At 44.0% G+C, this 72,089-nt stretch overlaps 1 protein-coding gene and 2 long non-coding RNA genes across 6 annotated transcripts; all 3 read left to right on the forward strand.

Annotated features, from left to right (window-relative positions):
* The first annotated feature begins 24,549 nt into the window (after window positions 1-24,549).
* LOC146042458 (uncharacterized) lies at window positions 24,550-33,679 on the forward strand. Of its 4 annotated transcripts, XM_083162449.1 has the most exons (17): window positions 24,550-25,417; window positions 27,443-27,887; window positions 28,136-28,210; window positions 28,307-28,390; window positions 28,491-28,577; window positions 29,557-29,619; window positions 29,701-29,781; window positions 29,877-29,978; window positions 30,093-31,725; window positions 31,859-31,960; window positions 32,053-32,216; window positions 32,346-32,475; window positions 32,605-32,734; window positions 32,863-32,993; window positions 33,123-33,252; window positions 33,382-33,511; window positions 33,641-33,679. In XM_083162449.1, exons 2-9 carry the CDS (start codon window positions 27,458-27,460, stop codon window positions 31,682-31,684), a joined length of 2,514 nt encoding a protein of 837 aa, XP_083018575.1. In that variant the 5' UTR covers window positions 24,550-25,417; window positions 27,443-27,457; the 3' UTR covers window positions 31,685-31,725; window positions 31,859-31,960; window positions 32,053-32,216; window positions 32,346-32,475; window positions 32,605-32,734; window positions 32,863-32,993; window positions 33,123-33,252; window positions 33,382-33,511; window positions 33,641-33,679. The 4 variants fall into 4 exon arrangements, with proteins under 4 accessions (XP_083018575.1, XP_083018574.1, XP_083018576.1 ...); XM_083162448.1 differs by lacking the exon at window positions 24,550-25,417 and having other exon boundaries at window positions 27,275-27,887; XM_083162450.1 differs by lacking the exon at window positions 24,550-25,417 and having other exon boundaries at window positions 27,275-27,887; window positions 29,704-29,781.
* Window positions 33,680-34,085: 406 nt separating this feature from the next.
* LOC146041815 (uncharacterized) lies at window positions 34,086-34,715 on the forward strand. Its single transcript, XR_014463604.1, has 3 exons — window positions 34,086-34,288; window positions 34,418-34,547; window positions 34,677-34,715. It is a non-coding gene; the product is annotated as an uncharacterized LOC146041815 (long non-coding RNA).
* Window positions 34,716-35,639: 924 nt separating this feature from the next.
* LOC146041814 (uncharacterized) lies at window positions 35,640-37,613 on the forward strand. Its single transcript, XR_014463603.1, has 4 exons — window positions 35,640-35,842; window positions 35,972-36,101; window positions 36,231-36,347; window positions 37,156-37,613. It is a non-coding gene; the product is annotated as an uncharacterized LOC146041814 (long non-coding RNA).
* Window positions 37,614-72,089: the final 34,476 nt, after the last annotated feature.

A 72,089-nucleotide genomic window follows, 5' to 3' on the forward strand; every position in this document is an offset into this window, starting at 1 on the left:
GGTAGCTGTCATCCGCCCCCAGCACACCTCCTCCTGCCCACAATGCCATGAAAATGCTCAGATGCCCATGAAATGCTGGACGTTCCCGTGGGCGACACCCTACTCTGCCATCCCTCGCCCCAACCTGCATCAGTCCATTCGCCCAGGGACCCTGCACATGCGCATAAATCACTATGCGCAGAAAAAACATTGCTCCCCCATGTAAATGTGTAGGGTAGCGAATGAACCAGAATTACCCCTTCATCTTTACTGTATATTCCTCTGTATGACCTCTTCATTCTGATAGTTTTATGCTAAGCAGTGATATTTATGACTTAGCTTACATATTTTACAATGGCTGTTTATGATGTCACTTGATCAGCATACCCAGCAATGACTTTTATACCAAAGCTAACTGACAAAGGCTGTATATGATGGAAGCATATTGCGCGATGCAGCCTACCAAACATTGACCTAACAAAGCTGAATAACATAAAAGGCAGACACCTGATCAGTCTACAGCAGGGCTGGGCAATTGCGGCCCTCCAGATGTTGATGAACTACACATCCCAGGATGCTTTGCATTAGTTTTGCTATGTGGCCATGCTGAAACTGATGCAAGGCATGCTGGGATGTGTAGTTCATCAACATCTGGAGGGCCGCAATTGCCCAGCCCTGGTCTACAGAATAGATAAAACTCACATTGCATGCATTTTACTACTGATGTAGTTCTAGTTATTCATCGTATACTGTATCTGCCTTGAGTCCTACCAGAGAAAGAGCCTTATATAAAAAAATATATATTATTCATTATCTACAGAACTTTTTTTTTTGAGTGCCAAACTAAGGAAATGACTTTAAATAGTGGGAAACAATCTTTTGTTTTTCACATTTTGCCTCCCTTCAAACAGAAAAAAAAGCTTTATTGCTGAGAAAAACGTATTGTAAGAAACACTTAAACTAATGCAAACAACTTGAAATACATTTATTTGTAATTGTTTTTCTCACTGTGATGAGATGCATTATAATGGATTTGTGACATTGGCAGCAGGATGTGTGCGATGTGCAGATAAATGATAGATCACAGTGAAACTGATAAACAAAAACACAATTTACTGTACAGCTGCTAAATAATGTAATGAGATTAATATAATCAGCATAAACAGCAGCTATGTTCATATGGCAGATATTTCCTCATTTTACAACTCACGGTACACTGATCAAGTAAAACTCTGGGTGGGCGGGTGGCTGGCTGGGTGGGAGGTAGTGATCGAGGGTTCGATGGAGGGTGGGGATGTTGGAAAGTTCTAGAGAGGTATAAGGATGGAGGGATGAAGTTTGAGTTGGAGAAAGGAGGTGGGTGTGGTAGCAAAGGGATAGGGTCACTAGCTCGACATGCATTGGGTCGACCAATGAAGGTCGACATGCATCAAGGTTGACCTGAAGGTCAACATGGGGTTCTGTTGACAGGTCATTAGCTCGACACATGCATTAGGTAGACATGGACCAAGTCGAAAGTCAAAAGGTTGACATTGGGTTTTTCACGGGTTTTTTTTAGGCGACATGTGCCGACATGCGGTATTTCATGACCTACCATCCACTCGGGCATGGTGGGAGAATAAAATAGTGTGCTGAGCATAGCTAGGCAACGTGCCCGAAAAGTGAAAACGTGAAAAAACCCATGTCGACCTTTCGGCTTTCGACCTAGCCCATGGTCATCTGACCTGTGCTGGGATTCCGAAAGGTGGTATTTCAACTGCCGGTAAGCCAACTGCATCCACTAGGCACTGCATGCAAGATGAGAAGTTAGGTAACAAAGGGGCAGATGTATTAAGCTTTAACAATAGATAAATGCAAGGGTGATAAAGTGAGATAAACGTCCAGCCAATCACCTGCTAACTGCCATGTTACAGGCTGTGTTTGAAAAAAGTCAGTAAGGAGCTGATTGGCTGGATGTTTATCTCTCCTTATCGCCCTTGTATTTATCTCTTGTTAAGGCTTAATACATCTGCCCCAAAGTTACCTGTCTGGAGCCGCAGAGGTGTGAGTTGCTACAGTAAAACTCGTGTGACTGAAAATATGTGTAGTTAGTCCATACGGTACCGTATTCTGATGAACCAGCTGGTTTGTTTTAGATTTTAGGTTGCAGAAATGTTGTCCATCCCTTGCTTATCCTCACTGTTGATATTGTTGGGAGGACAAAAGTGAAAGAGCCCCACTGGCTGTCCTATATGGGGGACCCAGCTGCCCCTGTAGTCTGATCGCCAGATAGATGTTTAGGGGTGCCTCTGGGTAACAGCAATAGCCCAGGAGTTATGTCCTCAGTATGTTGATCTTCAGAGGTTTTTGGATGGAGGTAGTGTCTGCTGTAACCCTGGACTAAAAGGTCAGTCACACAGTATCCACCAACGCGTTTCACTCCTCTGGGGAGCTTTTTCAAGGCACTCCTAGTCATTTTGTCCCCCGAATTTTGGGAACCAGCCCCGGCCCTGGGGCTGGTTTTAAAAAATACAGCAAAGCCATATGTCAATGGTTTCCTGATTTTTTAGAACCAGCCCCGGCTGGTGTTGGTTATGCCCGTGGGGGGGGGGGGGGTGGACGGGGTGGACGGGGGGGACGACCCCACGCCGTTTTATTTATTTATTTTTCTCTTCTTTTTTTTACACACTGCAGCCTGCACAGATCTGACTGATCCGCGCAGACTGCCTATACTAATTCGTATTAGCGCCCGTATATACGCCCGCTAATACGAATGAATACGACATCGGGGGTTACAAAGCAGTCGTATATGACTGCTTTGTAAATTTCCCTCCAGAATATGAAATTGCATACGGCTAAAACAGACGTATACAGTCGTATTCATTTGTATTAAGAATACGAATAAGAAAAATCGTATTCGTATACTTAGTAAATTTCCACCTATGTGAGGGCGGAAGTTGTTTGATGCCCTCACAGCGTTTTTTTTTTTTTTTATCTATCATTTACGTAAGGTGCAGGTTATTTTCTTTTATTTCAGCTGGTTTGTACCCTCGACACGCTTTGGACACAGTGGCTTGGTTCACTTATTCCCCCTCCAGGTATTCGTGGACCCAGTGCATGATGGGTAACTCACAAAACAGAAATGGTTCTAGCCGCAGCCCTTCCAGAATATGAACAGAGGGAGTTGTGAAGACAGATTGGAGGAAGGAGCAGGTAGGGATTTATGGGACTTACACAAGTAGCGATCCCCGGGCATTTTCTCACTAGATCGATTACAAAAAAAACCCTACATTGCTCCGTGTAGGGGCATAGCAATAGCGATAAATCTAATTAATCACCAGGGTCACTGGGGTCAGGGCCAGTGTTCTCATTGAGAAGACTGGATCTAACAGATTGCTCAGCAAAACATCGCTCACACATCGATGTGCGCTGAGCATTTTGAGCGATCTAGCATCGCTCAGAGTCAGAACACTCATCTCCCCACATCTCCCATGTGCAGGCCGCTTAAGCCTTCATTTTTTAACTAGTACTACATTAAATGGCCTTCATTGCAACTGAACACAGATGTCAGTGGAAAGTCCTCTGTTTCTCCCCGCAATCTCATGTGTACGGTAGTTACTGGTTACAAACCTCTTATCAAAGGCAATCACGCTTGGCTTGCAGTGTCATCAGTGCTTATATAACACCAGTAAAACTGTCCTGGGTTCTGTATGCAGTCGTCAGAGTTGGCAACTGTCCTTCAACCATTTATTATAAAATCAAGTCAATCTTATAAGAAAATAAGTAGCTGTCAGTCGAAATTAGACACCTTCTATGATTTTGAGATTGTGAGGTTTCTAAATCCATTTATTTAAAATCCCAGAGCCACATTGCATCGGATACTCTTTTACTTCTGGACACATTTAGATTTTTACTGGATATGTCAGTAAAATAAATTGTAGCGGTCTCTAAATTGTTATAATATTTTCTGTAAAAGGATTGGAATCTGGTATCGGACGTAGTGATATCATTTTTATGCTGAATTTTGGTTTAGGTCATTTGACATTTGGGCTGATGCAGAAATGTGCACGTGTCAGTATTGCGGATGGATTGCGCGCATGCACTAGTATACGTGATGCATCTGCACTTGCGGGTGAAGGAGCCAAATGCCAGTATACAGGAATCTGCACATGTCTCTGCCTCAGAGGCGTAGGGAGGGCGGAGCCACCGGAGCTCCTGCTCCGGGCGCCGATTGGTTGACTGGCGCCGCCCCCCCTCCGCAAATGATCCCTGCAAGTGTGGTGTGAGTGACGTCTGCATACTTATGGCCCGTGCAGCGTGCGCAGCACCGGCGGCTGCCCTGCCCTGCCCGGCGCCTGCCTCCTGCCCTGCTCGCCCGGTCCCTGCTGCCAAGCGTCACGGGCGGTGAGGCCGGGCGGCGGGCTGACACGTCCTCCATCTGCTTCTGAATTGCTGCTGCTGCTCGGTCCGGCTTCCGGGCAGCGCAGGCAGCGTAGCAGCACTGACAGTGACACACTGTACAGACCCCTCCCAGTCCCAGCGGCAGCCAGAGTCACCTGTCTCTGACCCCCTCCCTGGCTACAGCAGCGTCACTCATCAGCCTTCCCAAGTGCTGGCTGTAGCCTGGAGGAGGAGAAGGTGTCTTGCTGGCTGCTGCCCGTGCCTTATCCCGTTATTCAAGGTGGATTGATATTTTTTTTTTTACAGCTAAAGAATGTTCTTAAAATAAACATAGTAATAAGCTTGTTTTTTTATTGGATTCGTGGAGCCCGAGGGGGGGTGGGGGGGGGTGGGGAGTGAAACTCTGGCTTCTGCTGCTGCCCTGGTCTGCTGTGCTGTATATATCTTTATTTATGCTGTATATATCTATCTTTATTTATTTATCTTTATTTACAGCTGTCAGCATGTTATATAGCGCAGCAGCTTCCTTTAAAGTGTCTTATATAGCGCAGCAGATTCCGTTACAGTGTCTTATGTAGCGCAGCAGATTCCATTCCATTGTCTTATATAGCGCAGCAGATTCCGTTACAGTGTCTTATATAGCGCAGCATATTCCGTTACAGTGTCTTATATAGCGCAGCAGATTCCGTTACAGTGTCTTATATAGCGCAGCAGATTCCGTTACAGCGTCTTATATAGCGCAGCAGATTCCGTTACAGCGTCTTATATAGCGCAGCAGATTCCGTTACAGTGTCTTATATAGCGCAGCAGATTCCATTACAGCGTCTTATATAGCGCGGCAGATTCAGTTACAGTGTCTTATATAGCGCAGCAGATTCCGTTACAGTGTCTTATGTAGCGCAGCAGATTCCATTCCATTGTCTTATATAGCACAGCAGATTCCGTTACAGTGTCTTATATACCGCAGCAGATTCCGTTACAGCGTCTTATATAGTGCAGCAGATTCCGTTACAGCGTCTTATATAGCGCAGCAGATTCCGTTACAGCGTCTTATATAGTGCAGCAGATTCCGTTACAGCGTCTTATATAGCGTAGCAGATTCCGTTACAGCGTCTTATATAGCGCAGCAGGTTCCGTTACAGTGTCTTATATAGTGCAGCAGATTCCGTTACAGCGTCTTATATAGAGCAGCAGATTTCATTACAGCGTCTTATATAGCGCAGCAGGTTCCGTTACAGTGTCTTATATAGCGCATATTTAGTGCTATATTTTCAGTCACCTGCTAGTCAAAGGGAAAAGGGATTATGTACAATGAAGTATAACATACAGCTTGCACGTACAAGTTAGTTACAGCAATCTATTTATAGCTATGTTTACTGAAAAGAGTTTAAATGACTTCTTTAGCTGCAGGTGCAATAACACTCGGTAGAACCCGCAGGAAATCCAGCCGTGCTAGTGGGACAGGGCGCATCATTATACTGCAAATTGTTCCAAATGAACGAAACACTGCTAGACCAATTTAAGCAATTTTCTTTGCTAATTAGGCAAAAGGGACTCTGAAATAATTTTCTATCTCTTATATCCTCTTTACAACACCTACATCTAGTGCTAAATACAGTAAGAAAGCACATAACTGCTGGGAATATTCTTCTCAGGTACCCAGCAGGTACTCAGCAGCATGTTAAACATTTTCTTTTATAAATGAAATGTTTTACATATGATCGACATGGTCAAAATTATGACATAAGCAACAGGTTGATGTGGCGATGATCGACACATGAAAAGGTCGACATGAGTTTTTTCATGATATTTTTAATTTTTTTTTACTTTTTCATACTTTTCTCTCTACAATGACTCCATATGCTCAGGTGTCGCCTCAAATGCCTGGGCACGCCTTCATTTTCCCTGAAAACGACCGGTTGCCACCGACAAATGCCGGTTTTCTGTCAAACAACTTGCAAATGTGCAGCGATAATAAAGTAGCATTATTTTATTGCAGGACAGCCTTGCGCATGCGTACTAAGCGCAGTACACATGCACAGTCTATTGTTTATCGCCCAGCCTGCTAATTCGCAGCTGTGCAATAAGGTCTGAATCAGGCCCTTTGTCTGTGAGCTATACCACACCTTTGATTTTCAGATACTACAGTACTTCTTCATGTTTGTCAATCAACCAGAGGAGACCATGTGAGGGCAGCTAAAGAGTGGTGTCTGTATTTGGACAACAGCCCATGGTATTTAGCCAAGTCTGACCACTGTACATTGTGTGGCACTGAACACTTAGCCATGGCAGCACATACAACTTCTCTGGCACTGCAGGCAGCATTAACCCAAGAGTTAAAAAGGAAGACTTATTAAAGCTTGAAGATAAATTAAGTCTAGAGAGATAAAGTACCAACCAATCAGCTCCTATAACTATAGACGGAGAGGGTGAACAAGAGTAATAGCAGCTGTGCCAGCCAAACTGGAATGCGTTATACTGGTACAGAGCTATATCAGACCAGAGCTGATGGGGGTTATTCTGGTTCACTCCTTCTAACAAATTCCTTCTTAGCTGGACAAAACCATGTATACTGCAGGTGAGGCAGATGTAAAATGTGCAGAGAGAATTAGATTTGGGTGAGTTATTTTGTTTCTGTGCAGGGAAAATACTGACTGCTTTATTTTTACACTGCAATATAGATCTCACTTTGAAGTAAAACCCTACCCAAATGTAAGTCTCTCTGCACAAGTAACATCTACCCCACCTGCAGTGCACATGGTTTTGTCCATCTAAGAAGGAATTTGCCAGGAGTGAACCAGAATAAGGCCCTATGTACACTTACCTATACTTATACAGAATGTCATATTCAGAGCCGGCCTTAGGCATATGCAAACAAGGCAAAAGCCTAGGGCATTTGGAATGCCTGGGGGCATCAGCAGCTTCTGCTGATTAAAATGATATGCAGCGTGCCTATATTCTGTGTGTGAGTGAGGCTGTATCTGCATATGAAATATTGTATTCATGGAAATCACTGTAACATAGCATTCCGTATGCAGGTACAGCCACAGTCGCACACAGAATATAGGCATGCCGCATATCATTTTAATCACCGGAAGCTCCTTGTGTTGCTGGTCATAACAATGCAAATACAATACAAATTTTCAGCAAAAAATGTACCCAACGTTAGCAGAACTGGCCAGGAGCTGCATGGCCTATTGAGGCAAGATGTATGAGAAAAAACCTGTATCCAAGCAGAGGCAGAGGTCACAGGGTTAGCGGCTGTGCGAGTGCTGTCTGATGGTGGGTTGGTTGTGCAATAGTGTTCGGCATATGTGTAAGGGGCATTATGTGTGTCATGTATAAATGCATTAATAATGTGCGACATATGTGTAACAGGCATTATGTGTGTCATGTGTATAAGGGCATTAATAATGTGCGACATATCTGTAACAGGCATTATGTGTGTCATGTGTATAAGGGCATTAATAATGTGCAACATATGTGTAAGGGGCATTATGTGTGTCATTATGTTTATGAAGGGCATTAATAAAGGTTGGCATAATGTGTAAGGGGTAATATGGTTATAAGGACATTAATAATGTGTGTCATGTGTAAGGGGCATTACTGTGAAGTATTATCAGGGGTGCCGAGAGAAAGGGGTAGGGGGTACAAATTACCCAGACCAAAGTCTGATGGAAGGGCCCAGTGGGGGCCCCAGGCCCCCTCCCCTTAAGTGACAGCAGCAGCTGCAGCTCTGCTCCTCTGCCCAGCACACACTGCTTTTTCTCAGGATTTTTTTCAAAGGGTATAATGTGAATAATGTGAGGAGTAATGTATATAAGGTAAAGTGGTACTACTGTGTGATGTAACGTGAATAAGGGACACCATCGCATGATATAATGTGAATAAAGTTGCACTATTGTGTTGGGGGTATTATTGGGTGGCCATGCCCCTTCCCAGCAAGAACACACCCCTGTTTGGGCTGCGCACTGAATGTGTGCACTGTTTCTATTTAAAATATTGCGGGTAGGAGCACCAAATTGATGACTGCTATGATGAGGGTTGATGGTGCTGGGAAAGGGGAGCATGGTCAGAGGCGGAACTAGTTTCGGTGCTAGGGGGCACCAGCCAAAATCTTGCCTAGGGCGTCATTTAGGCTAGGGTCGGCTCTTTTCATATTCTCCCTTCCAGCTGCCCTGACCAGTGGAGGAACTTGTGAGTCATGTATCCGGGGGCAAAAATATGCTACACCCCAGGTGCAAAAATATCCTACACCCCAAGTTCATAATATGCCACATGGCAGAAGATGACATATAGAGGCAGTGGGTGATGGAGAAAGTGTGATGGGGAGGAGCAGTGGGTGATGTGAAGAAGGAGAGCATGACAGGAAGACACAGTGGGTGACAGGGAGAAGCAGAGGGTAAAGGAGATGGTTTTAGAGAAAGGGAGAGGTGGACATGGAGATGGTGATGGAGAAATGCAGAGGGTGATACATGGGAAAGGGTTTCAAGAAAGAAGGGGACACAGAAAGATCTGATGAGGTAATCTCGCTTTCGGAGAGAGCTCCTGGTCATAAAGTGATTTCATCCATGACAGATCCACTATTTTAAAACAGAAACAAAACCATATCTGCTACAATGAAAATTCATCAAGATATCATATATCCAATGAAGTCATTAACAACCTGCTCACCATTAATTTACATCTTAAGACTTTATCTTCAGTAAATGTCAAATAATCCCGTGGATTGTAAGAAGCAGCAGAATAGTTTGCCTTAGATTTATCAGTACTACAACAGGCACATCATTCATTGTATGCACATTTCCTATCAAAAATCGAATATACTGTAAGACTTGCACGTTAAGTTTTAGCTACACAAGTATTTGTATTTGATTTATTTTGTTACATTTTTACATTCATTTGTGTTAGTGTAGAAGATTGCAAAGTAGACAAAATGTGAAAATAGAACAAGCAATACAAAAACAACATAAAATAAAGAAAAACCCCAAATAAATAAAAAGTAAATAAATAATGTATGTGTCCACTTCCTATTAAGAATATTTTTTTTTTGTGTTTTGTAAGTATAGGTGTCCTACAGTATAAATAATATATATATATATATATATATATATATGTATTAACAAGGAATGATTCTAGTCGCGCCACAGAGATAGCTGCTGCTCTAAAAGACCCCCCTGTTAGTGGGAGACAAGTGGGTATGGATATAGGGATGGATAGAGAGCGCTAAAGGATTCCACAACCCTGTGTGTAATGTACAAATAGCTCAAATGCAACAGAACATATACAAGTTTCTGAAGAGTTTAACTGTTCTTTTTATTAAAAAGTTATAATTTATAATTGTATGATGTCTTAATTCATGCAACCAAGTAGCAATTTGAAGACCAGTTACTGTGTGCTGCTGGTCTTCAAATTGCTACTTGGTTGCAAACCCTGATTTTGAGGTGCCAACCCCATTTCCTAGGGCACATTTACAGAGGCTTTATTCGGGTGTGGACACTGTTCTGCACTAATCATTGGAGAACATCTTGCCTTACTATTATTTTTTCATCGGGAAGATATTGAAGTGTCTGCTTGACCCCCAAGGGCGTAAATCAGATCGCCCTGAAGTATTACTTGTTCTATTTATTGGACCACATCCTGCTATACGGCAATTGCCGACATACATCTCCTGGAAGATTGCGATTTCTTTGAAAAATTGATATTCACCATATGGTTAGAAACCTTCATTTCCATCTTTATCTTCATTCATTGTGTTTACCCTAAAAAAAAACCTGATGAAGTATTTCTAAAGACGAAACGCGTTGGGTTGTCATCATCTTTAAAGAAATGAATTAAGACATCATACAATTTTAAATTATAACTTTTTAATAAAAAGAACTGTTAAACTCTTCAGAAACTTGTATATGTTCTGTTGCATTTGAACTATTTGTACATTACACACAGGGTTGTGGAATCCTTTAGCGCTCTCTATCCATCTCTCTATATATATACAGTATTTAATAAAATGTCAAATTTTCCACATAAAAACATTAGTTCCACATAATATTTACAGGATTTATGTAGAAATTATTTAGGAATTATACACATATATCCATTGTTCTTATACAAAACATAGAAATGCAGATAGAGCCCTACGCATTTCATCCTTAGGACTTCATCAAGGGTACAATCTGAATGGTTTGTACGCAATCCCTATTCTATTTTTTTAAGTCATAATGTTTTCTATTATATTTGTCTAAATTGGATTCAAAATGCTTTGTATATATTATGGAATGTTTAATGTGTAAAATTGGTTTTGTATTGAGAAGCTTTATTTTTTACCTACAATACCATCAGTTATATATTTTACTTTTAGGGGTTTTTTTTTCTTTTTTTTCTTTGAAGACCCCTGCTGATTAATTCAATTTAGGAAATTAATTTCTCTATCCTGACTGCGGACACCCTTATCATCCCAGACACTGATTACTGCCTAATCTGGGAAGACACCAGCTGGATAGTTGACTAATTATGTTTGCTATTTCTGACTATTTTACAAACCGTGATTGAAGCTATACTGTGGTATATGAATACTAGCTTTGGCTTAATTTCTATCAATACACCTTAGGGTGTATTATACCTTAACTATTTCCATCTGCAAGCCGTTACTAATTGATCCTTGTGTTTTACCCATGAAGAAGTCCAAAAGAGACAAAAGGCGTATGGTTATTCTAGACCAATACACTCCTATGGTCAAATTGGGTATTAATACGTCTATGTGAAACCATCAATTGGAAAGCTTCTGTTGACCGCTCAGAATAAATGTATTTTATATTTTATTATTGCTTGGAATAAATATATTCTATTTTTTATCTATATGAGTTTTGTTCTGGTGAAACACATTCAAGCGCACCTCTACACCTCTACACCTATCTTTCTATCTTTTCATTGGACCTCTATTAACAGCGGGGCCCTAGAGAAGTGCTGCTATCTGAAAAGCACATGACAAGGTCACAACACCCCATCCTATTGCGATATATATATATATATATATATATATATATATATATATATATATATATATCCAAGTAGAAGAGAGCGGCACTCCTTGGGACTTTATATGAAAGAAAGACACTTAATGCAGTGTGAATTCTACGTTTCGGTTTATTAGCCTAAACCGTCATCAGGAATTCCTGATAACGGTTTAGGCTAATAAACCGAAACGTAGAATTCACACTGCATTAAGTGTCTTTCTTTCATATAAAGTCCCAAGGAGTGCTGCTCTCTTCTACTTGGATATTTACTCAGCATTTGAAGGCACCGGGCACAAGAAGTTATCTAAATACTAAGGCAAGAGTGCCAGTCTCTTTGAGGTGATATATATATATATATATATATATATATATATATATATATATATATATATTTAATGTTGGAACCCATATACTGTATATATTTATATATTGTATGTATATTTTTATATATATATAATATATATATGACAAATTCAGAAGCTTTGTGTATAAGATAAGATACATGACAAGGCTACAGCTTAGTTTTGGTTACTTATTTGCAAGCGGATATGATACTAAATGTAAACTTCGCTGAGCTGACTGTAGCAACATACACTTGTCTCCATAGAATACAGAGTAAAAAATATACACTCATATATACGCTTTCAATAGATAAAAGTTCAACTAAGCCTCTGTCCCATAAGCTGCATCTTTTGCATCTTCACATTTGAGATCTGTTAGATTAGTCCAATTGTTAAAGTTATTGTGAAACAATGGCTGTTTCTGTGCTAGAACCAATAAATTGAAAATAAAAAACAGGCACGTAACATTATTGAAATACAGTACATGATGTATAACCCTGTCACAAACAGCGGGCAGCATGTTACAAAATAACACCTACATTATTGTTAGAGATGAGCACAATTCAACACTGGCTTGGGTGGACTGAATTTCATGGTAGAAAAGACCGTTGTGCATACCGTGGTTGCACATTTTTGGTTAAATTACTTCTTGGTTACAATGAATTTGTTATTTTGTATTTTAAATTGCAATGAGTGGAATACATAGTACAGAAATTGAATTTAGCAATAGCCTATGCATTTTGTTCTAAGGTTTGGATGGAGTAGGCCTGGACTTTTAGGTTTTGTTGGCGTACGTCCGGACTTTGAAGTTTGGGTGGAGTAGGTCCAGACTTTGAGGTTTGGTTGGAGTAGGTCCAGACTTTGAGGTTTGGTTGTAGTAGGTCCAGACTTTGAGGTTTGGAGTAGGTCCAGACTTTGAGGTTTGGTTGGAGTAGGTCCAGACTTTGAGGTTTGGTTGGAGTAGGTCTGAACTTTGAGGTTTGGTTGGAGTAGGTCCAGACTTTGAGGTTTGGTTGGAGTAGGTCGAAACTTTGAGGTTTGGTTGGAGTAGGTCGGAACTTTGAAGTTTGGTTGGAGTGGGTCTGGACTTCGAGGTTTGATTGGAGTAGGTCTACACTTTGAGGTTCGGTTGGAGAAGGTCTGCATTTCAAGGTTTTGCTGGGGAAGGTATAAAACTTTTAAGGTCAAGCCAAAACGGACATATACAGACACCTACTGCCAAATGTGTAAAGATGCAAATATTTAATGGAATATTTATAAAAACGCTGCACATATTTTTCCAATACTTGCATCCTCTCCTGTTTTGTCCAATGGACTTCTATGGGAGTCTCCACGTTCTGGGATGCTGGGCTACCCTAGGCTCTTCTTGCACTGTGCTTCCCTCAACTTTTCTTTCAGGGGGACACTGCAGCCCATGGGTTTGGATCATGCAATTCATGTCATTGTGCCCCCCCCCCCCACCCCTCATAGTTGCCATATGCATCCTCACTCCTGAAAATAAAAGGTTGCCAAATATAAATTAACAAAATCAAAATCTCAAACTTAAAATTATCTGTAGGCACTGCTAATGTGGAACACCATAAAGAAGCTGCTTTAATAGGTTTAGTAGACTCCAGAGCAATGAGGTCCATTCTGGTTGCAAGCAGGGGAGGATTGGTACCGATATCCGGCCCGGGAAAATTTTGGAGCAGCCTGGGGGGGGGGGGGTTGTCACTTGTCAGTCAGCTAACACTCACCGATGCCGAGTCCCACCAGCACACGGCCACCCAGCAGGGTCTCCTTGTCCTGGGCAGCAGCCATCACCACTGCCCCGGCGGTGAAGAGCAGGCTGGCCAGGAGGATGCATGGTCTACGCCGCACCAGGACTCCGTTCAGCACCCCGCCTGCCAGTGCTGACAGTGCCACCGCTACCACTGTGCTAGAGACCAGCAGCTCCTGCCACAGTGCCGACATAGATCAATGCTGGGGTGACATCCTGCTGAAACTGTCTGCGGGCCGCCCGCTCGCTCCAGGTACCCGCTGGCGGCAGCGCAGGTCTGGTCAGCCAGCCCTGGTAGCACCGTCAGCGGCCCACCCAGGTGGAAATCTGGACCGGCCCACCGGGAAATGGCTGTTAAGTTACAGGCTGGGTTTAAAAAGGGATAGTCAGGTGCTGATTGGCCAGTGATAAAATACCAGGCACTTTATCACTTCTTCTCCCTTATCACTGCTTCATACATCTACCCCCAAATATCATACAGTATGGTTCCTTGGGGAGAGTCAGTGGCAATCTGTTGGCTTGTGAACAGTTCCAGAAGGAACCCACAGCACTAATGTACAGTATATGAAGAAAAAAAAACTATCAATAAGTACATGGTTAATTAACAGTATCCACTCTATCTATAGATGTAATACTTGGCAGCCAGCATTATATTTACATATGTAAAGGTTGATCATTTATTGCAACATGTAAATTCAATGGTAAAAAGCAGCATGTCCAAAAGGCATTCATGTACATCCCACCCTAGGTGATAGATGTTGTTATGTGCCAAGGTAAGCACCTTTCTCAACATCTGCTGCACCTAAATTGATCCCTAAACCACTCATTTAATTTACTGTAGAACATATTTAAACTGGTTTTAAGGTCAGGTCAAACTCCATTTAATGTAGAGCAGAGGTAAACAAGTAAAGCACTCATGCACTGACCTTAGCAATATACATGGAACCACAACTGCGTTCAAAATCATCTGAGAAATGAAGCAGTTTCATAATTCATGAGTTTATATGGAAGCTCTTATTTCCATTACGTTACATCCTGTACTTTATATTATATAGAACCGTAATAAGTGACCATCAGTGGTGGATCCAAGGGTGGGGGTGCAGCACAGTTCAAAATTCAAACAAGGGAGCCGAACCAACTGCCATTGAGTCAGTTTGGAAAGGCAGTTAGCTCGGCTCCCTAATTTGTATTTTGAACTGTGCTGCAGCACCTCCTTTGTAGTCGCCACTGACTATTGGTCAATATTAATTGGTTGCTGGCTCTTTAAGAGTAATTTACCTTTTATTGGTTTAAAAAACAACGCATACTTTACAACAGTAGTTCCCTTCCATTGGGGGGATATGACTTGTAGTTCATTAGTCACCATGCAATATTATCTGAAAATCTAACACTTTATTAAGTATGCATACCATTTTCTCTGTTTAATTGAGAAAATTGTATGTAAAAATCATGAATCAACTGTAATTGCCTGTGTGAAAAATGTCATATTTTTGTGGCTATGGGAATATGTGATGTATTATTTGATAAGTTCATCAAAACTAATAAAATATATATTGTTTTATGAGACAGATGTTCTGTATCTGTATGAAGCTAAGGTAATTAAGCCATTTCTCAACATTTTTTAAATGATTTCTATTTTTTTTAATTATGCTCTATTGTGTCTTCATGCGCATTTATGAGGGAGCATCAACAATTGTCAATAAAAAATTTAATAATTATTCTCTTGCAGCAATAAATTCCTTAAACAGGATGATAACGATTTTTTTTCCCAAACATAATAGCGCGATAATTCAAGATGAGTGACTAGCATAGCATACAATATACAAATATAGATTCCTTAATTGCTGTCTTATTAATAAAGTATTTTGTTATATATATATTTTTAAATATCTGTTTTGATATTAGTGCTGAGAATTTTGTTATAGTAACTTATTATCTGATTATAGTAACTTATTAAAATGTGGTACCCCAATGTGCGGTGAGAGAAGTGGGGGAGATACAGGTCATTAGTGCCCCTATGGCATTTTTCCTTTGGCAATATTGGTTTCCTGTATCACGACCCACCAGAGAGGCAAGTATTCCCCCTGACAGATTTGAACACAAGTAAACGCAGAGGGCTATGAAGAAAGCTTGCTTTGATTTACTGTGTAGTATGAATAGTTGGCAACAACAGTTGTTAAAACTAGAATCAAATGTAATGTAGCCCACAGCCAGTTACTTGCAGAAATGGCCAATGGTATAATGACATTGTGCATTGGCTGGGTATCACAAATATCAGATTTTTTTTAGATTACTTTTACCAGGGGCAAGAACATTTTTTGCACTCTCTGGTTCTCTTAGAAACATTTTATAAATAGTGGTGCAAAGTAAAAAGTTGGCGTTCACAATAGAACTACATTATATGAACCAAGTTCTAAAACCATGCGGCAAAAGTCACAATCAATTTTGCCTATATCACCTAAATCTGGGAAGACTCAGAAGATATAACACCTCCTACCCACCATATGACCATCCAATCACTGTCAACAAATAAAAAGGAGCCAATCACAATGCAACAGTAACTGTCACATGACCATGCCCCAGTTTCACACTCGTGATGATTGTGTGAAACAAAAACTTACCTACTTAAGTTTTTTGGGGAGATCAAGGAATGGGTTGTGTCCAGCGCCATTCAGGGGCCGTGTCCAGCATCACTCTGATCTCCCTCCATGCACTCTAGGCCATTCTGAACTCCCAACATGCCACTCTGATCTTCAGATATGCCATTCGCACTTCCCTATATGACCTCCACCCAAACAGCAATTTATCACAGTACAGTATATTTAATTATGTTTATTTTCCATAAACACAATTAGAACTACTGAAGAATAATGATCTCCCAGAGAAATAGCCCAATAACTGACACTGCTCGCATAGACATTTTTAAAAGAACGCCACAAACCTTTTAGCTCAATAACTACCTGTAGTTCACGGAGACTGTTCTATCAAAGCCCCCTGATTTATAATGCTGATAATTGGTAATGTCTGATTTAGTGCAAATTGTGTAATAACATTGCCGACCAGAGGCCCATTGTTTCTATGGATAATTAGGATAACAGTGTCTAGGTTGACCCCAAAAGGTCAACATGTGAAAAAGGTCAACACAGGCATCCCCCGTTCTCAATTGCAGTCCACATGGATGGTAACATTTCATACACTTTTTAATAAAACATCTACTTCCCATTTATCCAATAAGTTGGGGTTCCATTATCTTAAAGTACAGTATCCTATCCTAACTAGAAGCTGCATACAATTGGCATCTCATACTGTAGCACACAACCTGATGGAGTGTACCTCGTTATCTTTGTAGCCCCGTTTGGTGTCCTACAGTCAATACTTGACTGTAGGAATAATAATAATAATAATAATAAGAAGAAGAAGAATGTTATTTATGTAGCACTTATCTTCTAATAGGACTCAAAGTTCTTGAGTCTTTACTTGAAGGATTCTAGATTGGGGCCTCTCGGACTGTGAGGAGAGAGTTCCATAGAGTCGTTGCCAGTAAGCTGAAACCTCGACCTGCAGATGAATCCCGGGAGATTCTAGGTACAGCGAATAGTCCATCTACAGATCGCAGTAGTTGAGCTGGACAGTAAGGGATCAGACGCTGCTTTATGTACCTTAGGCCCTGGTCTTTGAAAGTCTTTGAATGTTTGTTAACCAATCCTGATGATCATTCATGTGACCTCTTACTCTTACTGGATTGGCTTTTACTAATATACTGTATATCCCTATCAGAACACCGTTAGTTTAGTAATATTGATTTTGTTAGCTTTTATTTTCTACTCTAGACAGCGTCTGATTGGCTACAGTAATCACGTCGTTAGTACAATAGTCCTACTGGATGCCAATGCTGTTTTATTAAGGTGACCTTACAATATAGATCTATTCCCAATTACAAAGACAATAAAAAGGAAAAACAAACTATTTTTTTGTGCAGACTTAGCTTGTTCCAAACTTAACTTTGCCATTTAATTAAACTCTCCCGTCTGTGACGGAGACAAAAAAAATGCTAAAAAACCTCCCAAACAATCCAGTTAAGAGCAATTGAATTTACTGCTCCACAGTACTTCCAAATCAATGTGACTTTGGCAAGTCACCGTACACAGTTTCAAAGGCAGAAAAAGAAAAATACAAGATGTCTGGATGCCATTTCATTCTTCAAATCCCCCCGCCAGAAATATAATATACATTATAAGGGGCTTATATCAAGCCCCAAGAACAAATTTAGGATCTGGAATCACATCACACACCCTCGGCATTGTCATCTGTTGTACTGGCAGCAATTCTTAGTATTGGGCTTGTTGTTTACACGGGCTCCCAATGTAAACACGTTTCATTGATTCCTGATGGTGTGAGTTTTAAGTTGCACAATATAATCTATTTAGCCGTCACTTGGTAGTTAACAACCTTTAAATAATCGCAAAGAATTTCTCTCCGTCTTCCTGACTCATCCTTTCTTGTCTGCCCTGTCTGATTTTTTATCCTAGCTCTCGTCTTCTGTAAAACTGAGTTGAGCTGGCAGCCAGCCTGTGCTCTTTCCTTGTTGGGATTCAGCATGCCCCTCTCTTCCCATCTGCTCTGCCAAGAAACAGTCGCAGCTAATCTGTCTTTATCCTCAGTGAGCAGTGAGAAAACACCGACCCATCACAGGCACCTCCCTTTCCTCCTGCATGTGGTATCTGCAGAGATTCTCTGACACAGTAACAATGTCTGCGTCTTTCATTCATCGAGGCATACCTATAACCAAGCCTAGTCTTGAGTAGTGTATGCGTTAGCTAGTTGTAATATGCTTACAGTGCAGAAATTAGGACATTTATTTTATAGAGAAATAGCAACCCCCTGTCTCATTTGGGCTCAGAATTGTTCACATTTTGATGGTGGAGTTTGGCCTTAAGCATTCCTGGCTCTACACCAAACTTCCCACAACACAAAATTAATTGACTGTTGATGCTTTAGCTCTATTCATTCTGAAAAATTTGAATTTTCAAATACAATTCAGAATGGCATAGAAAGAGTGCAACTGAAATATTATATTGAAGGATGTTTCATCTCTGTGAAAATGTCCTGATCACTTACAAAAGGGAGGCAGTTACGATGCCCGTGATCGGGATGCCGGCAGTCAAAATCACATCACCGGCATCCCAAACTGCAGTAACAATACTGGCACCAGAAACTCAAGATCAGTGGATATGCTGACACCGGAATCCCAACAGCCGGCATCCTGATTGTAAGTATACTGGGGTGTCATAGTGTTAGGCCAAGCGGGAGGGGTGTTAGCATTAGGCACTATAAAGTAAGGGTTAGGGTGGGGGGAAGGTTAGGGTACAGTGCCCAAAAAAGAGCACTAAGGCTGAAGAAGGAAAAGAGTGTTCACAAATTCTTGAGGATAGTTTAGGGGTGTCCACATTAGCTACTGAATGTGTAAGTCTGACAATTCTTACATTATATCTATAGAGAAGCCTCATTTCACCATTTCTGCACACTCCGCCAATGTGAGGAAAAGCAGAGAAGATGTAAAGATGTGATGATGACATTACAGAAGTTGAGGATACTAGTGTGGAAGTCAGTGGCGTAACTATAAATTATGCTCCCCCAAGCCAAAATATTTGTAGGCGCCCCCCCCATAATGCCCCATACACATTACCTCTCTGTGGCTACCCATGTCCCTTGAAAAAGACGGGCCGGACCGGAAGCTTCCTGTGGGGCCGGGCCGGAAGCTTCCCGCCCCACAGCCCCCCTATATTACATTATACACAGCCCACCCCATACTACATTATACACAGCCCTCCCCATATTACATTATACACAGCCCACCCCATATTACATTATATACAGCCCACCCCATATTACATTATACACAGCCCACCCCATATTACATAATACACAGCCCACCCCATATTACATAATACACAGGCCACCCCATATTACATTATACACAGCCCACCCCATATTACATTATACACAGCCCACCCTATATTACATTATACACAGCCCTCCCCATATTACATTATACACAGCCCACCCTATATTACATTATACACAGCCCTCCCCATATTACATTATACACAGCCCTCCCCATATTACATTATACACAGCCCACCCCATATTACATTATACACAGCCCACCCCATATTACATTATACACAGCCCACCCCATATTACATTATACACAGCCCACATATTGCATTATACACAGCCCACCCTATATTACAATTATACACAGCCCCCCCCCATATTACATTATACACAGCCCCCCCCCCCATATTACATTATACACAGCCCCCCCCCCATATTACATTATACACAGCCCATTCCACATGATAAACAGCCCCCACACACACTAAAGTACAGATTCCCATCATATTACAGACCCCACTCCCCCAGTACACACACAGCACCACAGTAATAAAAGTACCACATTACAGTAGATAAAACACAGCCCCCTCACTCCCCCACTATACAGCACTCACCTGGCTTGCCCATTCCTTGGAGGTGCAGGGAGCTAGCAGTGTGGTGAGTGTCTGGGGCCAGCATCAGGGCGGCAGCAGCAGCAGGTTACAGGAGCACTGTGCAGGGAGCCCAGCAGTATGGTAGGTGGGGCCAGCATCAGGGCAGCCGGAGAGCAGGGCTGAGCAGGGAGCAGGGCTGAGCAGGAGCAGGGAGAGCAGGGCTGAGGCCTTCTGCACGGAGCCCATCAGTGTGGTGGGCGGGGCCAGCATCAGGAAGCCCTGACTGAGTGACGGCTCTCCTGCTCCTCAAGCTGCACGGACTTTCTCTCACAGCGCGGTGGCCGGCTGTGTATAATTATCATGAACAGGCCCCCTCCGGACTGAGGACTGCTCGGCTTCCCGGCTTCTCTGTCTGGCCTCTCCGTGCAGGAGCAGGCGCCCACGCAGCCCCCGCTCCCCCAAGCATTGGCGGGGGCTGCCTTACACAAGCTACGCCACTGGTGGAAGTGCAACAGGATTAAGGGATATGTGTGTACTATCTGAGGCTAATGATGATATTGATGATGAGAATGTTGTTTGTGTAAATCAGCCACCAGTGGAGAAAAATTCTTGCATCTGATAAAGAGAAACCCATTGTGACCAAACAATCCACCTCTTGAGTGTGGGATTATTTTTACTTAAATCCTGACAACAATTGTGAGGACATCTGCTCCATTTGTGAAGCCAAAGTTAATAGCAATAATTATTGTAACCTTCTATGTATCTCCTTCATGATACATCATTTTCATCGAGTTAATGAAAATGGAAATTTATTTCTTCAAATTTAAAATAATTTGTAAAATAATAACAAGCAGTCCGGGATCTGGTACCAGCAGTTAGGACAGGCCATTGTAATCTCTACCACCAACACTCTCATCAACTTCCTCATTATTGATCATTAATTATCAAAGGTAGTTGTTTTTTGGGAACCCAAACAAACCAAGCACTTTAGCCACAAAAGTGGCAGTCGCAGTTGCCAAGATGCTTAAACTGTGTATGTCCTTTTTAATATACAACATGATAAATACAACCCTAAGGGCGAGATGTACTAAAGGGAAAATGCAGTAAAACCCCCGTTTTACCGCATTTTCCTATGTGCTAAAACCCGTTCGCAGCGATATCGCAGGACAGGGTATCGCCACCTTTGGGTGGCGATACCCTATAGAAGCCTATGGGCTTCTTTTCTCCGCCCGCCGCGTCGCCGCAACCCCGCCGCCTCGCCGACCCACACTTTCCCCCCTCCCTTGGGCTTACCTTCTTGCAGGTCCTCCTGGACCCCGGAAGGTAAGCCCTTCCTCCCCCTAGCAACGCAGCCGTTGCTACGCAGTTAATAATACTGAAGGAACAAAAACAGGCCCAAATTACATGAATTTATCAATTTGAAGCATTCAAAAAAAATACAAAAGGAATAAGCGTGAGATTTGAACAAAACCAAAATACGGAATTACTGTAATACGGATCCCGAACCAAAACATTGGGATTGGCGTACATCTCCAAATCTAACAATAAATACAGACACAAATACATAATAAAAGTGCTATTGAAATACATAGAATTATGTTGGCAGGCACTTAAAAAATAATCAAATTGTGATCTGAATGCAATAGATAGCTGCAATTTTTATAATATAGTAATCACACAAATTATTTATATACTACTCAGATAGGGCCATCGAGAGGTATGCGGGCCCTGGTAAAATGTGGGGGCGTGACCCCCCCACGTGATTAGGCCACACCTCTAAAATCTTTAGACGGGGTGAATAAAACTATAAAGTCGAGGGGGGGGGGGGTGTTATTGTCCGACTCAGCAGCAGCTTCACACACCTACAGCATGTGCTGTCAGTGAGACACTCATGCTGAGCTGCTTTCAGCACAGCACATGCTGTAGAAGTGTGTGCTGCTGCCTGGGAGGGAAGGAGGGAGAAGGGGGTCAGACCAGGGCCAGGACCAGGACCCCTCCAGCAACCTCAAGTAATTAGTACCCACTCCCCCTCTCAGCAGCCCTGCTCATAGAAGGGGTTCAGATGTAATCAGTCAACCAGAATTGGCTGTTGTTGTTCATCATCATCATCATCATCATCATCATATCATCATCATCATCATCTTTTACATATCCTATGGACAGCATGGATGGTGTAATGGTTAGCATTACTGCCTCACAGCACTGAGGTCATGAGTTCAATACCCACCATGGCTCTAACTGTGCGGAGTTTGTATATTCTCCCCGTACTTGTGTGGGTTTCCTCTGGGTACTCCGGTTTCCTCCCAAAAATATACTGGTAGGCTAATTGGCTCCCAACAAAATTAACCCTAGAATTTCTGTGTGCATGTATATGTGGTAGGGAATATAGATTGTAAGCTCCACTGGGACAGGGACTGATGTGAATGGTCAAATATTCTCTGTAAAGCGCTGCAGAATATGTGTGTGCTATATAAGAAACTGCTAATAAATAATAATAATATCCTGGCAGGTGCATATGTGTCTGCGCGGAATGGGATCGTTTTGCCGATGAACACAAATTCGAGTGTATTTATGTCGACCCCGTTAGTTCGATAGGATAGTTTTGTCGAATGTGTATACATCGAACGTAGCATGTAATCGAACCAATAAATTTCGAAGCATGGTAGATCGAATGTTTAAAATATCGAACGGTTACAGGTCGAATTGTCTCTATGTCGAACTTTTAAGGTCGAACATTAAAGTTGTCGACCGTTGTAATGTAGACTACTCAATTTATCGAAGTTAATAATTGATCGACGTGTACAATGTAGAAGTAATTTTACTTCGATAGCATAGTGTTCGAAAAATATTATATCGAACACATTGTTATCGAAAAATTCAATATCGAACGGTAAATGCAAGAATTTACATTACATCGACACAAATATACCGAAAATAACTAAGTCGACTATCGTTACATCGATACATTGTTATATCGAAAAGAGTTCAATCGAAAGGTTTTAAATCTAATTTACACACATTACACCCTCACTCATCATTGTCAATACCCTTTTGGTGGGCACCCTCACCCCAGACCTGCACCCATAATGTTCTACCCGTCTAAATCCGCACTGTCCAAACTGGCCCAACCCCCCGTCTGTGCAGACGGCAAGATCCGTGTAGCGCCCTGCCTTCTAACGTCTGCATTTACCGTGGCACCACAAGTCCCACAATGACCTGCCAATGTTCTGCCCTGAACTCCCTCTCCTATTACCCCCTCACCCATCATAGTCTATACCCTCTTGGTGGGCACTCTCCCCCCATAAATCCGCACTGTCCAAACTGGCACAACCCCCCGTCTGTGCAGACGGCAAGATCAGTGTAGCGCCCTGCCTTCTAACGTCTGCATTTACCGTGGCACCACAAGTCCCACAATGACCTGCCAATGTTCTGCCCTGAACTCCCTCTCCTATTACCCCCTCACCCATCATAGTCTATACCCTCTTGGTGGGCACTCTCCCCCCATAAATCCGCACTGTCCAAACTGGCACAACCCCCCGTCTGTGCAGACGGCAAGATCAGTGTAGCGCCCTGCCTTCTAACGTCTGCATTTACCGTGGCACCACAAGTCCCACAATGACCTGCCAATGTTCTGCCCTGAACTCCCTCTCCTATTACCCCCTCACCCATCATAGTCTATACCCTCTTGGTGGGCACCCTCCCCCCATAAATCCGCACTGTCCAAACTGGCACAACCCCCCGTCTGTGCAGACGGCAAGATCAGTGTAGCGCCCTGCCTTCTAACGTCTGCATTTACCGTGGCACCACAAGTCCCACAATGACCTGCCAATGTTCTGCCCTGAACTCCCTCTCCTATTACCCCTCACCCATCATAGTCTATACCCTGTTGGTGGGCACCCTCCCCCCATAAATCCGCACTGTCCAAACTGGCACAACCCCCCCGTCTGTGCAGACGGCAAGATCCGTGTAGCGCCCTGCCTTCTAACGTCTGCATTTACCGTGGCACCACAAGTCCCACAATGACCTGCCAATGTTCTGCCCTGAACTCCCTCTCCTATTACCCCCTCACCCATCATAGTCTATACCCTCTTGGTGGGCACTCTCCCCCCATAAATCCGCACTGTCCAAACTGGCACAACCCCCCGTCTGTGCAGACGGCAAGATCAGTGTAGCGCCCTGCCTTCTAACGTCTGCATTTACCGTGGCACCACAAGTCCCACAATGACCTGCCAATGTTCTGCCCTGAACTCCCTCTCCTATTACCCCCTCACCCATCATAGTCTATACCCTCTTGGTGGGCACTCTCCCCCCATAAATCCGCACTGTCCAAACTGGCACAACCCCCCGTCTGTGCAGACGGCAAGATCAGTGTAGCGCCCTGCCTTCTAACGTCTGCATTTACCGTGGCACCACAAGTCCCACAATGACCTGCCAATGTTCTGCCCTGAACTCCCTCTCCTATTACCCCTCACCCATCATAGTCTATACCCTGTTGGTGGGCACCCTCCCCCCATAAATCCGCACTGTCCAAACTGGCACAACCCCCCCGTCTGTGCAGACGGCAAGATCCGTGTAGCGCCCTGCCTTCTAACGTCTGCATTTACCGTGGCACCACAAGTCCCACAATGACCTGCCAATGTTCTGCCCTGAACTCCCTCTCCTATTACCCCCTCACCCATCACCACAGTCTCTATTAGTGGTCCCTCCGTCTCCCTAGCTGCACCCACTATACACGCCACGAGCAAGCACCCTAAAACACCCATTACTAGTTACACCATAGTTAATGTTTATATGGCCCCCAAAGCACTGTGTATAGATGGTTATTGGACCATAGTGTTTATTTGTAGAACTACATGTTCCATAATGTCTTGCCCTTACGCTTGCGATTCCATCTACCAATGTTTTTTTTTCTATGTCATTTTTTTTTTATCAGTTGGCAGGTGTGTGTTTAACCTTTGTGAAACATGTGATATTGTTACATAGTGTTGTTTCCGGACAGGACTTCATAAACAAGCAACAAACATCCCACTTTTTCCCGCCATCATACTGCGCCAGTCACGTAAGGGTTCTTAATGCATTTTTTAAATCATCAAATCAGCATGCTCTCAGTATAATGTGCTGACAATAAGATGTCCAATTAATACATAGCAATGTTATGATGAAGGGGGAGCTATTGTTTCCCGCACTTTTTACACTTTATAAACCCTGAACCTCCCGTGCTTAGTCGCCATTTTGTTGAGCTTGCTGCCTGGCTGTGTTAGTTTGGCTGCTTTCTCATATAATTGGCTTGCGTACTTTGGCTTTCCAACTCCTGGAGGAGCGCTATCGTCAGCTGAACATTGTTTTGAAGACGACTGGAAGGAGTTGGGAGGAGTGACCGGACTACGCGGAGGACACCCATCTGCACAGCGGGAGACCCGTTGTACCCTGACCGGTGGATTCATTCTTCTGAGTGTAAGTGCTGAACTCTGTCTCTCTCTTCCTCCTCTCTACCCATTGACACTAGATTATAGAGGTCACCGCACTCCACTACACCTGTTTAAAACATCCCCATTACACCACGGGGATTCGCCATTTACCACGCCGTACCCCCCTTCCCCCACTAATATATTTGTTATTTTTAGCGACACCCCTCCTTTTCCCCAACACCACAGGGTACCCGGGGTGACACCACATACACCGTCACTAACCATGCATGTTTAAACTTCATCCCTAGTGCACGGGCATATTATCGGGGTTTAACCTCATTACATTACTACAGTTTTCTCAGCATTTTCTATAATGTATTGTTTGTTGGTTAATTTGGACCGTTATGTTGATGTTTGGCGTCTGGATTTTCAGTGTAAGGCTTGCTGCTTAGAAACTGCTGTTGGGAGTGAACATGACTGTTAAATCATGCAGTTGTCACCATGGCTGACTTTCTGTCTAGCCATGTTGACACCCGCCTCCTTCTGCAGTCATCCCCACTTGTCAGTCACCCATACAGACAGGATGTTGTTGAGGGGCCTGCTTTGTTTTTTTTTTGTTTTTAATTTCCAAATGTCTTCTGTATGGCATGATAAGAAGTGCTTTGATGGTTTCATTTTTTGCATTGCTAGTGTGCTTCAAGTGATGTAAGTCAGCATGACAGGACAAAGAGGCGGGTGTCAACATGGCTGCCAAAGTCAGCCATGTTGACACCCGCCTCCTTCTGCAGTCATCCCCACTTGTCAGTCACCCATGCAGACAGGATGTTGTTGAGGCCTGCTTTGTTTTTTTTTTGTTTTTAATTTACAAATGTCTTCTGTATGGCATGATAAGAAGTGCTTTGATGGTTTCATTTTTTGCATTGCTAGTGTGCTTCAAGTGATGTAAGTCAGCATGACAGGACAAAGAGGCGGGTGTCAACATGGCTGCCAAAGTCAGCCATGTTGACACCCGCCTCCTTCTGCAGTCATCCCCACTTGTCAGTCACCCATGCAGACAGGATGTTGTTGAGGCCTGCTTTGTTTTTTTTTTGTTTTTAATTTCAAAATGTCTTCTGTATGGCATGATAAGAAGTGCTTTGATGGTTTCATTTTTTGCATTGCTAGTGTGCTTCAAGTGATGTAAGTCAGCATGACAGGACAAAGAGGCGGGTGTCAACATGGCTGCCAAAGTCAGCCATGTTGACACCCGCCTCCTTCTGCAGTCATCCCCACTTGTCAGTCACCCATGCAGACAGGATGTTGTTGAGGCCTGCTTTGTTTTTTTTTTGTTTTTAATTTCAAAATGTCTTCTGTATGGCATGATAAGAAGTGCTTTGATGGTTTCATTTTTTGCATTGCTAGTGTGCTTCAAGTGATGTAAGTCAGCATGACAGGACAAAGAGGCGGGTGTCAACATGGCTGCCAAAGTCAGCCATGTTGACACCCGCCTCCTTCTGCAGTCATCCCCACTTGTCAGTCACCCATGCAGACAGGATGTTGTTGAGGCCTGCTTTGTTTTTTTTTTGTTTTTAATTTACAAATGTCTTCTGTATGGCATGATAAGAAGTGCTTTGATGGTTTCATTTTTTGCATTGCTAGTGTGCTTCAAGTGATGTAAGACAGGACAAACAGCCGGTCACTATATAAAATATTTGCAAAAAAAGGGGTTTTTTTTTATTGTAGCGCACCGCTCCTTGGGTGTGGGGTGTGTGGCTGATCCTAGAAATAGAATAGCCGCAGTAAATGTGACATGATCATGTCACATTTACTGCGGCTATTCTATTTCTCGGATCAGCCACACACCCCACACCCAAGGAGCGGAGCGCTACAATCAAAAAAAAACCCTTTTTTTGCAAGTCATTAACCGACCCGGAACGGTCAACCGGGCAGTGAAGCAGCTAGCACCGCACAAGAGAGGACAGTGCGCAGACTACCAAAAAACTTTAAATATATAAAATATATCAATGTTCTTTCTATCTCTATATTAATAAAATAATCCTTTATTTGCTAATCCTTTTTTTTATCATTTCAGATTCTTATTATAGAAATGTCTCAGGAAGAAAGAAGGCGCCTTTCTCTCTCTTCACAGGTAGAAGACCCGAGGCAACGATCACATACAGACAAAGAAGTTGACTCCGGAGAAGAAATCGTGAACCGAGGACCCAACTTCACTGATGCAGAAACGGAAACCCTCATCACTCAGGTAATCCACCACTTTATGCTTCAGTTAGGTACAGATGCCAGGAGTTCCCAAGCAAGATTGCCGAGCACAACGTGGGAAGAAATTTCACATGCAGTCAGCCACATCGGGATATGCCAACGAACTGAAGAAAGCTGCAAGAAGAGGTGGCGTGACAGCAGAAGAGCCACCATTGATAAGATGCGCAGAGGACAGAAGCTACAGAAGGTTTGGGAGAAGAAGATCGAAGAATTCGTGAAGGACAACCCCGAAGAAAGGCCATCAACCAGTGTAGAAGGTATAGTATATTGTGCATATTCAAGTCTGAATCTTAATGTTTGAACCTTATGGACTCTCTATGTCTGCCGCACAAGTAATGTACATATGTGCGCGCATTATGCTTTTTGGAAAATATTTCTAACTTTTTCAATTATTAGATGTACTGTTGATCCAAAAAGAAAATTTTGACCATGCGCTGCTTCTCTGTAGAGATAAAATCCAATTGCAATATCCTATGTTTCTAACTGTAATTTATCATTTCTCCAGTTTCAACAAAGACTCCTACGCCAAAGAAGACACCGAAGCAAACTACGCCTCAGAAGTCCACGAAATCACACAAAGGTTTGCAATGCTACATTAACACAACATTTGATATAGGCATCTACTATATTCAAGCTATATTAAGTAATTTGTTATGTTTCCCCTTTTTTTCCTAAGGATCAGCAGCAGAGCAAATGGATGAAGATGCAGCGGCATTCAAGCAAAGAAAGCAGCCGAAGAGATACAGAAAAACACACACAGGTGAAGCACGCTATATGAAAAAATTTATATTGTTGATGAAGCACTGTTATTCTAAATGATTAGATATGCTTATTAATATATGCTTACATTACTTTCTCAGAAGGATCTGCAACCGACTCCACATTGGAAGACACCACCCCGGAAAAGGATCCCACGCCGCGCAAGCATAGGAAAAGTTCACATGCAGGTGAAAAATGTTATTTAATTTGGTGCTCAAATTTTCTATTTTTTACTGAAATACAACACATTTCTGTTACATCCCAAAGTAAAATTCAACTAGCGCCTGCACTGCATTCCGTCTTTACTGAACTACAAATAATGTGGCTTGTATTCAACGATAACATGAGTTCTTCTAATATTACGTTGTGATCCTTAAGCAACAATATGCGCATTACTTCACCAAAACAGTGTATCCTTAAGGACGTTTTCTTAGCGCTTTATTCAAACATTTAGCAAAATAAGGGCTACATGTACAACACTTAACCGTATTGAACCCAAATCCTCCATTTGTATCCTATATCACTTCTATGACCTGAATCAAGTGGTAATTGTTAAATCTAAGCCCTGCTGCTTGTTTTTTGCATTTAATATGGCCCGCAAAAAAAATCAACATTATAGGCTGTAACAGCATTCAATTCTTTACAATTGACCCAAAAATATAAGCCCAAACATGGTCCATTTCTACTTTCCGTGCTAACAACTTTTAAAATCTAGTATGTTCATACATCAATATACCTCTTGATCAAGGTGAATACTGTCATCTCTCCTCCACCCAGCCACATGTTTCAACGGTGATAACTTATATGACCTTACATGTCCTGCACACTTTATTTTCATTGAACTGTCGTAAACGTCCAAATGGCAATGTCATATTCCACCAAACCTATGTACCATACCTAGCCCTTTGGTATATATACAGCTATGTGTCCAACATCAATTAGGTAACGGGATGTTTTATCTGTATGTATGTCCTGCTTTGGTGCTTGTGTTATTAGTTTGTTATCGTCTCTCAAATATCTTTGTCCTTCACCACATTCTGTAAAGTAATACTTTATTTAATTAGCATCAATCAAAACAGATTAGTAATATTGAAGAGTATAACTTTTGTTTATGTGTCAATTGTAAAAAGCATTTTTTTAATTGCCTTTCCTTTTTTTTATATTCAGGTTCACCAATGGTTTCCACAACACCAACCGCGTCGCAGATCACCTCGCAGACATTCGAGAGAGGTGGGTAAACTACTTTTTATGTTTTTATAAAGTAATTTTAGTGCATATTGGCTAGATTAACTTATTTGGTAAATGTACCAGCAGCCGTTGAAAAATCAAAAAGAAAAGTGTCATTTGGAACAACGCAGGAAAGAAATGCAGCAGACACACTGGACCTCACTGGTAAGCCTTGCTAGTAATCGCTAGAACAAAAGCTACTACATTTTCCTGTTCTACTTTGTCCAGATATTTATTTATCAATTTCCTCTGATTTATAGTCACACCACTGGACTCAAGAGGAACTGTTCCTCAGCTTCAGACAGCGTCCCAAGACATCGAAAGGCAAAATCCACATTCCCCCCTGGAACATCCACTGGAAGGTCTGCATCTTGCATATAATTATGGCAAATCTGTTAAAAAAAATAAATGTCAAGACTTTGTTTTTTGGTTTATCTTTACACACACTTAACTTGAATTTTTTTGGGATATTATAGATTCGTCGCAGCAGTCACCAATTCTAGAGGCTATGAAGCTATTGGAGGAAAGAAGAACTGAAGATGCAGAACGGAATGCTCTTCGATTTGACAAGATTGAACAGAGCATCAATCAGATGAATGCGAGCATCAATCAGCAAGCTGAGGCAATGGCAGCGATTCTTCAATCCTTCAAAGAAGTTGTGTCATCAAATGCTTCAGTTGTTGCACTCCTACAGACATTGAATCAGAAGGTTGATGACATGACCACAGCACAGAATGCATCGAGGGAAGGACCGGTCTCTCTCCAACAGATGAGTTCTCAACTCGTTGAATTCCAAGCCAACCATGCTGTCGACATGCAACACATGCAGCAGACTCTCCAGTGTATTCTTATGTGGCAGCAGCAGTCCAATGCCAACACCAGCATGATATGTACTACACTTCAGCTGATGACAGAAGAAAGAAGATCTTCAGCTCCACGACTTCAAGCTCTACAGCAAACCACACCATCCTCCACAACAATCGATCCAGAATGGTTGGCTCGGCAAGAGGAAGCTGAAAGGGCATACCAGCGAAGACACCACAGTCAAGGTACAATGGATCAGGGTGGATCAAAAACACAGTCAAGGCAATCTGAACCACATGACACACGACTTTGGGAGCGAGCTCTTCAACTGGAACGTCAAAGGATAGTGGAGGAAGAGCAGAAGGAAAGAGCAGAGCAAGCGGCACAGCGTGTCAGAGCAGAAGAGGCAGAGCGTGCCAGAATCACAGAGGCTGAGCGTGTAAGAGCAGAGAAGACACAGCTGGCCAGAGCTGAGAAGGAGAGGCAAGAACAGCACACAGAAGAAATGTGGACAAGAGCAACAACAGAAAATCAAGAGAGACTGCAAAGAGAGAGAGAGGAAGTCATAGCCCAGCAGAAAGAGGAAACGGACATGACATACCAGGAACAGCAGGCAAGCATGTGCCTGATGGAGATGTTGGTCACATCAAAGCAAAGTCGCCAGACAACACAGCACCAGATGGTGGACACAAGTGCAGAGGAACAAACTGTGATCAGAGGCCCAAAGGACAAGGTTCGCAGAATCCCCCAAGCAACCATGTCTCCAAGAATGGAAACAGAGATGGCTGTCCAAAGAAGCAAAGAGCTTGCAGGGAGAGTGATTCATGGACAGCAGCTCAAAGGACATCTGCAGGAGCAGCCTGTGAAAACATCTCCAAAGGTGAAGCACCGCAGACCCAGAGAGAAGGAGCAGGCGGCCAGACCCAGAGTGAAGGAGCAGGCGGCCAGACACAGAGAGAAGGAGAAGGCGTCCAGACCCAGAGAGAAGGAGCAGGCGGCCAGACCCAAAGAGAAGGAGAAGGCGGCCAGACCCAGCGAGAAGAAGTCGGCCAGACCCAGCGAGAAGAAGTCGGCCAGACCCAGAGAGAAGGAGAAGTCGGCCAGACCCAGAGAGAAGGAGAAGTCGGCCAGAGCCCCTGAGGACCAGGCGGCCAGAGCCCCTGAGGACCAGGCGGCCAGAGCCCCTGAGGACCAGGTGGCCAGAGCCCCTGAGGACCAGGCGGCCAGAGCCCCTGAGGACCAGGAGGGCAGAGGCCCAAAGTAGCGTCTTGGAAAAGCCCTAATTAGACACAGCGTGAACGAAAGGTAATTTTTCACACTCACACAAACTTCATCTTCAAAAATATAGATACGTAAAGGTAGACATATATACATATCTAAACTATTATGTGTTACAGGTAATACAATCAATTTACTAATACGGTTATAAATTACACAGATATAGAAAAGAAGAAAGCAAAATCGTCAAGCTTCCAGGGTGTCCAGTCTGCACAGAGAAGAAGGCATTCCGGCGTAAAGCTTTCCAGTGAGGCGGCAGGGGGTGAGTTGCAGCATCACTGGGATGACTCAGGCCACACAAGAGCAAAGGAAAGGTTTGTAACATGCGTCCCTAACTCACCTTCTGTCTTTCAGGAAACAACGTTCAAACTTGCTCTGCACCTCTGCCACACTGAAGAGTCCATCCTGCATGAAGACACCGGCGGCGAAGAATCCAGACGAAAGGGTCCAGCCTGAGATGACAAAGAGCACAAGACCATGAGGAGGCTGGCATAGGGCTATGAAGTGTGCAACCTAGGGTAAGTTTCTAGCGGGGAAAGCAAAGAGGGGTTAAGCATAGGGAACGGGGGAGGAGGGAGGGTGTAAGAAAGCACAGGAATGCAAATATTAACATGTGTTTACTTATCTTTTTTTTGTGGTGGGGGCAGGCTACAAGGAGTCCATCCTGCATGAAGACACCGGCGGCGAAGAATCCAGACGAAAGGGTCCAGCCTGAGATCACAAAGAGCACAAGACCATGAGGAGGCTGGAATAGGGCTATGAAGTGTGCAACCTAGGGTAAGTTTCTAGCGGGGAAAGCAAAGAGGGGTTAAGCATAGGGAACGGGGGAGGAGGGAGGGTGTAAGAAAGCACAGGAATGCAAATATTAACATGTGTTTACTTATCTTTTTTTTGTGGTGGGGGCAGGCTACAAGGAGTCCATCCTGCATGAAGACACCGGCGGCGAAGAATCCAGACGAAAGGGTCCAGCCTGAGATGACAAAGAGCACAAGACCATGAGGAGGCTGGCATAGGGCTATGAAGTGTGCAACCTAGGGTAAGTTTCTAGCGGGGAAAGCAAAGAGGGGTTAAGCATAGGGAACGGGGGAGGAGGGAGGGTGTAAGAAAGCACAGGAATGCAAATATTAACATGTGTTTACTTATCTTTTTTTTGTGGTGGGGGAGGGCTACAAGGAGTCCATCCTGCATGAAGACACCGGCGGCGAAGAATCCAGACGAAAGGGTCCAGCCTGAGATGACAAAGAGCACAAGACCATGAGGAGGCTGGCATAGGGCTATGAAGTGTGCAACCTAGGGTAAGTTTCTAGCGGGGAAAGCAAAGAGGGGTTAAGCATAGGGAACGGGGGAGGAGGGAGGGTGTAAGAAAGCACAGGAATGCAAATATTAACATGTGTTTACTTATCTTTTTTTTGTGGTGGGGGCAGGCTACAAGGAGTCCATCCTGCATGAAGACACCGGCGGCGAAGAATCCAGACGAAAGGGTCCAGCCTGAGATGACAAAGAGCACAAGACCATGAGGAGGCTGGCATAGGGCTATGAAGTGTGCAACCTAGGGTAAGTTTCTAGCGGGGAAAGCAAAGAGGGGTTAAGCATAGGGAACGGGGGAGGAGGGAGGGTGTAAGAAAGCACAGGAATGCAAATATTAACATGTGTTTACTTATCTTTTTTTTGTGGTGGGGGCAGGCTACAAGGAGTCCATCCTGCATGAAGACACCGGCGGCGAAGAATCCAGACGAAAGGGTCCAGCCTGAGATGACAAAGAGCACAAGACCATGAGGAGGCTGGCATAGGGCTATGAAGTGTGCAACCTAGGGTAAGTTTCTAGCGGGGAAAGCAAAGAGGGGTTAAGCATAGGGAACGGGGGAGGAGGGAGGGTGTAAGAAAGCACAGGAATGCAAATATTAACATGTGTTTACTTATCTTTTTTTTGTGTTGGGGGCAGGCTACAAGGAGTCCATCCTGCATGAAGACACCGGCGGCGAAGAATCCAGACGAAAGGGTCCAGCCTGAGATGACAAAGAGCACAAGACCATGAGGAGGCTGGCATAGGGCTATGAAGTGTGCAACCTAGGGTAAGTTTCTAGCGGGGAAAGCAAAGAGGGGTTAAGCATAGGGAACGGGGGAGGAGGGAGGGTGTAAGAAAGCACAGGAATGCAAATATTAACATGTGTTTACTTATCTTTTTTTTGTGGTGGGGGCAGGCTACAAGGAGTCCATCCTGCATGAAGACACCGGCGGCGAAGAATCCAGACGAAAGGGTCCAGCCTGAGATGACAAAGAGCACAAGACCATGAGGAGGCTGGCATAGGGCTATGAAGTGTGCAACCTAGGGTAAGTTTCTAGCGGGGAAAGCAAAGAGGGGTTAAGCATAGGGAACGGGGGAGGAGGGAGGGTGTAAGAAAGCACAGGAATGCAAATATTAACATGTGTTTACTTATCTTTTTTTTGTGGTGGGGGCAGGCTACAAGGAGTCCATCCTGCATGAAGACACCGGCGGCGAAGAATCCAGACGAAAGGGTCCAGCCTGAGATGACAAAGAGCACAAGACCATGAGGAGGCTGGCATAGGGCTATGAAGTGTGCAACCTAGGGTAAGTTTCTAGCGGGGAAAGCAAAGAGGGGTTAAGCATAGGGAACGGGGGAGGAGGGAGGGTGTAAGAAAGCACAGGAATGCAAATATTAACATGTGTTTACTTATCTTTTTTTTGTGGTGGGGGCAGGCTACAAGGAGTCCATCCTGCATGAAGACACCGGCGGCGAAGAATCCAGACGAAAGGGTCCAGCCTGAGATGACAAAGAGCACAAGACCATGAGGAGGCTGGCATAGGGCTATGAAGTGTGCAACCTAGGGTAAGTTTCTAGCGGGGAAAGCAAAGAGGGGTTAAGCATAGGGAACGGGGGAGGAGGGAGGGTGTAAGAAAGCACAGGAATGCAAATATTAACATGTGTTTACTTATCTTTTTTTTGTGGTGGGGGCAGGCTACAAGGAGTCCATCCTGCATGAAGACACCGGCGGCGAAGAATCCAGACGAAAGGGTCCAGCCTGAGATGACAAAGAGCACAAGACCATGAGGAGGCTGGCATAGGGCTATGAAGTGTGCAACCTAGGGTAAGTTTCTAGCGGGGAAAGCAAAGAGGGGTTAAGCATAGGGAACGGGGGAGGAGGGAGGGTGTAAGAAAGCACAGGAATGCAAATATTAACATGTGTTTACTTATCTTTTTTTTGTGGTGGGGGCAGGCTACAAGGAGTCCATCCTGCATGAAGACACCGGCGGCGAAGAATCCAGACGAAAGGGTCCAGCCTGAGATGACAAAGAGCACAAGACCATGAGGAGGCTGGCATAGGGCTATGAAGTGTGCAACCTAGGGTAAGTTTCTAGCGGGGAAAGCAAAGAGGGGTTAAGCATAGGGAACGGGGGAGGAGGGAGGGTGTAAGAAAGCACAGGAATGCAAATATTAACATGTGTTTACTTATCTTTTTTTTGTGGTGGGGGCAGGCTACAAGGAGTCCATCCTGCATGAAGACACCGGCGGCGAAGAATCCAGACGAAAGGGTCCAGCCTGAGATGACAAAGAGCACAAGACCATGAGGAGGCTGGCATAGGGCTATGAAGTGTGCAACCTAGGGTAAGTTTCTAGCGGGGAAAGCAAAGAGGGGTTAAGCATAGGGAACGGGGGAGGAGGGAGGGTGTAAGAAAGCACAGGAATGCAAATATTAACATGTGTTTACTTATCTTTTTTTTGTGGTGGGGGCAGGCTACAAGGAGTCCATCCTGCATGAAGACACCGGCGGCGAAGAATCCAGACGAAAGGGTCCAGCCTGAGATGACAAAGAGCACAAGACCATGAGGAGGCTGGCATAGGGCTATGAAGTGTGCAACCTAGGGTAAGTTTCTAGCGGGGAAAGCAAAGAGGGGTTAAGCATAGGGAACGGGGGAGGAGGGAGGGTGTAAGAAAGCACAGGAATGCAAATATTAACATGTGTTTACTTATCTTTTTTTTGTGGTGGGGGCAGGCTACAAGGAGTCCATCCTGCATGAAGACACCGGCGGCGAAGAATCCAGACGAAAGGGTCCAGCCTGAGATGACAAAGAGCACAAGACCATGAGGAGGCTGGCATAGGGCTATGAAGTGTGCAACCTAGGGTAAGTTTCTAGCGGGGAAAGCAAAGAGGGGTTAAGCATAGGGAACGGGGGAGGAGGGAGGGTGTAAGAAAGCACAGGAATGCAAATATTAACATGTGTTTACTTATCTTTTTTTTGTGGTGGGGGCAGGCTACAAGGAGTCCATCCTGCATGAAGACACCGGCGGCGAAGAATCCAGACGAAAGGGTCCAGCCTGAGATGACAAAGAGCACAAGACCATGAGGAGGCTGGCATAGGGCTATGAAGTGTGCAACCTAGGGTAAGTTTCTAGCGGGGAAAGCAAAGAGGGGTTAAGCATAGGGAACGGGGGAGGAGGGAGGGTGTAAGAAAGCACAGGAATGCAAATATTAACATGTGTTTACTTATCTTTTTTTTGTGGTGGGGGCAGGCTACAAGGAGTCCATCCTGCATGAAGACACCGGCGGCGAAGAATCCGATGGTAGCATCCTTCAGACAAAAACAGTTCGGTATAATGTAGATGCCGTTGGCACAAAAGTGTACAAAGGTAAAACTTGGGAAGAGAAGGTGCTAGGAGAAAGGGAAATGAAATGTGTAAGTTGACCTTCATTACAAAACATCACATCGACCTTGCAAAAAGTGAGCTGAGGCCCTAAATGTCCTTAATATGAACAAGGGCACATTAAATCTTAAAATTGTACCTCTAGAAAGACAATTTGGAGATGCCCCACCTATATTTAAATAAATGATATTCTTTTTTTGGTCTAGTGAGTCGATAATGAATGTATTCTTAATATGCACAGATTTCTAAAAAATCAGTGCACTGTTCTAAATCTGACGATTGTTCATTTTAAAAATTAGTTATTAAACACCAATACATTAAGGTGTGTAATGCAGGGGAGAACAATACTTCTGTGCATGTAGGCCTTATTCAAGTCCAAAACTGCTGACAATGGTTTCATGTACAAAAGCAGATCCTATGCAGGTGGGGTAGATGTAATATGTTAAAAGTAATGGATATGGGTGTGGTTTTAATTCAAAGTCTGACCTATACTGCAGTGTGAAAATAAAGAAGGCAGTATTTCAAGGCAGTATTTTGCATGCACAAACAGATAAAAAATCAAAACTCTGCAATTCAGTAATCAAAAAATTTTGAGGTGACACAATTGCCCTTTAGAAAGTACTTTGTCAGAGTAGAGAATAAGGCCCTCTTTCACAATGTACAATGTTGTGTGATCTAATGTTCTGCAGATAAAATATTTCAAAATTTTTAAACAACATTGTTAGGGTTGTGTAGTGCTGGATGTGGAGTGTGCAAGTTCATGATGTAATTAAATCCTTTTTTTTTATTTCAGTGCATAAAAGACAGAAGAAATTACAAAGGAAAAGAAGAATGAATACAGCTGTGATGCAGTATATATAGTATAAATTGTATTTGAATACCAGATTATTTTGATTCTGTTTTTTGATGTTTTGAATGTAATATGGATGTTATATTTCTAATTTTTATTTATAGTACTATTAAATAATATCACTAGGAAAATACTATGAGTAACATATTAAACATGTATCATGTGAGTTACATAATGAAAAATAAAAATGTCAAAGTATTATATTTTGGATGTTGATAAATATCTAATAAAAGTATTTAATTGATCGGAAAATATAGCAATGTCAATAGTAAAAGGAAATTTGACAAAATATAGCCTATGTGCAAATCTTGCTCGATCTATATTTTTAGATATTTATATGTATTGTGTTAAAGTCGTTTTTTGGGTGATATATATCATGGTATTGTTTGTTATGATCTGTATTTAGCACTTAAAATAAAATTATCTAAATCAATTTTCCAGTGAGTGTATTTTCTGTACTTTAGAAAAAAATAAGTAAGTTTGGCAATTACCTTTACCCTAATTATTTTTTTTTACATCTATTATATGTAATCTGATATGTCGTTGATGCACGGATGAAAACATGTGGTAAATGTGACAATTTGTAAAGGACATATATGCAGGTCAATTTTCATTCCATATAACTTAAGATGACTTGCGTGTCCACACACTGTATGTGATTTAGCTCTTTTTAAAATCTGTTCAAAACAAGGCTTACAGTGCATGTTTGACATAGATTTTATAAAAATATCTACATCACATTTAGTGTGTGGACACTCAAGTCATCTTGTCCCAAGTACACCTAAACCAGGCATCCGGAAACTGGCCCTCCAGATGTGGTGTAACTACACATTCCCAGCATGCCTTGCCATAGTTTTAGCATTGCTGAACAGCAAAACTGTGGCAAGGCATCAAAGGACTTGTACTTTCACAACATCTGTAGGGCCATAGTTTGATGACTCCTGCTAAAAGGTAATGACACATAATGAAACTTCAAGTTATAATCTTGTCATAAATTAGATTGGGAGAAAACGATTAATGCAAGAATATATGTGAAACAGTACATTAGGGTAACTATGACCCTCAACCTGTTGTGGAACTACACATACCAGCATGCCTTGCCAGAGTTATAGCATTCCATTATAGCCAAAATGTGGGGAGGCAGGATGGGAAATGTACTTTCAAAACATGTAGAGGGCCATAGTTTGGAAAGGCCTATACTTTGAGAATTAAATGGTTTACTTACCACAAATCGGATGAAGGCAATGTAGTGGCACTCCCTTTTTATATTCAAAAATTAAAAAAAAAAATGTGGGCGGTTTGAACTTGAACTTGATACACAAAAGTTAGGGAAAAAACATTAATTCCAAAGTGAAGCCTTCACGATAATGCCAAGTGATGCGCTATTGCGCCCAGGTACTCCATGACATTCATGGTGCCATACTGATCAAAAATCCGCCGAATTGAAGCTTCTCTCTCTTTCAACTCTTTTCTGGGGGGAGTTTTTGGGACATTGAGGACCACTTTGCTGATTAAACTGGCTGTCACTTTCTGTTCCTTGTGTAAAAAAGTGACCAGCTTGTAGACGCCAAACTTCTTCTCACCCAGAAGGATATTCCATCGCCTATGCCAACCCTCCAACTTGTTTTGTGTCCGCGGTATTCCAACAGACATTGGATCATATATAGACCATAGCTCTGGTGGATAAAGAGGTGGTGAGCGGATATGGCTTCTTGTGCCAGATCTTACACGGCCCAAAACATAAGTTTCCTCAAAGTAGGTTAACACAGATGAGGCACTCTCTGGCATTTCAGCTTTCACTAGCTCAAATGCTGCTGGAATGTCATCCGGGGGTAAAAACGCAAGTGCTTGCAGGTGTTTTAATTTCAAATGAAGTCCATAATCGGTCCCATATTCATTTACAAGTCGACTTGCTTGGATCTTTCTCCAAACGTTTTGTGCTAGATGAAATAGGCAGCACTTGTGAGTACTTGAGGGAAAAACAGATTGCGAAGCTCGGATTGCTGCACGTTCAAAATCCGTCATGATATAGCTTGGGGCAAAGGGAATATCCAGGTCATTACCAACGTCTTGCAGGGCTTCTAAAAATTGCTGGTAGCAATCCTCATTCTTGCTACTTAAAAGACCATAGACAAGTGGCAAAAAGCGTTTGGAGGTGTCCTCAGTCCCAACCACTGCATGGATGGAATATATCTGTCTAAATAAAGTGGGGCATGTTTTAAAAGTTCCATCCATAACCCAATACTGAGCTTCATGGAGCTTCCTCAAGTTTTGTTCCGTACTGAATAAGAGTACCCGATCATTAGCAACAGTACAGTCCTTTAGCAAAAACTTCGTTTCCCCGATGTATTGCAAATCGTGAGGAAAACTGATGTCATCCAGGGTGGTGGGCTCGGCTGGGCAATCAAGGCGCCTTACCCTTCTTAGACATAAGATATCCATTGATGTTCAGTAGCAGTCCTCCTCTCTGTGAAGGTACGAAGGTAAATGCCGGCATTGATTCAGCAGATGTCGATGGTGCTGATGTTGATGCTGCTGCTGATGAAGTCGCTTCCTCTGCCATCTTCGAAGAAATAGCTGTAGCTGTAGCGTACAACAAGGAATAATTGACACTAAAGTTCAATTATGATGCGGGGACAGGTTAGGTGGCTACTTTTATTGTCTTGAAAATGGGCGTTACTCTTTAGAGATAGGATTAACAAAAGTTATCCAATTAAAACCTTTCAATTCAAAAAGTGGGCTGGTTTAAAAAGAAGTGGGATGGATTGGCATTAGCCATTAACACGTGTACAGGAACGCATAATGTTATGATATTTTGTAAAATTATAGGAAAAATTAATGCCTATCATTTGGATGGGCAAATGAGGGTGAAACATGGTTGAGTGATGATGCCAGTCATAAATTCCAAAAATATATTTAAGGGGTGAGAATGCGGGTATCGATGCCAGCATGGAAATGGGCGCTGACAACTCAAGGCTGCAACACTAGCAGGTCATTGTGGGACTTGTGGTGCCACGGTAAATGCAGACGTTAGAAGGCAGGGCGCTACACGGATCTTGCCGTCTGCACAGACGGGGGGGGGGTTGTGCCAGTTTGAACAGTGCGGATTTATGGGGGGAGGGTGCCCACCAACAGGGTATAGACTATGATGGGTGAGGGGTAATAGGAGAGGGAGTTCAGGGCAGAACATTGGCAGGTCATTGTGGGACTTGTGGTGCCACGGTAAATGCAGACGTTAGAAGGCAGGGCGCTACACGGATCTTGCTGTCTGCACAGACGGGGGGGGGTTGTGCCAGTTTGAACAGTGCGGATTTATGGGGGGAGGGTGCCCACCAACAGGGTATAGACTATGATGGGTGAGGGGTAATAGGAGAGGGAGTGCAGGGCAGAACATTGGCAGGTCATTGTGGGACTTGTGGTGCCACGGTAAATGCAGACGTTAGAAGGCAGGGCGCTACACGGATCTTGCCGTCTGCACAGACGGGGGGGGGGGGTTGTGCCAGTTTGAACAGTGCGGATTTATGGGGGGAGGGTGCCCACCAACAGGGTATAGACTATGATGGGTGAGGGGTAATAGGAGAGGGAGTTCAGGGCAGAACATTGGCAGGTCATTGTGGGACTTGTGGTGCCACGGTAAATGCAGACGTTAGAAGGCAGGGCGCTACACGGATCTTGCCGTCTGCACAGACGGGGGGGGGTTGTGCCAGTTTGAACAGTGCGGATTTATGGGGGGAGGGTGCCCACCAACAGGGTATAGACTATGATGGGTGAGGGGTAATAGGAGAGGGAGTGCAGGGCAGAACATTGGCAGGTCATTGTGGGACTTGTGGTGCCACGGTAAATGCAGACGTTAGAAGGCAGGGCGCTACACGGATCTTGCCGTCTGCACAGACGGGGGGGGGGGTTGTGCCAGTTTGAACAGTGCGGATTTATGGGGGGAGGGTGCCCACCAACAGGGTATAGACTATGATGGGTGAGGGGTAATAGGAGAGGGAGTTCAGGGCAGAACATTGGCAGGCAGGGCGCTACACTGATCTTGCCGTCTGCACAGACGGGGGGGTTGTGCCAGTTTGGACAGTGCGGATTTATGGGGGGAGGGTGCCCACCAACAGGGTATAGACTATGATGGGTGAGGGGGTAATAGGTGAGGGAGTGCAGGGCAGAACATTGGCAGGTCATTGTGGGACTTGTGGTGCCACGGTAAATGCAGACGTTAGAAGGCAGGGCGCTACACGGATCTTGCCGTCTGCACAGACGGGGGGGGGGTTGTGCCAGTTTGAACAGTGCGGATTTATGGGGGGAGGGTGCCCACCAACAGGGTATAGACTATGATGGGTGAGGGGTAATAGGAGAGGGAGTTCAGGGCAGAACATTGGCAGGCAGGGCGCTACACGGATCTTGCCGTCTGCACAGACGGGGGGGGGGTTGTGCCAGTTTGAACAGTGCGGATTTATGGGGGGAGGGTGCCCACCAACAGGGTATAGACTATGATGGGTGAGGGGGTAATAGGTGAGGGAGTGCAGGGCAGAACATTGGCAGGTCATTGTGGGACTTGTGGTGCCACGGTAAATGCAGACGTTAGAAGGCAGGGCGCTACACGGATCTTGCCGTCTGCACAGACGGGGGGGGTTGTGCCAGTTTGGACAGTGCGGATTTATGGGGGGAGGGTGCCCACCAACAGGGTATAGACTATGATGGGTGAGGGGTAATAGGAGAGGGAATTCAGGGCAGAACATTGGCAGGCAGGGCGCTACACGGATCTTGCCGTCTGCACAGACGGGGGGGTTGTGCCAGTTTGGACAGTGCGGATTTATGGGGGGAGGGTGCCCACCAACAGGGTATAGACTATGATGGGTGAGGGGTAATAGGAGAGGGAGTGCAGGGCAGAACATTGGCAGGTCATTGTGGGACTTGTGGTTCAAAGGTCAGTGCGGACATTTGACGGAAGGGCGCAAGATGGAACTTGCCGTCTGCATAGGCGGGGGGCTGTGTAATTTGCTGTGTAATTTTGGGCAGGGCACAGAGACAGCTGAATGTGGCGGTTGTGATCCACGGTGGGAGAGGGGGCAGGTCTGCACAATGCAAGAGTGATTGTCGATATGATGTTCGACGTATTGTTGTTCGAAAAGATAATGATCGAAGCTGTTTGCTTCGATAAAAAGGCTATCGAAAAATGAGGTAATCGACTTAAATCTGTTCGATGTAAATTGCTTCTATCAAATGTCAATCGAAGTAATTGGTAATCGACTTAAATCTGTTCGATGTAAATTGCTTCTATCAAATGTCAATCGAAGTAATTAATTTCTACACAATGACATCGATAGTTAAATATTCGCGTTAAATGTATTCGATGTAAATAGTATCGATATAAATGTTATCGAAGTTAGAAATTTCTAGTTAGGTTTTTCGATGTAATAATTTTCGAGTTCATAGCAATCGAAAAAACCCGTGTTCGAGTTGATAGCAATCGAAAAACCCCGTGTTCGACATTACATAAATCGGTAAGTTATGTGTTCGGTGTATTGTGGTGTTCGATAAAGTTATGTTCGAAGTAGAATGCATTTCGATGTATGTTTGTTCGATGTGATGTAAATGTCGATGTGTTTTGATTCGGTGAAATGAGTTCGATGTAAATGAATTCGATGTGATGTCGTTCGCTAAAACGCCCGTATCCCGTCTGCGCCTTTGCACAGATCTACTTAGTCCACATTTGAATAAACACACCATTACTGTACTTGACTTACCTATGCTTGGCCCTGTATAACTCCAATTGAATATAAAGTATATTGCCATGTACCTAGGCTTCTATGCACAGATATAATACACTTTCACACCAGAAAAGAAGCATAACAGGGTAAAAACTCTAATGATACTTTCAAAATCTAAGTTTTTTGTCTATGGGAGATAAATGAGGAGCAGATGATGCTGACCACCTTGGGGGCAGGGCTAATTACATTATTGCCATTTTATCACCACACCCTGCAGGTAGATATGCAATTGTCGTGGTATTATGTCTAGAGATGTGCAGTTCGGTTCTCCGGAATTCCACCCAAATTTGGTGGTTTTGAACCACACATAAAATCTTGCAGAATCTATCCAGTAGATCCAATTTCAACCTATCCCCGTTTGATTCTTCCCACAGTTCAGAATTTAGAATTAAATCAGAATTTGGGTTGCTAAAACTATATGATTTTAGCGGTTTTTTTTTTTTTTTTAAGTTTTTTAACCAAACCAAAAACCCAATCCGAAACTAAACACTTGAGGGTGATAAACACGATGATTATTATTATTAACTTTTTTTTATATAACGCACACATATTCTGCAGCGCTTTACAGATCATTTTTGAACATTCACAACAGTCCCTGCCCCAGTGGAGCTTACGATCCATATTCCCTAGCACATGTACACGCCCACACAGACATACTAGGGTTAATTTGTTGGAGCCAATTAGCCAACAGTATATTTTTGGATTGTGGCGGAAACTGGAGTACCCGGAGGAAACCCATGCAAGTAGGGGGAAAATATAACAACTCCGCACAGTTAGGGACATGGCGAGGGAATACCCAGAGGAAACCCACGTAAGCACAGTTAGGGCCATGGTGGGAATCGAACCCGTGACCTCAGTGCCGTGAGTCAGTACTGCTAACCATTACACCATCCGTACTGCCCTAATGATGATGAATTAGAAGCAAAAGACAAGGGACCGCGCACATCATTTCCACATCCTGCCAACATCACTAGGAAGGAAACAAAATGCGGGAGATTCCCTCGAACCAGGGGACTACTCAAAAAACCGAGGCTCCCAAACCTTCCAGGAGTGTAGGTAAGTATAACTCTAATTCTGAAATTTATTGAAGACATTATATAAGAACACTGCCCAGCAGTATGGTGGATTTCCAGACAAATGTGTGGACAACTCAAACACAACAATAACACATTGGTGAAACCCGGCCCACACTTCCATCTACCGCATTGTCCATAAAATAATCACTGTGAGTTTGTATGCACCACAACACGATGGTGCAGACTCTGCAATCATAAAATCCACTATAAATTGATTGCCAGTAAGTTGCTAATATCTTGGCTGGGTTTCATATAAGCTATCTAAACTATAAAGCACTGTCTGTTGAATGATACTTAGTGGAAATTGCATAATACACATGATGGCCTCTCGTAATGTATTCTAGTCAGACTATAACTTGTCACTGGGCTGCAGTTGTTCTGCAGATTCCCAACCACAAAGTACAGGCTCTGTGGTTTGTGTTGAAGGTTTAAAGAGGAATAATGATAAATTGCACAACATGATAACCAAAGGGGCTGTGCTATCATCCGTCTGTACACAATGATTAGTGTTTATAAAGGAAACCTTGAATCATATAGCTACTTGCTATAGCTGCCATTAAATCATACGGCGGTTCGTTTTATGTATTTGATCTCCTGCTCGTCCTTGTGGTTCCTAGTTTAAATTAATTACAGACGGAACAAGAGAAATCATCCGAATGTTCACAGCAGCACATATTAGCAATATTTAAGAATATAATTGCTGGCCTTGAGGGAGGCATTGGCTAGCAGAGCAGCGAGGAATAGATGCTGTCCGCTTTTGCACAGCATCTAGGCACAGGGACAGGGGGAGTGGCCAGAAGCTCACAGTGCGCTGGCCTTGCCCCACACAGTGATGAAAATGGGGGCGGGGCCTCGCAACCGTGGTATTGCCGCAAAGCCACACACCCTTTGCAGAAGGCCATACTCCCTTTCCTGGAGCGTGTGAGGGTCTGGACAGGCCATTTTGAAATGTTGGGAGGTATGCCCAGTGTCCTGATGTGGGAAGGGGGACAGAGCCATAGACAGAGTTGGAACGTGCAATGAATTGTTCCGGTACAGAATATTAATGTCACCTTTTTGCAAGTTTCCTATTATTTCATGTTGGTCAAAATGTGGGGAGCAACACTGACAACATTGCCTATGTATTGTTGGACTGGGACAAGAAGGGCCTGTTGAGGGAATCAAATGTTGGTGTGGCCAGCCACCACAGAGCTATTTAGCTATTAGTGTACAAGGCCTGGGCCCATTGATAAAAATATATGTAGTAAGCACTGCTAGTGCATTAATAACAGCAATTCACTACACAAAATACACCATAGTCCTGTGCATTATAATGTAACATATGTACAATGTATAATTCAAGTGCACTCAGATAGAGTATGGAACCTGATCCCTAGAGGAACAGATAGGCTCACGGGCATTGGGGCCCACGATGGTTCCCCTGTGGTCCACTCCAACCCCGTGCCTATACAATGGTGATAATTGTTTGCAGAAGCCTATGGAAACCGTTGGTAGCAGTGTGGGACTTCCTATAAAGTACGCGATGGGCACCAGAAAAATTTAAATTTAATGCAAAAGGATGGTTCTAATGTAAAGGGGGGTTTGCCTGTGATGTGATATTGACATTTGTGCATAGGGCACCACTTCTTTAGTTCCCTTGAACATGCCCAGAAGCCTCACTTCTCTTATGAGGACTGAACAGTGGTCTGTGATGATTGATTGGCACCACAAGCCCCTCTCTTACATTTTGTTTATGAACCCAGTGGTACCACACCCCTCCCCTGAGCATTAGATATTTACCCAGACAGGAGATGCAGCTGGCCAGGGATGTGGTCCACCTACTTTTTCCAGAGGTTCAATAGGCTACCCAAGAAAATGTCTCACAACTTCTGGGTGAGTGTGTATGTTTTAAACAATGGAACTCTTGTATGTAAATTCTGGACTTGGACCTTACTGAGTAAAGGCAGTCGGGATCCTGACAGTGAGAATTTCGAAAGCTCCCAAAGGTTCAACGTTAGGGTTAAGGTTATTGTTAGGGTTGATCACTAAAGGGGTCACTAAGGTAGGGTTAGGGTTTGGCTGTGGAATGAGACAGTTATAGTTAGGCTGCAGGAGGTTTTGCTTAAAGTGAGGCTGTGGGAGAGGACAGTTAAGATTAGTTTTAGGGAGGTGATAGGGTTAGCCTGCGGGAGGTTATGGTTAGGTTGCCGGAGAGAGGTGGGTTAGGGTTAGGATTAACACACTCATCAGAATCTGTGGCAGTTTGAATGTAGGGATTGTGGCTGCCTGCATTTTGATACCATCCCTTAATTACAGTAGTACCATCTGGCTTCCATTTGTCCACTCCTTCTCCTAATGTTTCTACTGTATATTCCAGTGCCTGTGCAAACTCTGCTGGTAATATCATTTTGAACACGACTGTACCAATAAGCTTTGAAGTTATCAAAAATAGAAAAATGTTGTGTTTCATAGTAAAATATATCATATTGTTGTTCCTCTTTTGGAACATGTACTTTTGTCATTAGAAAATAGATTACATTTCAAGTCACTGTCCTCTTCTATCTGAGCAGAGGAGAGACAAAGCCTAGAACAGGTACATTCCTTTTGCTTATTAGAAGAAAAGCAGAAATATATTTCTCCACTGGGCAATTATTTTTCAAGGAACCAGGAACTTAATAACATCGGATCCCAGATGTAGTAAATCTCATCCTGTTCTGGAAAGATTTATCTTTCTAAACGGATATTAAATTTTTCAACAAATGCTTGGCGGTTGCATCACCTCTACTGCTAAAATATTACAGCAGGAAGAATACAGGAGCTGCAATTATATTTAAGGGTGATGACCAACCATTGACCATCAACAAATGAAAGGTCCATTACAATACATTCATTGATGTCGGATGACATGCGGTATGAGAGGGCCCTCTGAAAATACCCAGGTCCAGCAACCCAGCATTCTGACCTGTGTTAAAAGAAGGATTAATCTCGGGTCAGACCAGGGTTGCTGTGCAGTGTGAACCATTCACACTATAGGGAGGAAGCAGCACAAATGCTGGATCATTCGCGGGACGGAACCGTGTCCAAATCTCGGATGCGAGCCGGCATTTTCGATGTGCAAGGGGTATTAGTGTATATACCAGCAGATACATTGAAATACTAACAGCCTGATTGCTTAACCAGTGGAGTGGATTGTTGAATGTACAGTACTCACAGTTATACACACACACACACACACACATATATATATATAGGGCTATTTTTCAGCAGGCTCCAGCAGGAACTGAGGCCCTTATTCTAGTTCACTCTTTCTGACAAAATATTTCTTAGAAGGACAAAACGAGCTGAAAGGTGTTCAGTCCATACAAAGCTGGTTTTGTGTTACTGAGTGATATATTAAATGTAATTAGCACTGTGCAAAAATCTTAAATAAAAACTTAAATGAAAAAAATAGAGACAATCTCATAATAATGATATAATCACTTATAAAATTTTAGGAATTAAAGTACAAAAAGTACAGCGGAACTCCTAATAATATTACAGACATTAGTAGAATTACATAAGAACTATTCAGTAATGTATTGAATTCCATTAATGACGGTGATATGAGTTTTCAATCTGCTCTACTTGTAAAAAAAAAAAAATATCTAACTGCTTTTAGCAGAGTTTTATTATGTGAAATGTCATATGTGATTGCATGATTATTATGAGAGAATTGCCTTTCTCATATTTAAATGTTATTTTTTAATTTAAGGTTTTTATAAAGTCTTTGTCTTTGTAGTGCATTGGTTTATTTGTCATGTTTTAAAAACTGAAGCTTGATATTATTATATGCTTATTTCAAAAACACAAATGAACAGTATGGTTGTATTACGCTCTGATGAAATTGTAACACACAATGAAACGCATCAGCAATGAATGATACAGTATACTGTGATACCCTTGCAGTACCTTGTAAGTGGCATTCTGAACCATTTATCACAAGGGTCCGGAGCAGTGGCAGTTTTTTATCTATGGGCTGCAGCCCCCCAGGTAAAATGTGCCCCTGTATGAATCCAGATGCAATCTGTGTGACTTCACTGTGTGGGTTCACTGTGACTGGCAGTGACTTCCTATTGCAAGTCCGACCTGCCAGTCACTCAAGGCAGTCCCATTGGGAGGTATTCCCTCGCTCCAGGATGCCTCTCTATGTGGGGCAGCCCCTAAAAACAGGTTCTGCACATGCGCATTACCACGGATGATACTGCACATGCGCGGATCCAAGACTTTCAATACAATTCTAAGGGTATGTTCCTGAAGCACGCGCAGTACCGAAGAGGCATGCGCCGGTCCCGCCATGGTGATCGGGACAAGAAGATGGAGATGGCAGGGAAGGGGACCTGCGCGGACCAGCAGTGCTGGCACCGGAGGGTGGGGGCATCTCCACAGCCCCTCTCCTCCGATGAGGTAATAGCCGCCACTGCTCCTGAGTGTCCAAACTGTTATTATTATGAAACGGACCATTTATTGTACAAAGGCAATCTGTAGGTACCATTCCAGGATCCAGATACAAGTACAGTACCCTTTAATTCCACCCAGCTCCACCCCATTTTAATCACTCTTTCCCGGATATGCTGAGCTGCCTTCGGAGACTCGTCTGGCTTCACTGCCGGGTCTCCTGTCACTGTTGAGCAGTCAGAATTTTGGTGTCAACCCTCTGCATCCATGTAACAATTGTTTTAGAATCGAGAGCTTATAGACAAATACGGTAAGTAATGGTCTACTTATTTTTGGCGACTACGACGCCACCATGTCAACTTTGCTGAGTGAGCTTTGGACATTCGTTTTTTAATTTGAACATTGCCAAAATTGAAGTTCATACCATCAAGTGCTGCAATGATTGATCAACTAACCAGTGAGTTCACTAAGGAGTAATAGTCTTTGTAATATTTTAACATATAGAAGTATGCAGGGCCAGGTCTACCATTAGACAGCTTTAGACAGCCGCCTCGGGGCTCCAACATCTGGGGGGACCCCTGAGTCTATCACAAAATTAAGGGTGGTTTAGAGAGAGGCATCCTTGTTCAACTTAATGCAAACTGCAGGTGTAGTTGTAGCACTTCTAAGATGCCACCTCCTTACTTCCACTGGAGGTTCTGGAAAGTCTGTATTGGTGGGTGGTGGTGGGTGCAGTAAGCTTAAGTTTTGCCTAGGGTGCCAGAAACCATGTACCAGCCCGCAAAGTATATATAGTATTGTAGTATATAGTATATATAGTATTGTCTTAGATTATAGCATGATTTTTCTTTTGTGCTGGTAATAAAATGTATTTTCTAACGAGCCACAGAATAAAAATGATTACTATTGGTGTTTGGCCGACTCCAGCTCTGTCACGTTGTTAGAATTTTATGGTAACCCAGAGATTTGCTGTTGCTTAGTACAGCTGCATCAGTCAGACTTCTTTCCTCTGCCCTACACATGGTTGTGATTTTAAAATTATCCCAAATCATCTTTAGATGGATACACAGTACAATTGTAATCATCATCATCATCAAAAAATCATTACACATACAGTATGAATTATAGAATTAAATACTATCGCCGAGTGGAAAGTCTAGTCTAAGGGTCCAGGACAATCCCTACTGTTGCTCTCTGCACAATCACGCATTTGGCAATTGAACAGAACAGCTCAATTCTATTCTAGAACATTAGCTACATCGAAAAATATTTGGATTCTGTGTACATCATTTAGACCGAGAGATAAAATGTAAATGTGCTGTTATTGATGGTCTCTGAAGCCTCCCTATGTATGATTGCTTTTACTTCTAATGTGACCTTTTTAAACCTCCAGGCATATTCACATTTTTGGAACGAGTCATGGATTCCTCCTGTGCCCACTGCTAAATGTCACAGCGGAATTAAAACTCTAATTTGTTTCTAATGTACAGTACTAAGTACTCTGAGTAAACCCTGCAGATAGGTTACTGTATATCTAGTATTTAATCTAGTTTTCCTCAGTCTCTATGTTATAAATGTATACAGTATTTTAAATAGTGGTTGGGCACTGATGTCCTCATCGGCATAAAGGGAGGTCTCTAGTTGCTCCCCCCTTCACAACGTGTCATTACCGGTTTCGGTACTTGTGTATTATCACAGTGCCCAGTTTTGTTACGTACGGCACTGTAGGGAAATCGCATTGCATCGCATCGCATGGGCCATTTAAGGGTCATGCGATGCAATGCGATTTTTTACTGTAATTTATTCACTGCTCTCTTAGCCCCGGGGCATCGCATCGCATGTCCCGTAAAATCGCATGTGATCACATGCGATTTTATAGGGTGTGCGATGCCATGACATTACCTATACCATAATATCATTGTATGACATACAATGATGTTTTAGGGCCCCCCCCCACTATCAATGCCACCCCAAAGCGTTGCGAGCGCAGTGGAACGCGTCCGCCAACCTTTTCATACCCCCACTATCCACATCGGCATGGAGCTGATTTTATATAGTGTGGCGAGCACAGCGAGCCCCGTGAGGGGACGCATATTACTTTACATGTATTCCGCATCCGCTCGCCACGCTTCGGGCTCGCCACACTGTATAAAATCAACTCCACGCCGACATGGATAGTGGGGTAATGAAAACGTCGGAGGACGCGTTCCGCTTCCGCTCACCACGCTTTGGGGTGGCGTTGATAGTGGGGGGGGGGGCCCTAAAACATCACTGTATGTCAAATAAGCATTTCATGGTATAGGTAATGTCATGGCATCGCACACCCTATAAAATCGCATGCGATTTTGGGTGAGGTGCGATACCATGCAATGCGATCCCCCGGGGCTGAGAGAGCAGTGAATAAATTACATAGGAAAATTGCATCGCATCGCACATCGCATGGCACTAAAATGGCCCATGCGATGCGATTTTCCTATGCAGAATAGCCCACTAGCAAATTGCTTAGTGGGCGCCGTGATAATACACAAGTACCCCGGTTTCACCTTTCTTCGATGGCACAACAACATAGCCTCTACATCCAGGTAAGCCCAGGGATGTATTTACCCCTAGGCATATCAGTGACAGTCACCCCCCCCCTTTGACTCCCCACCCACCCACACCCTTATATTATTTTCATTGATTGATTATAAGATTCTCTTAGATTTGGTGCGTTTGGGCGTGTCTAGTTTTCAGAAAACCAAAACTGTAATATTTTGACAATAAGGCCATCAGGACCTGGTATTTTTGCATTTGTCAAGATCTATTCTCTAACCCTCCCACCCCACAGCCTAACCTTAACCCCCATCTAAGTGCCTAACCCTCCCTCCTTGCAGTCTAACCCTAAGGGGCAGATTTATTAAGCTTGGAGAAGAGATAAACTGGAGATAAAGCGGAGAAAAGGTAAAAGGAGATAAAGCACAGCCAATCAGCTGTGTTTGAAAAAGACAGTTGGGAGTTGATTGGCTGGTGCTTTATCTACTTTTACCTTTTCTCCGCTTTATCTCCAGTTTATCTCTTCTCCAAGCTTATTAAATCTGCCCCATAGTCCCCATTCATTGCCCAAACCTAACTCTCCGAACACCCCCCCCCCCCCCCCAACCTAATGCTAACCTGCCCCACTTACATTCGGGATGCCTCCAATCAGGATTCTGGTGTTGGCATCGATGTTGGGATTCCCCATCAGGTGTATGGCCGCTAGTCGGGATGCCGAAATAGATATTTTGACAGCCACCATCCCATCTGCCGGGATGTTAACCGCATCCTCTTCAAATGTATTTAAACTTATGAAGAGATTTGTTGATTGTTGCTTTAACAGCCTTTTTTTTAAGAGAAAAGGATCAATAATATTTATTTTTGCCCAGACACTAATTTTCTTTCAAATTAATAAGTTCTAACAAGTTGCTAAAATGGTTGAATACATATTTTCAGTCAAAATCCTTTTCCTTCATGCAAACCAAAGTGCGTTTTCAGCATAGTCGTACCTTGAAGACCCTTACAACTCCATCCGCTTGCATTAACGAGGACAGGTCCTGTAGAGCAGTGTGTCACAACGTTTTTCAAAGGCAAACTGTTTCATGCATGACTTATAAATGTCAGGCTAATCCAGCTGGGCTTGTTTTAAGTAGATTTCCTGCACTCTATCCTCTCACAGTGCAGGAAACAAGCCAGAAACAGACAAATTGTCAGGCCGTATCTAAGCAGAGACAGAACCTGGCTTGCTTATCGTGAAAACTAGTGACAAGCCAATGGGGACTTTAAAGGACCTTGAGGTTGTCTTATGCAGTGCTACCACCTCCGGCACTGATAAACAGCCCCCATCAGTCATTCACTGAAGTCTTAACAGACAAGCTGTGATTTTTCTTCCAATAACACGATGTTGACAGGGTAGTGGAACAGAAGTAGCGTTTAATATCAGCACGCTCAGCTCTGCTTGCCAGCTCATTACCACGTTTAAATCGACTAACCAGGTGTTAGCTCTTTGGGGAAACAGCAATGGGAGGACATATTACAAACCTGATTGTACAGCTATTGACTACGGGCTTCTTACTCAATCACCTGCTAGCAACAGGTACTGGAAATATCCCTTCCAATTTTTACACCTTTGTTTGCCTGTCCATCAAGCTGCACCCTGGTGGGTTGCTGGAGAGGCAATGCGCTAAGCTGATAGCCTAGAACGTACAACACAACAGTCATCTGTTCATTCTGTATACCCACAAGGAGACAGTGCTTTCAGCGCGGTAATGGAGAGCTCACATTCCAGGGCATACAGCCTGAGGCTTTGAACACATTGGGCAAAGCAACAGCAGTCAGCTGTGTCCACTGCAAGCTGGACGCAGCTACAACGGCAATCCCTATAGAGAACACTGATGCTTCATGTCAACACAACGGGGTTTATTTACTGGTATGGGTGTTCTATTGAAGGTGGGATGTTGCCCATAGCAACCATGCAGAATCTGTTTCTTATTTATTTAGCACCTATATATATCAATTATAAAATCTGATTGGTTGTCCATAGCAACAGATAAAAATCTTAGTAAAAAAAAAACCAACTACTTTCTACTAAAAAAAATCTGAAATGCAATTTTAACAATCTAGGACTTTAGTACATTTTTATTATTATTAAAATTATTACTTACAGTAACACATGAACATCTCACTAGTATGCAGGGCCGCCAGTAGGGGGGTGCTGTGGGTACAGCTATCCCGGGCCCCGTCAGCTCATTTTGCCCACTGCAACCCCACCAACTGCCTCCACTGCGCTGAACAAAGCAGGTCTCGGAGCGCAGGCTTATTCAACCCAGGACGCCAGCGGCCAATTAAAATGCAGCACCAGCTTTTGAGCCAATCAGAGCTCATGTACCGGCAGCCAATCAGAGCAGCTGCCGGTATGCGAGCTCTGATTGGCTCACCAGCCAGTGCTGCATTTTAATTGGCCGCCGGCATCCTGCGTTGAAGAAGTCTTCTCTCCAGGACCTCTGGGCTGCAGCTCAGTGGAAGAGGAGATGGGGGAGCAGGAGCCTGTTTACGGTAAGTAAAGTGAGGAGGGGGAGGGGTCCAGGATGGAGGGCCAGGACTGGAAATGAGTCCCTGGCCCAAAAATTCCTGATGGCAGGCCTGCTAATATTATGCCTTGAAGCGGCTGGCTTGTGCTGGCCTGATGGGTCCCATGTACTGGTTCCGGGTTGGCGGGCCCATGTTTTGCATAAAAATTATACTAATTGCCTCAATTTGATCTATGTTAGATTGTAGAGTTTTTTATAATGATACTGAAGGGCAGTCCTTAGTACCATAGAGCGTGCATCTGCATTTTTTCTTTTCTCTATGTGGAACTATATCATACAGTACCTTCCAACTTTGTGCGGCGTCAGTGATTGAGATTCTAGCGCTTGGCCCCGACGCATGCTCCCAAAAAGGGGGCTTGTCCTCTGGACAAGGTGCATGGCTTAGCGAGAATGTCTGCAGTCATGAAGCCATGCCCCCCTTTGATCACTGTGAGGGCCACTGGCCACGCCCCCTGTCCCTCTGCCTCTGTGAATAGACATTGTGTGCATGTGTACATCACCTGTTCCCTGCTGCTCTGCTAAGCAGAGTGGCGAGCGGCAGGAGGGACTCCACCAGGGGGCACTGCCAGCCCTGATTGGGACGCGAGATCATGTCAATCATAGACAATAATGATGAGCTGTTATTGCTGCAGTCTTCTATCCTTTTACTCAGTGCAATCATGGCCTACAGGTGGCCGTACACTGCAATTATCATCCTTATCAGCCAGTTAGCCACAGTGCATAGCTGCAACTGAGCATCAATTATCACTCTGTCGGCATGACACTTCTTCTAGCGTGCCTGACAGATGTGATCATTTGTATTCAGTTTGACATGGCAGAAAAAGATCTCTATTAGACAGACATACATACAGACCAATACAATGGTAATGTCAGATTAGTCTGTCCATCTAATGTTGAGTTTGATCTCACATTGTGTACAGGGCCAGTGAATGGCTTTTCTGGGCAAGACTTTAACCTACTGTACTACACACCTCCACAGACACACACTAAACCCCACACCCCACACAATACCCACTTTCCAGCCCCTCAAGTGAAAGTGTGGTGGTGTCTTAGAAGTTCCGCAGCAGCCACCTGCATTAAGTACAGCAAGAATGCCTTCCTCATAGACATCCTAAATTTTGTGATAATAAGACTCGGTGGTGCCCCTTGATCCTGACGCCCTAGGAAGCTTCCTAATGGTGGATCCATCCTTGGTTGTATAAAGCGGTGAGATGTACTAAGGAAGAAGTATGATAAAAACCTAGTTTTCAAATGTACTAAAGGCCCCTCCCGTGGGGCTCCAACAAAGCGGTAGTGGTGGTGGTAACGACAGCTTTAGCTGGCATTAGCTCTTTGAAGCCTATGAGCGTCTTTGTGTCATGCTGGATCCCTCCCAGCATGCACTGTGGCTGGCATCTCATGTATCTGCATCTGTGCATGTGCAGAGGGACTCCCGGGTCAGAGACCCGGATATTCAGGCAGCCTCGGTGATTGCAAAGGGCAGATCTCTAGTTTATATTAGTACTTATGCTATGAGAATCGTGGAGATGGGCAGCGGGAGCTACCACAAGTGCTTGGTACATGCCGCCCCTACAGATTTATCTGCCCAATCTGTCTTGTGGGAATCAAAATCTGCTAATATATTGGAGAAAATGACAATCGACCATTTGCTCCCAAAAGACAACAGGCGTACAGACATATTGGATAAATCCATTTGATCTAACACATTTGTCCAAATAATCCCCCCAAAATAACCCCTATGCTGTGGTATCCTCTAATCACAGGAGAGAAGCAATTAGGCCTGAGGTGCATTTACAAGCTAAGTCTTGCCCCTCCCTCTCACTTCTAATCTTGAGTTGAGCCGAGCTGTGACATCATAGCCCAGATCCTCATTCCCTGCCTATCAGCAACAACGGGACAACAGCTGGCAACCTTACAGGTAAGAAGTTGTCAACTGTGGCCCTGTCCTGGTGCATACTGAGAGGGCCCTGAAGTAAAAAAAGACGCAACTTTGGGAAATGATATTATTCATACATTGGTTTAGGCAAAGCTTAACCACAAGCACCATATTTGGCTGCCTAGTTTTGTTTCCTAGTACCAGTCATGTCTAAAACTAATAAAACATGGTAGTGACCAACAGAGACCTTGAGTGGGAAGCAGCAAGAACCACAATTTGTCTCTCCGCATGTATATTGGCATCTATTAATGCAATATGCATGAAGACTGGCAAAGGACATCCCTTGTGGTAAGAGTCATGCTTTGCGATGATAGAACTTTCGGGTTTAAGACCCGGAGACCTATCTGTGCATATATCAAGTGAGGCGCATGCCCCATAGAGGATGCTGGGAGGGATCTGGTGGAGACGTGAGACGTGATTATAGCCCTTATGCTTCTATAGGGCAACACTGATCTGAAGATTGCATTGCCCACTGCATCCAAGCTCTGGACTCTATCGCATTCTGTGCTTGATGCTTATGTGGAGCATGGCCAAACCTCCCAAAAACGGCATTTTCGGAGGTTTGGCTGCTTGCTGCATCTTGCCCCTTAAGCGAAAGTCTGCAATCTTGTTAATGTGGTCCTTCCAGGGGAAATTATCGGATTACTGTACTAATGAAAATGGACACTATTTAAATGCACACTGGACAACCACATCTTGGATCCCGACAGTTGGAAATTTCCGACAGTCGGAATCTTGGCACATTTTCACTCTGCTCGTCAGGCGGATTTCAACGTTCCGGCTGTCCAGTGGCGAAAAGGGGGTGTGCTGGCCAAAAAGGCCATGGATTGTTGAGAAACATTCGACAATCCACGGCCATTGCTGACAAAAAAGATCTGACTTGTTTTAAAGTCGGATCTATTTTGTCGAAATCCACCTTCAATGCTGTCGCAAACGGCAGCATTGAATAGGCGGCGCAGGCTATTTCCAACAGGGGAATTAGCACCTGCTGCCTATTCATTGAATACCCCCCGTGCTCTGTATGATTTTCTATGTTATGTCTTTTCAGGCACATCCTCACATAGGGCCCGATTCAGATTTTTATGCGTTTGCCGATTTTCATGCAACTGACCGAATACTGGCTGACCTTGCATGCGCCAAGATCTCATGAACAGGTCCATGTTGCTTTTGGTTTAATCGCAAAAAAGTGATTGACAGGAAGAACCGTTTTGGGGTCAGTAACAACGCATTTGTGTCAAGGACAATTTCGGGGCACGTCTTCAGCTGCAATTACGCTCCCACGGGCAGTCTGTGTTACCATAGGCATAGATGTTCTCCCCCACCCCCCCCCCCCAGTACCATTACTTACCTAGTGCAGCCTGCAGAGTGCCGAGCCCCACTGTGTCCTAGGCTCGGCGCACTGCAGGCTGTACTGTGTATTGTGCATGTCTGGCTGGGGGGACGCCGGGTGGGTGAGGCGGTGTGCGGTGGTGGGCAGTGGTACAGTGCCGCTGTGGGCAACTGCCCGGGCCCCTCTAGAGGCCGGGGCCCGGGACAGCACCCCCCTATCGGCCGCCCTGAGCAGATGCATTGCATCGGATCCCCTTATGACTAAGGGGCCCGCGCTGCCACCCACTGCCGTATTGCATATTGTGAAAGTGGGAGGAGGGAGGCCCGAATTATATATTTGCACCTGGGCCAGCCACTCACAAGTTCTGCCACTGCGTGTTGCTGATGATTATCAGTAGATAATCTATGGAAATAAATGTTATATTTTTTATGCTAATAAACATACACAGCATTGCTTCTATATCTGCGGCACAGATCCGCAGCACAGAGTGGCAAGGACAACATCCAATGTGGTGGCGCGTCAGGGCAGCCCAAGCTGACACATCCAAACGTTTCATCTTGGCTTCAACTTAGATGTCAGATCGCAAAATGCTGGTACGCACGGATGGTGACCATCCATGATTGGCGTATTACACTGATCCTGATATTTCAGAAAGCACAGCGGGAGAGGCTTAGGCAATCTGTAAAGCGTGCCTTTTATTTGTGAGGGGCCAAAGAGCTTTTTTCTGAGGACAAATATCTTAGATCTTCTCACTAAGGGTTTGTTCGCACCAATGCACTTAGGATTTTTTTTTGTGTTTGAAGCATTGAGCTGAACTTTATTCAATTATATGATCAGACAAAAATGTGTTATCAGGAGAAAATGACAACATTGAGTTCTTTAAATTGAAACTGGGCCGTGACTGTATCAGTATGCTGACACAGGCGCCACAATTATTGTATCGCAAAATTATCCCAGAACTGTCATCGGCTCGTTAGCCCTTGTCTTCTCATATGCTGATATTGTAACTCACTATAACAGAATAATCATAGCATCTATATCTTGCAAAACCACTAATTCTAGCATTTATTCTGCAAAGTGGCCACGATATCGAAGTTTGATTTGAAATAAGCAGTTTCTTTATTGTGCTGTCACAAAAGGACTTAACATGCGCATTTTCCGCAGGGCCTGGCTACGAGCACTTTCTGTGTTTGCAAGGCGCTCACAGCCTGAGTGACAGGGGTGGAGGTGTCGAGGTGGATCCCTGGCGTTTCACAAGTGTGAACTCATAAACCGTGGGTGCGCCCAATGAAAAAGCAGATGTGTGAGGTCAGAGTCGGCCTCGATCGGCCTGTCTCAGACATAGAGGCAGGCGGCACACTGCGGCAGCATGTCAGATGTCACCCATGCAGTCCCCACTGCCGCTCGCTCTCCCATGCAGCAGCGGGAGCTGCCTTACACTAGTTACGCCACTGGTCTTCTTTCTTCTTCTGTTCTGGCTTGAGAGCATCCCAGAGTAGGGGGAGGATCGGAAAGCATACTCTTCTCCCCTTATTCTGCTGATTGGCCATTGCACGTTCATGAGTAGGTTTAGGATAAGAAAGCATACTCTCCTCCCCTTATTCTGCTGATTGACCAGAGCACATTCTGGAGTAGGGAGTAGGATGAGAAAGCATAGTCTCCTCCCTTTATTTTGCTGATTGGCCAGAGCACATTCTGGAGTAGGGAGTAGGATCATACCCTCCAACTGTACCGATTTTGCCGGTACAGTACCGTTATTTAACAGTCTGTACCGGCAAAATCACTTTGTACCGAATGTACCACAGTGCTAGGCCCCGGTGCTGCTTGCTTGTGGTGCTTGCACTTGTGGTGCGCCGGCTCTCCCCTCCTAGGCTCCGTTCCCATGAGTGCATTGCGGCGGGCAGGCATGTCATGACGTCACGTGCCGCCAGCGCCGCTCCATGCCGCGCACTCAGGGGACGGATGAGAGACTATGCCCTCACTGGCGCCAATCATGGGAATCCAGAGAGGGTGTGCGGTGGCCATCCAAGGCACGCAGGAGGGGGAATCTCAACAGGAGGACGCAGCAGGTCCTGGTCCCGCTCCGGCGCCGCTGCCTGCCACACAGCTCGATCCGGATCATCCTCCAGAGAGCCAGTGACTCTGCAGCAAGTAGGTGGCTGTGTAAATTTAATTATCACTCCAGCTGAGCTGAGTGACTCTCATAGTATAATCCAGCATCGTGTTCCTCCTGTTTTGTGCAGTGCTTGTGTGACATGGCTTAGTAGTGGGCTGCTGGCATATTAAATCAGTATATTTAATATACTTATTTAAAAAATAAGTATATTAAATATATTGATTTAAAATGCCAGCAGCCCATCAGCTTCATTAGGTGCTCGGCCAGGGGGCAGGGTCACTGCCATATGCCCCCGAGGGCCACTATGTTACTTCACACTGTCTTAAAGACTTCAAGAAAAATTTGGGGAAAAAATGCTCATTACACATTCGGAAAGGGGGCGTGGCCACATCCACTTTGTCCGTGGCCACGCCCCCTTACTAAATGTGTACCGATTTCTGCCCCTCAAATGTTGGAGGGTATGTAGGATGAGAAAGTATACTCTCCTTACCTTATTCTGCTGATTGGCCATAGCACATTCTGGAGTAGGGAGTAGGATGAGAAAACATACTCTCCTTACCTTGTTCTGCTGATTGGCCATAGCACATTCTGGAGTAGGGGGTAGGATGGGAAAGCATACTCTCCTCCCCTAATTCTGCTGAGTGACCATAGCATGTTCTGGAGTAGGGAGTAGGATGAGAAAGCATGCTCTTCTCCCTTTAATCTGCTGATTGGCTAGAACACATTCTGGAGTAGGGAGTAGGATGAGAAAGCATACTCTCCTCCCCCTATTCTGCTGATTGGCCAGAGCACATTCTGGAGTAGGGAGTAGGCTGAGAAAGCATACTCTCCTCCCCCTATTCTGCTGATTGGCCAGAGCACATTCTGGAGTAGGGAGTAGGCTGAGAAAGCATACTCTCCTTACCTTATTCTGCTGATTGGTCAGAGCACATTCTGGAGTAGGGGGTAGGATGGGAAAGCATACTCTCCTCCCCTAATTCTGCTGATTGGCCAGAGCACATTCTGGAGTAGGGAGTAGGATGAGAAAGCATACTCTTCTTACCTTATTCTGCTGATTGGTCAGAGCACATTCTGGAGTAGGGGGTAGGATGGGAAAGCATACTCTTCTCCCCTAATTCTGCTGATTGGCCATAGCACATTCTGGAGTAGGGGGTAGGATGGGAAAGCATACTCTCCTCCCCTAATTCTGCTGATTGGCCAGAGCACATTCTGGAGTGCGGGGTAGGATGGGAAAGCATTCTCTCCTCTCCTTATTCTGCTGATTGGCCAGAGCACATTCTGGAGTGCGGGGTAGGATGGGGAAGCACACTCTCCTACTCTTATTCTGCTGATTGGCCAGAGCACATTCTGGAGTGCGGGGTAGGATGGGAAAGCATACTCTCCTTACCTTATGCTGCTGATTAGCCATACTACATTCTGGAGTAGGGAGCAGGATGGGAAAGTACACGCTCCTCCCCTTATTCTACTGATTGGCCAGAGCACATTCTGGAGTACAGGGTAGGATGGGAAAGCATACTCTCCTCCCCTTATTCTGCTCATTGACCATACTACATTCTGGAGTAGGGAGCAGGATGGGAAAGCACATGCTCCTCCCCTTATTCTGCTGATTGGCCAGAGAACATTCTGGAGTACAGGGCAGGATGGGAAAGCATACTCTCCTCCCCTTATTCTGCTAATTGACCAGAGCACATTCTGGAGTAGGGGGTAGGTGGGAAAAGTACACCCCTTATCCCCCTATTTGAAATTTGCAGCCACACCCCTGGAGCCTCTCCTGCTGTCATCTCATTATACCATTGGCCATTACATACAGTACTATAAGATGCTGAGCGAAACTGTGCTCTTCCCTGAGAGCGAAATAGCCATATTTCTTAATACAGTACCTATTACACATGAACATGAATAAAATATGTAAATTTTAGATATTTTTATAACTAATTACAAAAGTGTATTGCACTATTGTCTTTAGTTTTAAAAAAATTACATTAACTAGGTCATTTAAAACGTGTATTTATTTCATGTAAAAAAAAAATCCAATTTATTTAAAGCTTTTGATTTATACACGGAATTCATTTCGGAGGATAAATGAACTTTATTCTTCCATTCCTTTTCAGCAGTCTGATGAAGGTGACTTTGCTCTGCTTAGGAAACAATAGGGTATTGTGAGAATGTTGGGCACACTTTCACCTATTGATTACTTGGAGCTTCCAAATCACCATTGACTTCTTTGAACAAGGGACTCAATCAGACAGCACTTAACCTGCACTTTCATGACGGGAGACTTTGGCTAGAACAAGAAAATGTACAATACACTTAAAGAGATATTATGATCAAAATACTTCAATTAAAACACATGCGTTTAGGGATTTGTATGCGTGATAGCTCTTTTGTGTGGATACAGTTCGGCGAAAAAATCCACATTGTCCAAACTGTCTTTTATTGTAGCTGCAGCAGGAGGACCTCAGAACTGCAGTGCGTATGGTTCATTGGGTTAAACCAGATAAGGTTGATGTGCATTGAGTTGACCACTTAAGGTCGACACGGCTTAGGTTGACACATGCAATAGGTTAACGTTGCTAAGGGCGACAGGGTTGGAAGATCGACACAATCATTAGATTGACAATGGGAAGGTTAACGGTCAAAAGGTCAACATGAAATGTTCACGTTCTTTGCCCCAGATGCCGGCAAAGTCGACATGGACACCATCAAAGTGTACTGCTTCACCAGCCATGCTAGGCTGACCTAGCATTGGGATATCAGACTCTACCCCATGAGTAGACTTTGTGGCACCAGAAGGGGGATCTGCCAGCCAGGTATATAAGTTACACAGTTTCTCAATGGAGCAGATTGTATCCTGGTGGATCCTGTAGATCACACATTAGAGGATACCCTACCAGGACACAGGACTGTCTAGCTAACGGTAGTGGTAATGCTGCAGATGACTGAGATTGCTATTTCAGGGTGCTGACTGCAAGAGGCTGCTGGAGGATCTATGCTACCGATTATCCTGTACCATGCGAGCATCTTCTTCTGTTGTGCTGTCATAATAAAGACTTATTTTTGATATAGTCTTGACTGCCCGAGTGATTTGAATCCCACCAAGGGTACCCACCTTCCCAGCTAAGGGTAGTTTCCTCACAGGGCTAAAATGACCGCACCCTCCTCTGAAGCCCTGTAATTACAATAGGGATGGTCACTGGTGGGTTACCCATCAAGAGGTACCATCAATGGGTAACCTTGATGGTTTTAAACCATCTGCAAGGGTACCATCAATGTTTTTACCCATCATTGGTCACCCCTACTTTACAATACAGTAGGTTGTTGGCCAATAAGTGCCTGGGGTCAGCTAAGCTCTGTATCCCGGCACTTTGAAAAAAAATTCCTTGCTTCTGCATCATCGATGGTAGAAAAACATCTGGATCTTACTCAACGATGACAAAATTGCAATGCTGCCCCTGGTGGGTTGTAGTACTGACCATAGATTGCAGGGAGGATCTTGATTACAGGATACAGGCTTACAGTGCTCAGCCTGTCTATCATCATCCCTCCTCCCCAACTCCTGTGAAATTAGCCAATGAGAGTCATGGGGGTGGGCTTATTTATGATAATGTGCCTTAGCACGCTAACTCCCCCCTCTGGTGATGTCCCCTCCTGGAGACAGCGCATCAGTTAATACTGATGCGCCGTCTCCTCCCCCCCGGCCGGCTCACTGCGCATGTGCGGGATCTCGCTACTTACGTGAGATCCCCAGTGCAGCTCAGAGCCAGCAGCAGGGACAGTGCTGTCCCTGCTGTGGGCATAGGGCATCGCCGCCTGCAGCAGTCGAAGTCGATAGCTGCAGGCGGCGAAATGGTCAGCGATGCTGACCGTTCATAAATTGGGCAGGAGGCAGGCGCGCAGTACGAAATATCGTAGCTGCGCTACGCCTCCTGCCCCACACCACCGCAGGATAGACACCCGCTCGGCGGGTGTCAGAGATCAGGGGAAGCGCTATCCACTGCTTTAGCGCATGGGGATAGCGCATATGCCCCTGATCACCACTTCATAAATCTACCCCTGTGTCCTGTGTTGCGCTTGCAGCTTCTGATCCCCAGCACATATCTTACATACAACGTTACATGAATGTTGATTTGTTCTGGCCGGATCCCCACTGCTGTCTTTGTTCTGTGCCACAGCCCATGGACAGCAGCGACCGCTGTTTATATTACATACAGTATGCCCCTTATTACTGTTTTCAGATTTTATATATTGAGCTGTATCTCCCACACATAAACTGAAGAATGTTACATATTCCAAAAGTAGAGCATTAAGAAAACTTCAGTACTAACACAGTGGACAGCAGATGGAGCTGGGCAGAATATCACTTTATGCCTGTGGCTTGCCAGATGTTGTGGAACTACAAGAGGCAGCATGCCCTTCTAGACTTTGTGGCTGACTGAATATCAAGAGATATTGGATTTAACAACAGCTGGGATGCAGAAGCGAGTTCATGCATAATTAGTAGCAGAGGTAGAGTAAGCAACCAGGCTGCCTTTAATGTGGTGCTGAATGTTATCTATACAACACATGAACGCCTGACCCTGCCGAATATATATATGTGAATGGATGTTTAGCATAAACATCGGCTCACAGACTTGCGTGCAGGGACAATAACATTCGATGGTCGCCAACCACTGAATGATTTTGTAAGTGCTCGCAGATATAAGACACCTCTATGGTGTCTTAGATCTGCAGGCTCCCTGTATGGGAAGAGGACGGATAGCTGCCCCCACCTCGCACCCACGTAATCGCCAAATTTCCATGTGCGTTCCCATGGGCACGACCATGGGCAACCACCTCACGCCCCCCCACCAATCAATTTGCCTTGGCCGCTTGCACAATGCGGCTGCACATGTGCATAAGTGTTTATGCGCATGCACAGTCGCGAAACATCGTTCCACCAGAATAAGGTCCTAAGTGTAGACGTAGGATGCTTGTGGGTCTCAAGAGTTGTGAAACTACATATCCCAGCATACAAATCCCCAGCTCTACCTCAATTAATTTTGTGTTGTGTATCTCCTTATAACACTATTTTGCCAAGTGCATACATTTCCAACAAGCCAGTGGCGTAACTAAGGGTAGGCAGCCGAGCCAGCGCCATCGGGGCGCAGCAGGGTCACGGGGCGCTCTGGAGCCGAAGGCTGTCCTGACTCCTGTGTGAGCTCTCTAGGGAGGAAGCTGTGTATGTAATGCCGAGCTGCCTGTAGGTGGCGCTGCTGCGCACAGCTCCTCGGCTAACAGGAAGCTCTCAGGACATGTGACAGGCTGACTCTCCAGAAGTTCCCAGAACTAGGTGTGTGGGCAGGGGGTGCATGGGCGGGGGGGGGGGGGGGGGTAAAGGGTGTGGGCACCATTAATGTATGCTGGCCCAGTGAGAACTATGATGTCATGGTAGCTGCAGTGGGAAGGGGGAGGACTGGGTATGTGGAAGCTTGGTGCCCTCCTTTGTATGTGGGGGTTATTTGTTTTAGTATTGGTGTTTTGTAAGTATGCTGTGTGTACAGGTATTCTATGTACAGTACTCTATGTGTGTATTTTTAATTATCTGAATAACTTTACTATGAGTTTGCAAGGAACAACGAAAGCCACCATTCCTGTTGAATACCAAAATTAAGGAGTTAATTAAGAAATGCCTAAAAGAATGTGGAATGCTTTGTTGTTCAAAATGAAATTGACCTTCAACTCCTCAATGGTAAAAAAAATACCACCTGAAAATGCTTGTTGAAAGCTTTAAAGAACATTTCAAAAAAGATTCTTCTGAACAACGGCGGATAAGAGACCCCATTTTGAAAATCTTTTCCGATCACTTAAAAAAAAAAAGCTTCAATGGAAGTCTTCAAACAAAATTCCAAAGTTTGGGCTGTATGAATACACCTGTCTATCCACCAAAGTGATTAAGCTTTTATTTTGGGTTTATGATGACTTTATTGCATTTCTACAAAATGGATTTCTCTGCTATGTTTATAATAAAAAGAAAATACAGGACAAAATTAAATCTGGAGCCCATTTATTGACTAGATTAAATTAAATTGCAGTTAAACCTGACATGCAAGTGATAGTTCCAGTGTCCAGGCCAAATCTTCATATTACTTACTGCATTCAGTATGTAATGTGGCGGGGCAGCATGGTTCCACAGGAAGTTGATGTGGAACTGCGGGATCAGGACTTAGAAGAGCAGCAGCAGGACTGATTAGATCCAGTCCAGGTTTTCCTAAGATCTGATGTGAATCATAGTTTGGCTAATTAACAACACCTGTGGTTCCCTGTTAAATGTTGGTTCAGAGGAGAGGGTCAGGGTTCCCAACACCAGTTAGTGGCTGTGCAATAGGCTTGGGGTGTGGGGACTATGCTAGGGACCTCTGGAGTGTTGTACCCACATTGTGAAACATATTTATTGCCTGCTGGAAAATCTGCTGTGCTGTGACTTGTGCTGCCTACCTGCTACAAACATTAGGCATATGGGGCCCAGGGAATTGGCAGACATAATGCCCATGTGCAAGTAACAAAGGTTATACAACTGGCATGTAGGGTCTAATGCTTGTGGCGTGTGAAGGAGACTTTGGCTTTAGGTTGCCCAGCCGGCGCCGTAGCAGAATGTACATAAAGTAATGGTTCCATCAGTAAATTAATTTGGCACAGCCATTTGGAGTCACTTTAAGACCCACAGTACATCAGGACGGGTGCTAACTAACAAACATGGAATAAATAAGGGCCATAATTGTATCCCTAGGCTGCAGCCTAATCAAACTATTGGTTAATTAGGAACTGATAATCCATTTGCTGAAAGAGGTAAGAGCTGGAGGGTGGACAAGTGAGGTTATGGGGGTTATTCGATCTGTGTTGATATTTCCTGTCAGGGGAAATATCATTGTTCACCTATTCAATGCTGTCATAACAACCCCATTGAAGGTTGTCAGATCCAACTTTTTAAAAAGTCAGATCTGTTTTGTTGGAAACAGCCTTGGAATGTTGAATTCACAACCTCTTTTCATTAATCTGCTGCCGTTTTCGCCAATCCGATGACTTTCCAACACTCGACAAATAACATTGAATTCCGGCTGTCGAGTTACAGTCGGAAGAATCTAAAATGACCTGGGACCTCCAGTTGTGGACCACTCCAGTTGTGGACCACAATTATTATGGGTACAACTCTCTTATAATCCAGATGGCCTGACTAGCATGCTGACCATGGGATTTAAATGTACTCTCCCAACAACTTTGGAGTTTACATGTACTCTCTTAGTGCAATGTTCCTAGCCTTTGCTTTATAACATGTCCTTACATTTAAACTTGCCTCCTAGTTTATATGAATGACTCAGTAACATTATACATACAGTATGTATAATCCACATGCCAGGCTTTGCTGATAATATTGTCAGTTGTTTTTGTCTGCTATATTAGCGTCTCTATGGACTTTAGTTTATACGGCCTTTACTCTGTGTTCTGACAGTGTAGTTTGGGGCCAGTAATGAGAAGATGGAGAAGGCTCCCCTGTCTAAAGTGACCTGCCCCCCCGGAGGCTTCCGGCCCTGTATTTGGGTACTCTTTGTGTAACACATGCATTTAAAGCTAATACTCAGCTTGGTGATAGAGACTAATGTATTCAGCCTTCTGTAGAGTTCTATCCCTACTTCAGAGATTTCAGTATGGTTTGAAAAGATTGATGAATGCAGTACTGCATTGGATAGAAATCTATTGCTAGTGGATTGCAGCTTTAGGAACACACAGTTAAAACATGTATCACAAGAATAAATATTCTAAGAGCAATATTACATAATTACAACGTTATTTCATAAAGTATGGGAAAAGGTCTAAAGCCCCGTACACACGGGGGAGATATATTGCTCAGCCATATATTGCTAGCAATATATGGCTGAGCAATATATTGCTCAGTTTCTGCTTTTCATCAGCGACCAGAGCCCGGCAGTGGAAATCAGTTGGTCGCAGGAGCATGTTCCTGCGACCAGCGATCACTACAGGGGTAAAAACGGGAGCGCGCACCTGGCGATATATCGCCGGTGCACACTCCCATTGCGGGCAATATGGTCGCTTAGCGACCATATTGCCCACGATATTACACAAAATCGCCCCCGTGTGTACGCACCTTTACACCAGGACCCTACATAAGAGTCTCTTTCTTTGTATTGCTTCTGGTGATTACTATTTGAGACATTCCCTGGGATATCAGCTTTTACATGGGTGTTAATTCGAAACACAAGCACTGTCGCCATCTAGAGGATTTGGCTATTATTACAAGAGAAAGCAAAGATTTTGGTACGGCCAGAGTACCATAGCAATCAGGTACTGCTCTAGTATAGTACTTGGACTGCTGCTTAGGTGTTTTTATATTTAATAAAATGTTTTTGTTGTATTTATTACATTACACTGACGCTCAGAATATTTTGTCATTAATCTAAGCAGCAATGATCTAGTTTTACATCTTTTTAATGTAGTCTAGGGGGATTGGGCATATGCAGTTACATCACAACTTTATGTACATTAATTTTAACCTTAGGTGTGCACAGCCCATATTATTAGGGGGTGCACCATTGGAGGGGTGTGCAAACTAAATAGAAGGTGACTTATTTATGTATATGGGTTTCAGAATGAATCATCCCCCCCCCCCCCCCCCCACACACACACACACACACAGAAACAGGGACACTACACGGTGAAGGCTTGTGGTAAAATATGCACTGTGATGCCCATTTCAAATTATGCTACCCTCCATAATGCTCATTACAAATTATGCCACACTCCATAAAGCCCATTACACAATATGCTACAAAATGTAATGTCCATTATACATTATACCACACACTGTCATGCCCATTGCACATTATACCACTTACCATAATGCCTATTACACATAATGCCACATAAGTCCCGCTTACCTACATGCTCATTGTCAGGGGTTACATGCTCATTGCCAGAGGATTCTTTCTCAATGCCAGGGGTTACTTGCTTCTTGCCAGGGGTTTCATTCTCTTTGCCAAGGGGGATTATATGCTCTTTGCCCCAGGGGTTTACGATTATATGCTCTTTGCCCAGGGGATTTACATGCTCGTTGCCACAGGCAAGGTTACATGCTCATTGCTAGGGGGAGTAACATGCTCATTGCTAGGGGGAGTTACTTGCTTATTGCCAGGGGGGAGTTACATGCTTTTTGCCAAGCGGACTTACATGCTTGTTGCCCTGGGAAAGTAACAAGCTCATTGCCAAGGTGACTTACATGCTCGTTGCCATGGGGGTTCTTTTCTGACAAGGCTGCAGTGCTCCAAGAATCTGCACTTTTGGCTAGCACTGTGCATGTTGCGTAACACATGAGGAGGGAGGGGAGCAGTACATGCCCATTGACACTGGGTGTGGGTATATTGCAGGGATCTATTACCATTTGGAGGGTGGGGGGTGATACTGCTGGGTATCTTGTGCCAATGGGGGGGGGGGGTATTTTTACAAAGGATTGGGAATTGGTATTCCAACGGGGGCTCAATGACACTTGGGGGTGGAAAACATCAGCTAGATATTTTGTTTTGAATTAAATATATTTTTACAAATGCAATGCCTTCAAACTTTATTAAACAGAAATAAAAACAGACAATTTTTAACCTGTGTTTTTCAGGCCAGCTGAAAAACACAGAACATATTCAATATACAAACAAAATGTTCTGTACATTTGGCTTCACCAAGATGAGAATTTAAAGGGGCCCATTTATCAACAAGTGTAAGCTATACTAGTTGCATATGCTTAATGGCGTTTCTGCCGATCAGCTCCTAACTGCATACTTGCCGACTCTACCAGAGGCTTCAAAAAAGGTAAGGCAGCCTGCTTACACCCTCCACTTAAGAAATTAACATGATTGCCTATTATGGGAACTGGCAAACCACCCCGACCACAAAGATTATTAGGGTCTCCTTTGCGGTTTCCTTCAATTAACTTTGTGGTCATGGTGATTTACTGGTTTCCATCATAGGTGCCCATTTTAAACTCTTAACATGTATGTCTATGGTGGGAACTGCCTAGAGACGCTCAAGTCAATTTGTTAACATGGAAGTTTATGGAGACCCGCACAGCTCCTAATAGGCTGAGGGGAGTCCCATTGACTAAAAACAGTGGGATTCCCCTCGGTCCACTAATTCTGGGGTTTTTGCATTTTATTTAACCCTTGGATGCCTACCTGATCCGAAAAGGACTGATCTACCCTGGAGGTGAGTATAAATTGTGTTCAACTGGGCCATACTGGATTCTACTGGACAAGGGTACTAAACCTACGTGTCAAGATAGGTGAGTGTATGTATGTATGTATGTATGTATGTGCTTGTATGTATGTATGTATGTATGTGCATGTATGTATGTATGTATGTATGTATGTATGTGCTTGTATGTATGTATGTATGTATGTATGTGCATGTATGTATGTATGTATGTATGTATGTATGTATGTGCATGTATATATGTATGTATGTATGTATGTATGTATGTATGTATGTATGTATGTATGTATGTGCATGTATGTATGTATGTATGTGCATGTATGTATGTATGTATGTATTAATGTATGTATGTATGTGCATGTATGTATGTATGTATGTATGTATGTATGTATGTGCATGTATGTAAATACATTTATACTTTCTATAGAGTGATTTTTATTTGAGTATTGGTCCTGCAGTAGGACTACAAGTACCAGCAGTCATTTCAATGCCCTGAATGCAGGGACTTGGAGTTCTCCAAGTCCCTGCATGTGGGGGAGGCTTGCTGGGACTTGTTGTACCATGGCAGAACCCAATATTATTTATTTTCAACTATTTTTTTTCACTACAACTATCGACCCGGCACCCACCACCCAGTAAAGACCGGGAAAGTCCCTGGTTGCAGGTGGCCAGGAGGGACCCCACTTCCCCAGGGACCTGGCCAGAACTGACCCGCCAAAGAAGTACTGTTATGGCTGCGGGACCTTATATAAAAAGTGTCCCTCGACCATGGCATTACCCAGATGACTGTTGGAGCCTGATGCTGGTTGCAAAAATACGGGGGACCCCTACTATTTTTGTCCCCCATATTTTTGGAACCAGGACCTGTCCAAGAGCCTGGTGCTGGTTTTTGAAATTATGGAGGACCCCAGTTATTATGTCCCCTTTATTTTGGAAACCAGAACCATCTCAAAGAGCCCATGGCTGGTTATACTCCTGTGGGGTGACCCCACGCCATTTAAAAAAAAATGATGAAATTCTTCAAGTTTTACACATAGAAGCATCGCACATACCTGACCGGTCCGTGCGATGCTTCAGGGTCCACCGTACTTGGCTGTCGGCAAACCCGGCAGCCAAAGACGAATGACTTCACAATTGGGAAATCTGAATTCTGAGAACTTGGCAGTTATATAAATTTGCTGAGATCCCAGTCGTAACCATTCATATTGCGGCTTGACCTTTACGGCTGAGCTTACTAAAATTTCCAAGTGAGAGAGAGAAAAAAACATGGACATTGTGATGATTACAGTATTGATATGTGAATACCCTCTAAACATTATTAATTGAACTAGACAAAACACTGCCCTCCATTAACCCGTGATTAAGTACAATTGCACATACTGTAAACACATAGCAGAAGCTGAAGTGGCTCATTATGTATAATTTGTACTTCATCATCCACAGATGCAAAGTAATCCATCAGTCCAGCCGCTGTGATAATCACAGTCACAGAAGCGATACCACTGACTAGTCACTGTACCTTTCAGCCTGCAGAGAAATCATTTCTTCTAGCTAATCCTGCACAGTCACAATGCCCACGTTATACTCAAAAGGCACCTAATAATGCAATGTACTTTATCCTGATAAAATCCATGCCTACTTCACATAAACTTATAAAAGCCTACTGCAAGGTCTAAACAAATAATAAAAAAATGTGCTGCAGCGAGACGTAGAAGATGGATTCCCAAAATCAAAATGGAGAATGTTGTGTCACAACTGAAAATAGCTCCGAAGCATAAAGGTTTATTGAGAGAGATAATTAAATAGAATGGTGGAATAATCAGCATGGTGAAAGGAAACGGAATTGCCCCTGTGACTGGCCAGCTGTTTTGATAAGTATCTGTCACTATGAAGTCTAAATGTAACGCTTCCACCGCTGATAGTAATGGTGAAACTTTACACTGTTCTGTCTATGAACTTACAGTAGGTAGCGAATGTGCATCTTGAAAGCTAGACTCGCACTGTCACTTCATCTGCTGACTACTACACTGAACATAAACATATTGAGATTGGATAGCTGATGGTGATTTGGTGCCGATTTGGTGGATTAAGTGCTGCATGGGCATAGCCATGTTGAATTGATCAGCTGACTCCGGTTTCTCCCAATCACAGAGGGTCTAGCTTCCACCTGACTAAAGGCACCAATAGCTGACCAGAGCACCCTATTTAAACCCCTCACTGAAATCTGCTCACTGTCATCACTGCTTGTATCTTAGGAGTTCTGGGTTCCCTTACCAGAAATTCTGTTTCCTGATTCTAGGTTTTATCGCTGTATCTGCTGTATCTGCTATCTGGGGCACCTTCCATGTAAGTGCAACTTCTGTGTTCAGAAGTTCCTATTCTCTGCCTCCGATTTTCCTACAGGGTAATACACACACAGGGGACACTAGAGCTTATATGACCTGTGGTTTTGGTGTGGCATAGGCCCTTATTTGAGTCCACAAAGGGCCGCCCTCCCCCCCTCACCCCTGCAGGAATGCGAATGGATGATCCATTCGCATTCCCGCCACTCCGCGCAGCCCCCCGGACTTCTACGTGCAAGCGCCCATAGTGGCTGCACATGCGCATAAAAACCGATGCGCATGTGCATTTGCAAACAATTGGTCCCCCGTGCGAACTCGCTGGGATACCGAATGAATCTGAATGTGAACTGCACTACAGTGTGCTTAACTGTTACACTTTATACTGTTTAATAACATCCCATCATATCTTATTAACAAGTTTATTGGCAGGGACCCACACAAATGAGTTGCGATGGGGCTCCAGTATACCATAATTCAACTCAGGTAGAGAGTCCCGAGGTCCTGATAAATATTGTAGGCCTTCTACAGTGTTAGATCTTTGCT

Source organism: Crinia signifera, chromosome 19, assembly GCF_055691185.1.
Source record: "Crinia signifera chromosome 19, ASM5569118v1, whole genome shotgun sequence".
NCBI lineage: Eukaryota > Metazoa > Chordata > Amphibia > Anura > Myobatrachidae > Crinia > Crinia signifera.

Excerpts from the sequence above, each read along its gene's own strand:
- LOC146042458 (XM_083162449.1), top strand. The coding sequence starts at position 27,458 with ATGTCTCAGGAAGAAAGAAGGCGCCTTTCTCTCTCTTCACAGGTAGAA. Across the intron at positions 27,888-28,135 it reads GCCATCAACCAGTGTAGAAG|TTTCAACAAAGACTCCTACG; the intron begins GTATAGTATATT and ends TCATTTCTCCAG. Across the intron at positions 28,578-29,556 it reads TAGGAAAAGTTCACATGCAG|GTTCACCAATGGTTTCCACA; the intron begins GTGAAAAATGTT and ends TTTTATATTCAG.